This window comes from Lygodium microphyllum, chromosome 21 (assembly GCF_053477565.2).
Source record: "Lygodium microphyllum isolate KBCC chromosome 21, Lygodium_microphyllum_v1.1.10, whole genome shotgun sequence".
Lineage (NCBI taxonomy): Eukaryota > Viridiplantae > Streptophyta > Polypodiopsida > Schizaeales > Lygodiaceae > Lygodium > Lygodium microphyllum.
The window spans coordinates 82,982,226-83,054,314 of NC_141155.1; positions in this window are offsets into that span (position 1 = coordinate 82,982,226).

The window sequence follows — 72,089 nt, forward strand, 5'->3', positions numbered from 1 at the left end:
TTCCCTTCAAGTCTTATCAAATTGTATTTACATAGTGCTTAATGCATCTTTGTGAGTTAAAGGCACATTTGCCTCGGGCATCTTACCTCAAACAAGCCTACTTCTCTTTCACACACATGTGAACTAAAGGAAGGTGCACACTAACATGCTCAAGGCTTACATGAAATTCAAAATGAGCAATGAATTTTTGCTTTAAAGGATTCCATGTAGAATAAAAAGTATACTAAAGAGTATTTGGATGGAAAATCGATAAATGCCAGCTAAAACCCTTAAGGACCACACCATTTTCTAACTTTATGACTAGTCTCGATTTTATCATCTTTGACTAAAGGAGGCCATCCTAATTGTTTGAATGCACTCTTATATGACAAAATATTGTTACTTGTGTATAAGTAAGTGCCATAGCATCACTTGTGTCCTTCAAACAATCACAAAAATTTTGAACGAATATATCAATCCATAATAGGTACCGTACCTTTTTCAAGGACATAGTCAAACTATGTAATGAAGTCTATAATCAAGGAACATTGAAGGTTTTTTACTACAAACAACAACTCATCGATACTCATTAGACCAACAAAAACAATTGTTGCATAAGTAAAGCTTGAAGTTGCTACATGACAAGGATTAAGCTAACATATGTTTCAAAAGCAATATGATTATATTTAAGTAGCTCATAAAAAGTATTCAAGACCTTTAGGACATACACGTAATAAAAACTCATAAAAGAGAAGGTTTGATACTGTTTGAAAATGAAAGTTGAAGTGCATGTTTTTTGAGACAATAAAAGCAACATCAAAATCTTATGGTAATTGTTACGACACTTTTTTATCGCAAAAACAATAGTATTATTTGAATGTTCTTCCATGAAACATCCAAGAATCAACTAAAAAGTAGAGTGAGATCCAAAAGATGTGTGCACACGAGGGAGAAAGAGATCAAGTACAAGAATGAAATCTTGCTTAATAAGTTGCTCACAAGTACAACTGGTACACTCTCTCTACTTTGAGAGTGACATCCAGGTTGTTTATCTAGCCTCACTATGGGGGCTAGAGTTAGGGATTTCCACGCCCTCCAATTCATTCGCACCTCACCTTCCCTCATGCACCCTTGCTTACTCAGGGTTCACATGCTACACTTCTAACCCCCCCCCCCCCCCCCCCCCCCCTTAATGCCAAGGTGGCATTGGATTACATAGCATGTAAATGGTTCCCCCTCAATGAATTAGTGGGATGCCTTTATAAAATAGGCTACAAGGATTTCTATGGAAAGATGGTACAACAGGGACTAGAAAAGTCGATCATCAAGTGCTTTGGAGACATAGTTGGCCTTCGATTCTATGGGAGCTTCAGGAGAGTTTGGACATTCACTCGTGATATGCTCTGTTTGTTTACATTTGTTGCAATTCATCTTGTTGGGGTATTTTTTCCAGTAGTTGCTTACAATATGTATGGCATCTACTTCAGCAACCGAGCTTGGACTAAAGCTAATTGACCTATTAGACCCTTCATGTGGGAAATAAACTTTCTTAGGTCTCCTCCTTGCTTGTGTTCCAAGGTGAATAACTCTATTTTGAGGAAGATTTTGGAATTCTTCCCATTTGCACTATACAGTTTCTCAAGCTCATCCCATTTCTCTTTCGCAGCAGTTGTTGCAAGTTGGTCAATATGGTGAATTAAGGATTCATCCAAGTGTAAAATTATTATGGATTAGGCTCTTTCTTCATCTTCAACATCCATAGGATTGGATGGATCAATGGATTTTGTTCCTTTAATGAATAGCCAACAGCCTCTCTCCATCATTTTATATTTTACTAACACCTGCCATGGGTGGAAGTCTCTCCCTTCAAACTTGTGGATTTGAGGCTTCACATCATCATAGGCCATGATAGGAAGGTCTTACCGATTGCACAATGGCAATGGTAGTGTATATTCCTTTACAAGTTTGGCACTACAAGTGGAAGCAATCAAGTTGAAAACAATTGATGTGAACTCAGACTGATCTTAGTTCATGCCTTACTTGAGACGTGATATGTTAAACTTATTGATGTCCATTAAGTGTGTCTAGCCTAAGGTGGAGCTTCCAAATCTGCAATGAGCTCCAAAGAAGGTTAATAAGTAGATTAGAATCATTGTTAGAGTTGAGATAATGATAGGGTCTAAGCAAACCCTAAAGCTTGCAATGAAGCTTTCATGGCTACGAGGACCCACATTTAGGTTTTGGCTTAGTGTGAGTAGCAAGGATGGAATTTCCAGAAACCCTTTGAGGTGGAGATAGCCACTTGGGGGGCTACAAATGCCCTATGGTGGCTTGGATGATTGTACCCCTTGTAGCCTAAGGAACCATGCCAATCTTCGCATTGTTAAATTTATGCATGTTTTTGCATTGGTTGCAATGTTGGCTTCTATTGTGGACAATGTTAGGCTCTATCATGCCATGTTGTTGTGCCTTGAGCTGAGCATAAGGAACGATCTCCATAAGAAACTAGGTAGAAATATTGCCTTCTTTCCTCTACCCATGTCCTCCACTGATTGGTGGTCAAGCCTGGTGAAGAAGAAGGTAAAGTGAGAAGAATGAGTTTTTATTGTGCACTTAGGTCACGATGGAGTTGGAGGGAGCTTGTTGGATCAGAGATGGCTATGATACCATGTTGAAAAGCAGAGTGAGAGCTAAAAGATGTGTGCACAATATTACAAGCTGTGGATCTAGAGCATGGCACAAGCTATGGTGGATGAAAGATGAATATCAAACTCATAATGACATGGACAAGTAGAGACAAATTGTTACACAAGTGAATTAGGTTCCAAGATAGATTAGCTTGGACTCATAAACACAATCTTGTGTAAGATCGACAATAACAAGACTTAACTGAAAGTACAAAGCATCATGACATTGTATTCATTTCATATGAAAGTGATAGTCAAGTACAATGTTTTATAGAATTTGGGTTGTTCCACTCTCCTCACTGTGCATATGTGATTCAGGACAGCTCTTCATGGAGCATACATCATTTGCCTATTTCTCAACACACAAGAGGGAGAGAGAGAGCTTAAGCACAAAAAGGAAATCTTGCTTAATGAGTTGCTCATCACAAGTACAATTGGTACACTCTCTCTACTTTGAGAGTGACCTCCAAGTTGTTTATATAGCCTCACTGTGGGCTAGGGTTTACGGTTGAGAAAACACAAGCTAAGAGACATCTTTATAAAACCATTATTCCCGTGGACATTGATAATCAAATGAACATAGATTCCTTGACTGTTAAAGCCATTATAGTACTTGTTACTGCTCTATTAAAGCTAGAGTTGAACAATGACAAATTAGTTCATCTTTGAGATGCCACTTTATTAAGAAAAAGTTCAGGGAAGATAACTAGGGAGAAACATTCTTCATCGGTGAGAAGAGACTGTGAATACTTGCTCCCTCTAAAATGCTCCAAGTTTGTGCATCTTTTCTCCATCTAATAGGCTTAACTTTGTGTTGTGGATGGTTCAACATTGTAGATTTTGAACTGAAACGAGCAATCCAATTAGATGAGTGCGTTCCATCCATATAGTTCTTATAAAAAGCCAATTCGGAAAAGGGTAAAAAAATTATGATGGGATATGGCAATGAATATAGGATTGGGAACAAGCATCGCTAACAAGATGTAGACTCAACACAAAAACCGTCAACAGATAGGCAATATTTCCAATTAGTTGATCTGAAGATTAAGACCCCACCATTTATATATGTGGAAGAGGTCTTCATTTAGTCTTCATGCAATGGGGATATTAAAGAGGATGCTTGCTTAGCTCCATATAATTTGTGTTTAAAGTGAGATATTGCAAAATCTCTCTCAATTTTATACTAACCTAGAGATTTTGGCAAGTTAGCAAGTTAATGGTCTACCTAGGGCAATGTTGATATCATTAGCAAGTTAATAGTCTAGCCAGGGCATTGTGGATAGTGTAAAATCTCTTTGCACATTGTACTATGCTACACATCTTTGCAAGGTAGCAACTTCATGGTCTACCTGGGGCAAGTTAGTAGGTTAACATATCTCTCCACATTTCATGCTAAAACACCACATTTCCATACCTATTCACAAATGAAACATTTGTTGGTACTATATTTGTAATGTAGGTAATTAAAATAAATTACTTTCTATAGTCCAAAATAATTATGTTTATTCTTCTCCTATGCATATTGAGATGATACTTGAGCTAAAACACATAAGTCTAAGATTAAACTGCAAAAATCTCAACTATTGGTATTTCTAGATATGGTTTCTATGTGAAGTTTGACTCACCATCAACCTGCGAACTAGCAATTGTGAGTTATCACCAAATATGCAACTTAAATTTTGGCATGGAGATAAAGTGTATGCATGCTATCAACAAAATATATATTCTATTTATGTGATATTAGTTGTTGTGCACCAAAAGTATGATATGGGTAAAAAATGACTGATTAGTGTTTATGATAATGGAGAGAAGGTTTAATGAAAGACTTTGTTTTTGGCCTAGCAAAGGCAATTCATAGCATTAACTTTTGGTTTAATGGCGCTTTTCCTTATTTTGTTGTCTTTTGGCATCTTTAAAAAATGTTGAATTTTTTTTTCTCCTTCTTCCTCTTGCTCTCTAGAACTCATTCTCTTCCTCTTTATCTCTTTATCTCTTCCTCTTCCTTATCATTTGCTTCTTCTTCTTCCTCCTCTTCCTCTTCTACTTCCACTTCCACTTCCTTCCTCTTTATCACTTTATCTTCTCCCTTTTGTCATGAACCATTTCTCTTGCCATCGACCTCCTATTGAGTGCACTTTATCTTGTTAGGGGTCAACCCCTTGCACATTGTTTTCTTTTCCTAATGTGTAATCAATTAGGCTTTCTTCCTCTATGTTCTTACATCTTCACTTCATGCACTATCTTTTCTACTTAGATGATCCATCTACAAAGTTGCAATTGTTTGTAGAGCTTTCAAAAGTAGTGCCAATTAGTGAGCCATTTTTTTTGCTTTATAATTGTATTCCGGTACTTCAATGAAGCATATACTCACATCTTAAGTGCACCAACCATCAAATGCAATTATCGAAAAAGATTATGCATTCCTTTGATATCATTATTGACTTTCCAAATTATAAGTACCCCTAGCTCTTAAGTTAATCTTTTATAGAAGAAATGCAGCTCAATAATTGCAAAAAACAAAAGCTTCTTGAAATACACTAGATGACCACATGTAGATAAATATCTCAACACAATCTATATCTTCCTTTAAACAATTTGCCCTTGTTGGATCACCACTTATTTATATCTTGACAGTTCCCACTATTTCAAACCTCTCTTTTAGAAGCCCTTCGTAATTTAATCATATTGTAAATACACAACCATCCCCCCTACCCTATAATGATCATGGGTAATAAAATTGTTATAGTAATACCATAGAGAGAGTACTGTAGAGATACTACATGGATAATTGAAAATAAATTCCATGCACATGGATTGTGGACATATTTTGCTAATATGTAAGGGTATTCCATTTGAGCATCCAATACCTATGTTGCAGAATATGAATCAATATTCAGTATCACAAAATAAGAAAGTTGTCCACCCAAGGTCTCTTTCTCAATTGCCTTGAGATATAGCTAGAATTTGACTATGGATTAAGTACAATTATGCATATTTGAGCATTGGAAAGGTTGAAACCTAGAAAACATACGATTTGCAAATTTTACTTTGAAAAACTCACTATTTGTGGCACTATAGTGAGCACTATAGTAGAGGGTTAAAAAATTTCATGTGTGTAAAGATGCCAAGATCATGTTTGTGAATGGAGCAAGGGGATTTAACCTTATTCGAAAATAATGTTCAAAGAATATTAATATGGATATCTATAGTGGAGGTGTTAAATTCCTGTAAGTAGATCGATACCCGTGATTTTAACTTGTGAAATTGAACTAGAGCAATGCTAGAAGACTTCCAAGTATAGAGGGATTACCAAAAACACAAACTCTAAATGGGTTCTTCTAGAGTTCATACTCCAGCTTCCTTCCTACTATTGTCTCTATGATTCCTCCAAAGGATGGGCCTATTATGTCATCATGGTTTGTAGGGCATTAGTTACAACATTGTTGGAATTTGAACACCCTTTCATAAGATGCTTTAGGGATGAGGACATGAGCATATGAATCAAACACAAAATCAATAAGAATGAATGCTTAGTTTCCACCTATACACCTCCATTTACTTTATCACATCCACTTACCACTTAGGTGGATCCATGCACAAAGATGTTAGCACAATACCACTTGTATGAGCCTATAAAAGGCCGGTCCACTCATCAATAAAGTATCATGTTCTAATTCCTTTTAATTTACTCTTATCTATTATTCTATCGACTATGACTAGTGTTGCTTTGTCACTAAGTTAATCTTGTCAATATCCAATTACTTCAATATGGTATCGGAGCACTCATAGGGATGGATATTGATGCCACACATACTCAAGTTTTAGGCCATTTTTAAATTCATTAGGAATTCAAAACCTTCTTGTTCTTAATCCCTACCATCACTCTATTTACTTGATCTATATATGCCTTGTCAATGGAGTGAAAATGTTGCCTTGATCACAAAAATCTAGGTCCTAGTCTATTTAAAATCTCTTTTTGATCTCATGGAGTAGCATTGCATTAGATAAATTAAATGAATGATAAGGTTTTTAGGTTGAAAGAAGTTGAAACCTTAACCTAGAGCTATTTCTTGCAAAATGACACACACACACACACACACACACACACACACACACACACACACACACACACACACACACACACACACACACACACACACACACACACACACACACACACACACACACACACACACACACACACACACACACACACACACACACACACACACACACACACACACACACACACACACACACACACACACACACACACACACACACACACACACACACACACACACACACACACACACACACACACACACACACACACACACACACACACACACACACACACACACACACACACACACACACACACACACACACACACACACACACACACACACACACACACACACACACACACACACACACACACACACACACACACACACACACACACACACACACACACACACACACACACACACACACACACACACACACACACACACACACACACACACACACACACACACACACACACACACACACACACACACACACACACACACACACACACACACACACACACACACACACACACACACACACACACACACACACACACACACACACACACACACACACACACACACACACACACACACACACACACACACACACACACACACACACACACACACACACACACACACACACACACACACACACACACACACACACACACACACACACACACACACACACACACACACACACACACACACACACACACACACACACACACACACACACACACACACACACACACACACACACACACACACACACACACACACACACACACACACACACACACACACACACACACACACACACACACACACACACACACACACACACACACACACACACACACACACACACACACACACACACACACACACACACTTGTCCCTTCTAGCCCTTGCAATTCTACCTTGCCCAGATCTCATGTATTTCATGTATTTTATGATGTTATTTTCTAGCACAATCTTTGCATTATTTGTTGGTAGACAATAATAAGTGCACTCAATTTTAAGTTGGATCCTTCCCCTGTGTCTCTAAACATGACTTTTTCTTTGTTGCATGAGTATTGTTAAGTTAATCCCTTTTTCTAACACACACACAAAAATGACCCCCCTGACCCCCCCCCCCCCCCCCCCCCAAAAAAAAAAGAAAAAAAGATCATGATACAAACTTATCATTTTTATTGGGCTTTTGAAGCCTATGAGATGGGATTCCTTTAACTAAAAATACTCTCAAAATCCATTTCTTAGAGTGTAGACTGACTTGACCTTTAGACCCATATTTTGTAGTCCACAGTCCTCCCTAGCCAAAGCTTATCTAAGCTTCATGACTTGATGGCTCATTTACACTTCATTTGAGTCTTGTTAAGCCTTCTAAATATCTTCACCAAAGAGAATACCACCTTTTTATCATGCTTTAAGGCTATCATTCTCATCAAAGTGAGTGTCAATGATACTACATTAAGGAGGGGAAACCAAGATCCATGACAAAGTCCATAAAGTTCAAGCTTTTATCCATTGGAAAAGTTGAAGTTTTATGAGAAGAAATCCCTTCGAGGAGGAGGTTCATCATCATCTAAACATTACTTATTTATTAGCAATCAAAGAAACATTTTCCCAAGGGCATTTGCCAAGTGCTAAACTTGTTTAGAGGAGGGATTATGGGTTGTTGATATGGCATTGATCATTGCCTCTATTTAGTAATCTTCTTGTAAGTTCTATTTAGAACTCTCAATCACTTTCACAATGGCTTCATATGGTATCAAAGGCCAATGGTTCTAAAATTAGCAAATTGGGATCAAAAACTAAGTTATAAGGTAATAACTATCATTCTTCCCATTATTTTCCTATTGATTACTAATCATCTTTGCTATGGATAGAACTTGAGAAGAGAGCAATAAGAAGTCCATGAAAACATGGGAGTATACTCTTGAAGAGGATATGTTTGGTCCATTTGACTCTCCTTCCCCCCACTATTGCAATAAAGAAGAGTACTAAACTTCAAGTTTGGAAGGGTTGTGAGAAAGATCCAAGTGGCAAATTGTGTAAGCCACCAAAGTATCCAACCCTTGGCAAAAGGTCTATTTCTAGTTGGGGCTTTTGTGGAACAAAGTAATTCCACACAAGCATTAAAGCAAAATCTTATTTTTGTCATGATCATTATAGGGTACTGGGATGAAGTACAAAAGAAAAGAGTGAATGCACATGCAATTGAAATAAATACAGAGAATATCTTCAAATATCCAGCTATCACAGGAAAACTTAAGCATATGGATGGTAGCAACTCTATGGTCAACTCATACCAAAAGCCACAAAGATCGATCAATAGATTGCTTGACTTATTTGTGGTAGCAAGTCTATGGTTAACTCATATCAAAAGCCATAAAGTTTGATCAATAGATTGCTTAACTTATTTTTAGCATAAGATGATCGAATGTTCGATTTACTTATAGGGACAAGTGCTTATATAAAGTTCTACTTAGTAGTCAGTCCATGCTAATATATATATATATATATATATATATAGTTACATTATCAATAGATGTAACAATCATGTGTGCTATTCAAAAAGAGAAACATTGTATTGTTGCAAAGAAGAATAACCTTTAAGTGGCATTTATCAAGATGCGACTTCAAGGTGTTCTTGAATTGCCAAATGAATCAAGCAGTAGGTGCAAAGGTCATAACAAACATTGAGAAGGTCATGCTTGCATCTAAGTCGCCTACGTCTCCTCTATCTAATAAATTGGGAGAACTCATAGAGCTTGCTGATATAAAAAATATTGAAGTAATCAAGGAGAAAGAAAAAGAGGAAGATGATAATAATACATATGCAAAATCATATTGATGATATCATTATCATGGTGAAATGATAACATGTTCATGGAATTTTAATTAATTAAAGATATGAATTAATTAATGATTGTCAATATCTTTCTTGTGTTTTACCAATAAAATTTCATAGCTCTTAACATGCTTATCATGTCTTGTATATATAGTTGATTATAGTAAGTCTTAGAAAAAACAATAAATTTGTGCCATAGAAACTTTGGGATATCAAGGTATTGGCTTATGTGGAAACAAAATTTGAAAGAATGATACATTTTACAAAAATCCTTGAAGTTTTACTAATAAAATTTCCTAGCTCTTAACATGCTTATCATATATTGTATCTAGTTTGATTAGTAAGCTTTAGAAAAAACAATAAATTTGTGCCACAGAAACTTAGCGATATCAAGGTATTGGGTTATGTGGGAAAAAAGTCCAAAAAAATGATATACTTTACAAACATCCTTTCATAATAGTAATTTTAACAAAATATACATAAATGTGAAAATTTTAGAGAGCTACATGTACATTTTTTTTTCCAATTTCAAAAGAACAATTGGTTTCTTAAGTTTTTAAAGAGAATCTTAGGGAATATCCTTAGAAGAAACATACAACTTACCCAAAAGGTTCGCCATTGTGTTCGGTGACTTAGATATTAAGCTCTATGTCCTTATTGGCTAAAACAAGGTTCAATGAAGGGACACATTCTTATTAATTCAAGAGCTTCCACATTTTCCAATCTCACAATTTTTCTTCTCTACTTTCCACTCTCTCTCCTTGCACATTCTCCTCATATACATGAAAGTAAGAAAGCAAAGAATACAAGTAAGAGAGTGTAAGTATAGTCTCGTATCTCTTTATAGTCTATTATTGAGGGAGAAGCTCTAATGCTTACATGATTTAAGCGTGCTCCTCTAAGGAGATCCTTGGTACCATAGCCTCTTCTTATTAACCACTTTGACACACAACAAAGGGGAGGAGGAGAAGAGGAGAAGCCTCTTCTTATTTTGTGTGTGTGTGTGTGTGGCTATGGTGGAAGAAGGAGGAGAAGAAGATAGGAAGAAAAGGATCTTACTTAGTTTTCACACACAAGAATGCATCTTTTTCGACTAGTTTGAATGGTTACTACATCAAGGAGAAAAAGAAATAGCTAGATGTAAAGAGAAAAGGCCAAGAGAAGAGGAAATAAACATTGAGACAAAGCAAAAGTGGAGAAGAAGAAGAAGAAGCAATCAAGATGGATCAAGTAGAAGAGGGAAGGTTTCAATGACACCATAAGGGAATCCTTGAAGGATATGCAGAGAAAGCAAACATATCTCTATCTTTATCCTCTTATAATTCCTAGTAGAGCTTTTCTAGAATGGTGGTAGAAGTATAAATTATTGGTATGTTGGTGTGTCTTCTAACCTCAACACTAATGTTAACTAGCCTGTTTGCAATGGAGACTAGTGTTTGTTCAATGAACCTTTTCTCAATGCGTTCTACTTTTTTAACTAGTCGCTTAACTATTGTGGCTTTGCCCTATAGGAAATCTATAATCTCTTGAGGTAGAGTGTGCCTAGTGGATGGTACTCCTCCAATCACCTTTTTCTTTTCTCTTTTCCACTAGTTGTTGCTTGTTCCTAGGCCTCTTGTAGTGAATATTCTCATTACTATAGCAAGGATGATTTTTCTTTCCTAAACTATTCTTGAAATTATACTCTAATAGTCATTTTCTTGTTTTTGTTTCTAGGCTTAGTTAGCTTCTTCATCTTTCCTTGATTGCTTTAGTGCCACCTTTAATTCCTCTTTCTCTAATATATCTATCCTATATTACTTTTTTCCTATTGTCTCCATCTTGTCTTGCTTGTCTTCTTAAGTTCCTCCTTTTGATATTTGCCCTCCCTTTGTTCTTCTATTGGCCTTAAGTACTTTCTTCTTCTATTTTCCCTCCCTCTTTTTGCATAGGAACTCTTTCCTCCTCTTTGTTCTAAGTTCTCTTGAAGAGATTGTCCTTATTTCCTCCGCCATATGGCGAGGTATGAGGATCATTAAGAGCCTTGCAGATGATCCAAGTCAAAGCACTATCAACGCTTCAATTTATCATAGTAACTCTAGCATTTTCCCTTTCAGACAAATGCTTCTATGGCCTTAGAGGTGACTAGCTTTGCAAAAACTTTTCTAGTTTCTATTGGTTGGCCACTCGTGCTAGATTCTCCCCTATCCTAATGAGCAATTGCATAGTTTGTAAGGGGAGAGGCCTTTTGAATCTCGGATCTTATATACCTTGAAAGCAAATGTGACTGTGATATTTGATCAGTGCCTTTTCTCGGTAATTTCAAAGGGTCTCCTCAAGGCTTTTGTATTCTTCTTCTTGCTACAAGATCTCAAGTTGAAGGTCCATCACCTTTTCAGTGGGGGCCCTTAAGGTCTTGATCATTTTCTAATATGCCTACTATTCCCTTGGTGATCTCCTTGGTTTGTTTTGTGTCTTGCATTTCTCTTGCCTCTTTTTTATCATGGTTGGAGGACTCTGACATCTCTATTGGGGGTGCCGCAATTGATGGTGGTTCCATGGCTGTTTCTAATGGGGGTTGAAGGTCTTCACCTATCAATGATGAGGAAGGGGTGACCCATAGATATATGGCCCTAAGGTTGGTCATCATGCTTTGCATGGAGAAGTTGATCCACAATCCTTCCCTCGGTGGGTTAATATGTCATCACTGTGAACAAAGAACTTAGTTATAGTAGCCAATGATACCAAAGTGGATTATGTAGCTATTGAGCCAAAATTGAGATGGGAATTTCCACCTATTAGATATTAAATGTTATCAACACAACCAACCCTTGAGGATGGTGTTGATAAGCCAAGGGCAGGTAATAATGTATTATTCTTAGTTTCCCTTCCCAATTGTATACCTTCAACCTTAGGATAAATGATGATAGCCAAATTAAATGCATTGAAGTCACTATTGATGATCGAAGATTCCTAAATGACCATAACCTTGTAAAGGAAAGGAAGAGGAATAAACTTAGATAAGGTACCACATATTTAGGTATGAAACCATGAGTTAGGCCTTGCAAACAAGGGTTTCTTAATGCCCATGTTGATGCATTTGATGCCTATTTAAGAGGTTCTATGGTATTGCTTCCCATGGTGGGGGGTGGTACTCGCTCTTCCACCCCTCTAAAATATGTTTGTTTCTATTATCAAACTCAAAATTTTCTAAATATTTATAGACCTTTTATGGATCTTAATCTTCAAACGCCATAGTGTAACTTGAATTTCTATAGTTTATCAATTTGACCTTGGACTTGTCTTGAGTAGCCTTACTACATTTGACTACCATGTGCACATGCATGCATACATGCACACACATAGAGTTTCATATTCATAATGGCACAATTAATACCACAAAATCTATGAGAAGTAAGAGAAGAAAATATATTGATATGATTTATGTGACTTCTTTAGCATTCCATTTTCTTGAATGAACAATAATGACCTTTAGTATAATTTCTTCTTGAATGACACATGGAGTATCTAGAATATCATAATGAGTAGTTCATAAAAGCTTCAGTTGAGTAGGGAAAAATGATCCATTTTTCAATTATACCATCAATCTCATTGCAAAATAGAAAATCTAATCATATATTGTGCTATGAATATAGGCTAATGGATAAAATTTACTTTTCATTGTAATAGCATTAGCATAAAGACTCCCTTGGTTGTCTAGATCAAGTTCTCCAATTTTGTTTTAACCTTCAAAGTAATAATCATATGTTATTTATTACTGAACATACAAATTAAATTTCATGCAAATGAAGTACTTGTTACATATATACATGCACACACTAAGTACATACATTGATTATCAAAGTTTAATAGGAAACCATACACCATCACTACCATAGAAAATGTTAAAAAAATAGAGCATGATGGAACAATAATTCATACTAGAAGTTATTGAATCATGTCAATAAATTGATTAATTATGTTAAGTCATGCAATAAATAATGTTAGGTTCTTTATATGTTTGGTCTTAAGTTAAAATTAAGGGGGGACTTCCATTGATAGAATGTAACCAACACAACCAAACCTTGACAAGGGATGTTGTGAAGCAAAGGGTAGTTAGTAATGTGTTAATATTAGGATCCCTCCCAAATATCACATTATCCCTTCCCAATGTCACACATTCATATGATTCTAGATCCATTGAGGTAACTATTGATTTAACATCTCTTGGATAATCCTAATGTGATCAAGCCTTTGTAAAGGAAAGAAGGTGGAGGGAATTTAGATAAGATTTGCATATATCTAAAGACTCAACCACAACTTGGGGTTTGCAAGCTAGGATTTCTTAATGCCCACATTGATGTAATTGATGCATATTTCTGAGGCCCTACTATGTTATTGATTCCCAAGGGGGTGCTATTCACCCATTCATCCCTTTGAAACGTGTTTGGTTCAAGTGTTGTCTTGGGCTTGTCGGCAGCTAAGCTACATGGATTGAAGGTAAGATGCATGGATTGAAGCCTTTATAATGTACACTCATTGAGGAAGGTAAAAACTTGTAATCAAGCTCAATTCTCCTAGAGATCTATATACTCCATATCTTAATAATCAAATACAATAGTGTTTTTACTTGAATAAGTCCACATTATCACAAGTAGAACCTAGACTTGACTTGAGAAACCTTATCATATCTAAGTGCCCATGCACGAATGCATGCACACACATAATGGCACAATTAATACCACACAATGTATGATAAAACAAGAGAAGAAAACTTGCTATTTCAAATTCGTCTACTTTTTTATCATGACATTGACTTGAATGAACATCAATCATCTTGAGTATAAACACCTCATAAAAATGACATATGGAGTGTCTAGAATATCCTATTGATTACTTCATAAACACTAAAGTTGAATAGTGGAAAATAACTCTTCTTTCAACTATTACATCAAATCTCATTTTGTAAAATTACAAATATACTTATATGTTGTGCTATGAAGATAAGCTAACCAACAAAAATAGTTACTTCTCATTATAAAAACTTTAGCATTAAAAACAATGATCTCTATATTGTTTTATGCATGTTACAAGGCTAAAATGAAAAAATAAGACTAATAACATCTTTATACATGACTATTATTTCCATTGGTTGTCTAGATCAAGTTATTATCCATTCTCCACTTAACCTCCAAATTAATAATCATGTTCTATTTACAAACAACTTAAAATTCTATGTACAAGAACTGCATGTTGCATGGGTGTGCACATGTAGGCACACACAGATGCACAAATAGTATGCACATTGATCACCAAAATTTAGAGGAAATCATACACCATAACTACCATACAAAATGATTTGTCTTGAGCTAGAATTGTTATTGTTGTTGTTGTTTTTTTTTTTTGGGTGTCTTGAGAAGAGAAGGGTAGTTAGTAGCATGTTAATCTTAGGATCCCTTCCTAATGTCACACATTCAACATAAACCTAAAGGGTGTAGTGGCTATTGATTGTAGCATCCTAATATGATCAAGACATTGTAAAGGAAAGGAGGTGGAGTGAATGTAGATACATTCCACATATCTAGGAATGCAACTATGACCTATGGTCTCTTAATGCTCATACACATGTATTTTATGCCTATTTAGAAGGCCTTATACTATTGATTTCCATGGGGTGCTATTCACTTTTTAGCTCCTCTAAAACATGTATGATTCAAGTATTATCTTTAGTGCCATGTGAACTAATCTCCATGGATAGAAGCCTTAAATGTACATCGATTGAAGAAGGTGAAAATTTGCAATCAAGCTCAATTGTTTCTAGAGATATATGCAACCTCTTATGTATATTAACCTTCTTGAATATGCTTGCTTTATTAAGTAGACCCTACACTTGACCCTAGAATTCTCTTGAGTAGCCTTGTCATATTTGAGTTCCATGTGCACACACATGCATGCACAGGGCTGCGCACACATGCACGCAAACATGGATGCGTGTGTACGCACATGCACATGCACACACACATGCACACGCGCACGCGCACGCACACGCGCGCGCGCGCCCACACACACACACACACACACACACACACACACACACACACACACACACACACACACACACACACACACACACACACACACACACACACACACACACACACACACACACACACACACACACACACACACACACACACACACACACACACACACACACACAGAGGTATACATATTTTACGCACATATATTTTCATTGCTTTGCTTCTTCACACTTATATGCATATATCGACATCCACACACATAGCTCGCACATACAACCTAACATTTATTTCATTACTTTGATAGTATGTGCACACCTTGCGCATGCATACAAACATGTACATATGATCATGTGTGTGTGTGTGTGTGTGTGTGCATGCGCGCGTGTGTGAGTGCATGAGTTTCATTAGTCTATTTAGAGCTTCATACTTTATTAATGTGCTTACATGACAAACTATTTAGAGCTTCATATTTTATTAATGTGCTTACATGACAAACTAGAATCCAAGGTCTACAAGTCCTAAATAGTTAAAACTCAACAACAATTTGAGAACATTCCCATCTAGCAATTCATTGATAAAATGAAAAAGCTAGCAAACCAAGCAACAAATCTAGGGCTATTTGACCAAATGGAAACAAATAAATGCAGTAAGGCAAACCTAAGATGCATTGAGTATGGTATCACTCATATGTATCATGATTGTCCTACATGTAAGGTAGCTTCTAGTGCCACATCCAAGTCTCCAAGCCCTTAGATGCAAAGGTAAGGCCACAAAGATTGACCGTGAAGACAAAGAACTAGTGCCTCCTACATTTCTTAGGGTAAAGCATATTGTCAAAAGAGAACATGTCATAGATGCTCTCATAGGATGAAGATTTGTATTTTAACTTCCTGATCTATGATGCATGGACTAAGTTTGGATAGCCTAAACTTATATCAATAAACACAACCATCAAACCTTATGAAGGATCCCCATATTTCCTCTTAGGGAAACACAAAATACAATAGTAACACTACTGTGATGCTACTCAATCTAAAAGAGAAATTACAAAGAAGGAAATGATAGAACCATCTAATGTAGATCAGCAATAACAACCCAAGGCAATTGATTGTTTATCCTAATTTTCAAAGTCTCCCAAAACTAAAGAACATTCAATATTAAAACCAAAAGAGGAATCCAAAAACACAACCTCAAGGGACATTCAAGGAAATACCAAAGGATAAATGACATCCCTTTGAGGGTGTTGTCACATATATATGTGAAACCTCTAGGCTTGAGATTAATTTCAATCAATCCAGGTTCCAACCAAGCAATCAAGCTTGACTACCATTATTTCCAGGTCCACTCAACTTGTAGCTACCACTTTGAAATCCAAAGTGGAATCCATGAAGTCACAACTGCTATTACGACCAAACCCATCATCTCAACTAAGGAACAAGTTTCTAGTGCTTTAACAAAATGGATACAAGCTTTGCATCAAATAACACAACAACTTGACATTCATAAGACGTGTTCCTCTTAATCAACACCTTTTAAAGACTTCAAGTCTAAGTTGATCAAGAGATTTATCATGGAGGTGGTAAAATGCAAGGTAAAAAAGGAGGATCGAGTAGTAACTAAGTATATTAAGGAGATCGAGGACATGGCAATGTCATTTTCTCGAGCATATAGTCAACTAAGGGTCAACCCAACCAAATAATCACATTGCCAATGACATGGGAAGATCTGAACATATCTCCACCCAATAGCCACTGAATATGGACAAGCTCTTCAGTTTTCCCTTCAATACTTAAGCCAAGAACCACTAGTGGATTCTACCTACCACTATCCAAAGGGTTTGAAGAAAGAAGAAGAGCTCAAACAAAAAGACAAAGGATTTATCCCATTTGAATGAGAATGGCATTCCATTTGTGCTTACTTCCAATACTCAAATCAACAATTAGCTTTGATGATTGCTAGCAATCAAACAAGAGCTTTTAAAGTTTTTGTGCGCGATCCAACATATGTAGCCTCCACTTCCCTATGGGTGCTACACAAGGTGTCAAACTATTTGAACATGCCTAACATCTTCCTTTGCTTGACAAGATCATCAAGGAGGGAGAGTTACATGGTGGTAGTTAGGTAGGCCACAATAGTATGATTGAAGATGTGATTAATTACCTCTCATCATTGATCGAATCACCATAGCTTCTTCAAGATGCTTTAGCTCTTGAATACAATTCAAATTGTAATGAATAGCTTATTCCAAGGCTAAATGACAATGTGCCATAACCCAAATAATATCACTTCTATATAAATAAACACATTCATTGTATTTGTTTATAAATAGGTTATCTAACGAGAAGAAGCCCATGCACACACAATAGTCTACACTAGGAAGTTTGTGTTAATTTTGGTGTAGGGGAGGCATGAGCTCAAAGCTATAGTGCAAGGTACAATTGTAAGCAACTCAAGTTGTCATCAGTTTTTTAAATCTTTTAAAGTATAATTAATTGTCTCTAAAAGCTTCACCATGTAAATGCACAATAATAACTAGTGGCAAGCAATGAAAACTCAAGGCTTAAAGATAACATTAGTAATAACAGAAGGTTTCCTTGGAGGCGATCTAATTTGCAAAAACTTCAAGATAATAAGACCATCTTGGAACCTTAAGGATCCTCAAAGACATGAGAAAAGCATCAATGTCAAGGCCCAACTTTGCAAAAAAGATATCCCTTGACTGTTTGTCTATGGCTTTTGACTTACTTAGAATGAGTTGTAATTTTCTCCAACAAGGACAAAGTCTTCCTTGTCAACAACTAAGATTCTTCTTCAGCAGCATTTACATCAATAGCAAAGCTTGTGCTTCAATTGTCTCGATTGAGTATTTATTGTACAATTTTTTTTGCACCATCAATTTTGAGAGCTATATTTACTATCTTCAATCAACTTACCAATCTCTAATAGTTTTGAAGTCTATCTATGTAAGGTTGTAAGCCTAATTGTATGATGTTGTACTTCCTCAAAAACAAAAAAAGGGAGAGAAAAGAAGTGTGCACCCATTGGCACTGCATTGCACCCAGGAGTTCCTGAAGTTAGGTACCCCAAATCCATCTTTCCAACTTCCCCCACATTCACTCAAGGTCCATGAAGGGCAAAACACACTTAAGAATTCTCAGCTTGCCTTGGTTCAATTAGTCTCCCTTTGTCACCCGCACTTTCATTTTCTTTATCTCATTCACCATAATGCCTGTAAATTAACTTTGAAGCAAGGTGAAAAAAGAACTTAAAGCAACAAGAAACTATTTACTTCAACTACTCCTACTTGTTGATCCACTAAAGAATCATCTTTCAAAAAATACTTGAATTAGACTCTGAGTTTGTCCACCCTACTAGCAATGTCTCCCATGATCTTCTTAACCTATACCTTTTTCTTACACAATGATAATCTTTTTGATTTTCATCACTATCTCCCCATGATCTTCTTCACCTATTCCTTTTCCTTATGCAACAATAATTTTTCCCATCTTCATCAATTCAAGTTTTTGTACTCCAACTATTATGAAGAAGAAGAAGAACCCATGAAGCATTCTTCTAACTATATAATAGCCTATGATGTAAGCACACGTACTCAAATATTAATCACACCATAACTTATACTGTTTGGGTTCTTGAGTGTGAATCAATACTCTAGGCTTACGTGGAGTTTGACCCATCTCCCAGTCCAACCACATATATCTTGCCTATGGAATAGAAGATTTGTACTTCTAATTAATTCCATGAAGACATTATTATTTTTCTACTATCTTGTGAGAGCTAAGCTCACTCCTATGCAAGTTGTAACATTTTTTGATGATGGTTTAGACAACCCACAATGGATGCGAGATTTATGGCCATGGAACTCTATACACTTTAGCCTAGACTAGGTACAATTAATCTAACATGGAAGCATTAATCAAGAGGAGGATTGATAATGAGTCACAAGAGTGGAGAGGGTATCCAACTTGGGTGGAAACCCTGTCCCTAATTCATAGGGGGCTCAGATCATGGACCTAATTCATAGGGGACCAAAATCTATTCCTAATTTTCATGTATAAAAGCCAAAAAGAGAATGGAGCACCCTATTTGTATGTGTGTGTTAAAAAAATCCAAAAAGCCAAAAAGTGAATGGAGCATCCTTTGAGCAGCTACTCATCTTGCTTATATGCTTCCATCTTGTGCAACCATTGAGAGAGAGAGAGAGAGAGAGAGAGAGAGAGAGAGAGAGAGAGAGAGAGAGAGAGAGAGAGAGAGAGAGAGAGAGAGAGAGAGAGAGAGAGAGAGAGAGAGAGAGAGAGAGAGAGAGAGAGAGAGAGAGAGAGAGAGAGAGAGAGAGAGAGAGAGAGAGAGAGAGAGAGAGAGAGAGAGAGAGAGAGTGTGTGTGTGTGTGTGAGTGAGTGTGTGTGTGCGTGCATGAGTGCATGCATGCATGAGCGAGGAACTCGATGAAGCAAAGCTCTATACCATCTCTTGCTTCCCTTGTCTTCTTTCCATATTGGTAAGAGGTTGAGTTTGAATTTTTGTGCGAGGAAGAGTTTTGGAATAGTGAGGAACTCGATGAGGTAATGCTCTTCGACTTCTTCTTTTGTCCTTTTTCTTCTCTATCTTCTTCTCTCAAAGGTGGGAATACTTGATGTGGATATGGAGTCGATGTATTTTCTTGTGGAGAGAATATCACTTGGATCATGGACTGTCTTCTCACCTTCAAGATTTTGACTTCAATGTGGAAAGGTAGGTGAGTATAGTGTACCTCAAAGCTAGTCTTGTTTTTTGTTTTCTTGGGATACAAAGAAAGGATGCCATACAATTGGTTTGGAGTCAAAGTGTGAGACAACTTAGTGAGAAATAGTTGTGATACAAGGAGGTTGAAGCTATTGAAAGAATAGGAGTTATGTCCAATGTTCCATTGTTGAGCATTAAGGCTAACAAAAGGCAATAGTAGCATTGGCCCTAGTTTATATAGATTTAAGCCCATTAGTACAGGTACTTCACATTATGTTGGCTCATCACTCTCTGATATCATTGAATAGATATTGGGTTGTAGGCCTAAATTTTTTAATCATGTATCTAGAAACCTCTAGGTATGGTTGTGGCAATTCTATTATGGAATGCCCACTAGTGTGTTCTACACTTTGCTCCTATGACCTGCCCTCGTGATCAATCTCCCTCTAATCATCAAACAGTTAGTGTGGTGGGGCCATTCTTGGTGGTTCTAGTGTCTTTGTTGGTTCTTGATGTAGTTCTTATGGTCTACTACCATAACTTGATGGTCATTTCATTCTTGTTCTAATGAAGCAATTTTTAGTCCTAAGCCTTTGTATTAAACCTAAACCTAGGGTTTCCCATAAAAGGGAAGGAGATGCCATTATACATATCTTTGATCATTTGGAACATTCATGGGAGCTTCTTCATTTTTGGAGCTTGGGATCTTCCTCCCACTTTTCACGGGGGTGTATTCTCATGACCACCAAGCATGATGGCGTGTTATCATGCAATAATAGGCCTCTTCAAGTGCCATTGCTTCTTTGTCCATTCTATTTTTGTCATTCAACTATGGTTTCTTTGTGCAATTTGCTTCATATCAGCACATGACATAGTTATGGTTGGCAACCATTATTTCTTATCATTTATCTAGGGTTTCCTTTGATTTCTTGTCATTATGCTTGAAAATATGGTTTACTTTCACTTGGAGGTTTGCATCATTTTAGTTGGTATCATAGCATGGTCTTTGGTCCATGCTTAGTTCTATTTTCAATCAATTTCCAATAAGATAGGGGCACATCAAGTGCAAACTTGGTTATAGCAATATATCTAGGGCTAGTAAGCTTTCTGCAATTAACCTTGACTAAATCTTTAGCCAATTAGAGAAGAGCATGGCAAGAATGGAAACGATTTGATGAATTCAGTAAGTCACTATTAAGTCTCAAAAATTTTGAAGTCCTTTAGACAAAATGGGGACCATAGGGTTTAGAAGAGACTAAAGGACAATGATTTTTTGAAAGAACATGCTTCATTCTCTCTCTTCAACCTTCCTTCAATCTCCATGGAAATGATCCATCCTACCTTTTGAGACCTTGCTCTAGGGCATCAAAGATCTTGTCAAGGTCTTTCCTAATGTCAAGTGCTAGTGATTGAATACCATTTTGAAAAGCCTCCACTCAACAAAAGACATGCAAGAATCATGTCAAACAACACAATATTTAAGGGTTGGATATTAGCAAATCAACCACAATTTCATTCATATGAAGCTTTGTCTATGTTTTCTACTTGTTAAGGCTAATCATTGACTACATTTGAGCTTAATTATGCTCTCTTTCTTGACATTTCATCATTTTAGCTGAGCCTTGGTTACATTGGCTAGATTGGAGCTCAATTATACTCTATTTCTTGACATTTCATCATTTTTGAAACCCTAAGAAGCAAGCTAGATAGTAGGAAACAAGTTTTTATTTCATTGGAGTTTTCTTTTTTATCAAGATCACTCTCTTGGCATTCTTCTTATTTTGGCATTTCATCATTTTCGAAACCTTAAGAAGCAAGCCAGATAGTAGGAAACAAGTTTTGATTTCATGATCTAAAATAGGAACTAAAGGACAAAGATGACAAGGAGGAAAGCTAGCGGCAACGGCTCGTAGATGAAAACCAAGAGCTAGTGAAAATGATAGGCACCTTTGGAGATATATTTGAGCATTTTCCCACTTATTTTGAGCTTTCTTCTTCTTTAGACCCTTATTCAAAGTAGGGTAGCCATTGAAGCTTCTTGAAAGCTTAAAGATTCTCCTCCAAGTCTTCATGATTGGAACAAAGGATTGCTCTACTACAAGCATGGTTCAAGTTTGGAAGTAATGAAGGATTCTCATTCAAAATGGTTGCATAGAGTTGGAAATTGGAAGTATTGAAGGATTCTTTTTCAACATTGGAAGTATCAAAGGACTCTTATTCAAGATTGTTACCTAGATTTGGAATTTGTGGAAAATGGTCATTTCAATCCCTTTTCACATATTGAAGTTGTTAGTCTCAAGGTGGAGCATCTATGGATCATAAAGAGCACTCTATCAAGTTCATATTCAATGGATAAAGCTATGGAGATTTATTGTACTGAAGCATTGATTGGTCATTCTTTTTGAGAGTAGCATGTACATGCCATGTCATATTCCCATTGAGGAAAAGACATATGTTAGATGAGATAGTAAGACAAAGGACCGTCCCTTACTACTTGAGGCTTTGAAGGGGTGCACAACCTAGTTCATGTGGGATTTTACATACCTTGGTGATCCAAATCCCAAAATTTGTAGGTAAATTGAGTAATTTTTCATTGGAAAAGGTTTTGGATCGAGTCTTGATGAGAAAAGAGCAAAACAATAGCCTATATAATGTTCTATCCTATACAATGTGCTATCATAGGAGGACAATTCTAATTTTTGCTAGTTTTTAGTCAATAAACCACACTTAAAAATTAGACCAGCATGATGGAATGATAGCTCTTGATGAGATCTTTGATATGACTATCATATGCTTAGTTTAGATCAGATATGAAAGAGTTATTGCAATTTCATGTTTAGATATGTTGTAGACAACACTGTGGAGAGCTTGATAGGGCTATCCGTTCATTCTAATTGATATAGCTCCACATACTGGATGCAAGGAACCAATGAATCTACCTTTTTTTAATTTAGTAATGTTTTTTAAAGCTATTAAACACTTTATTTGGTGGAATATTGAGCAAGTTATCACTCTTTCACTAATCTACTATTCACACTACGACATCCATTTGCCTATGGCTATTGTAGTCAACCAACATATGGATTCCAAATTTGATCAAGCAATAGAAAAATTAATGGTTATAATTACTAATTGGGATGGAAAATTTTCGACTTATTAGCTTGACCTTATGCTAATGGAATAGTCAAATCAACCTAGTAAACCCATAGTGAAGGAGTGAGAGAGGTGGTTCATGAAGCTTTCTTCTTCTCTTCATCTCCTCAAGCTCTTGTCATTGGCATCTCCTCTTATTCATAGGTAACAATGTTCGAGAGAAAAGAACCATACACATGGATCCATCATTGGCTTGCTAATGCAATGATTGCAACCTGGTGAGTGCATTTCTAATGGTATTATCTAGTCATGGATTCATGTAACATTGAGTAGGCTAGGTGAGAGATAACAGTGTAGTTTGTAGGTTGAAATCCTTGAAGGAATAAAGATGTGTCCAATGGCCCCGATGTTATGCTCGTAGAGCATGATAGCCATTGTTCACACGGTCTGGGGATACTATAACCTCCACCTTAGAGAAATCAAGATACTCACATATTGAGGAAAAATTGGGGGTATTGTTTACATAAGGTCTCCTCATCAATCCAAGTGGCATCCTCTTCAAGATAGTCTTTCCACTAGACAAAGGACTCCATAAGAGTTCTATTCTTAAGAGTCTTTTCTTTTCATATGGGCATCCTCTTGTAGCATGTGATTAGATTTGGAGCTTAAAGCTCTTACTAAAGCATAATTGGATCTTTGATGAGATAAGAGCCATTGTAGACAAATTCTCTTAAGTTCTCTACAACAATATTCTCTTAGTATGCCTTCTATGGCTTGATTGACTCATTATATTTGACCACTAGTTTGTGTGTGCTAAACCATACTGAAGTATAGGTGAGTTCAAATAGCCTCAAATAAGCTCTTTCAAAATCTAAAAGTGAATAGAGAATCTTGATCAGCAATGATTCTTTTTGGTAAACCATGAAGCCTCAAGATAGAGTTATCTTCTCCTTGAACTGAGGGAAACCCTACCACAAAATCCATGCAAATAAATTTCCTACCATAAAATCCATGCTAATGAACTCCCACTTAATTTGAGGAACGAGTGGTTGAAGCTTTCATGGCATTTTGACTTGTTTTGCTTTTACTCTTTGGAAACTTAGTCTTCAATGACATACTTATGTATATCACCTCTTAGCTTCTCTCAATGTTAGCTCTTCCTAACCATGTTGAGAGTCTTGGTAAGCCAGAGTATCCTAAAAATGGAGAGTCATGTGCCTCCTAGAGTATCTTCTTTAGCTCTTACTAGGTGGGATGCATAGCCTCTTCTTTAAGTATGCAAGCTCTTGTATCTAAGATGTGACATACAATCTCATTTCTTAAGTTGAATATCCCTTCTGAATTGTTGATATTTTGGATCCTTCTCTACTTCTTCTTTGCCATTTGGATGGTGGGATTATTATGCATTGATACTATGGAGGTCGAAGATCCTATTTGTAAAGTTTTTCCAAGATGAGAGTATTGAGGAACACTTTCAGCTTAGTGCACTTGGAATGGCATTCTCTTTATCTAGCCTATATTTGATCTCCAAGTCTTGCTCTTGTAAGTCCTTGATCCACATTCATGTACCATCCTTTATTACGTGACGAGTTACGTTTTAGTAGTCGCCCAAAGTTTACCTTCTAGTCATGTCTAACCAAAATGATCAAATTTTGTCCAGCTCTATAACCCTAGGTCTACACCCACTGAGGATCGACATGAAGGTTACTAATTGACCTAATAGTCACCTATCAACAACTAGCTCACATCCGGAGGTATCCTTCGAGAGGCCTCTTGTCCGGAAGGAACGATTACCATTACCCTTGGTTCATGGAGTACAACACTTTTTTTCCAGTAGCAGACTAAGGATTTATGAAATCCCTCACAATGCTCTCGCAGATCCGTCATACCTTTCCCCTAAGATAATTTACAGTTTGGGTTCTAAGACCAAACCCTAGGTAAGTCAACAAATCGGCCCTTCCTAGGGTTTCTTCTTGGTGTTTGTTTTTGGGGAAACCTCTCGGCTAACCGAGAGCACCCTGCCTTAGGACTAGATTCATCGAGAATCCGCCCACCTGCCTCCCTCTATGGAAGTTCTTAGTTATCTAATTACCTACCACATTATGTGAAATATATAAAAACATCTTCATTAATTAAAAAGAATCCTTTTATGCACAGTTATTTGTTTGCGCAATTTACTCATGGACATACAATCAGATTAAAACAAATTCATTGATTATGTTCCATAATGTGTGTTCTCCTGCCCATACAGGAGAAACATTACAATTTCACGTGATGCTTCATCTGACGCATCTGCACGTCACCAAGATCAAATCCACTTATAGATAGCGTTTTTAGGTGTTCCAAGTAGAACTCGGGCCATACAGGGGACCAAGTAGTTCCTAGGTGTGTAAAGGATTTACTAGCTAGAGCCCCCCTTGGCACCTTAACCACCTCCTACTTAATACGATCCCTGCCAGGAGACCTCTTGCTATTGGAGCCGGTCCATGATTTTGCGGTGGTAAAAACATCCCCTCTTGGTATGGGGATTCAACACCTATCCTTGCGGGAGGTATAGGGCTCCTCAATTTTTATCTGCTCCAATACTTAATTCAATTAGGGTCTAATCTAGAAAATCACAAACAAGATTGATGTCTTCAAGCAGTTATGACTTCAATCAATCATGCAACTTTCAAGTGATGATTAATCTAGTAGCAATCGATACTTGAATTTCACATAATCAAATCTTCCCCTTGGAATTTAACTAAGGGTATCTAGATTTTGGGGTCTCTAACTTCTCAGTTTAAGGTTTATTCTTGTAACCAAGTTCTTGGCCTTAAGTCAGTTTCTTTAACTTAGAGATATTTTCGGTCTTAAAATCTTCTAGATTAAACTATATCCTTGACTAATTTCTTTGGGATTCGTTCTTAATAAATCCGTCTTGAAAAATTCCTCATGATTTCTCTTGAGTTCTAGAATTTTGTAGTTTCCCTAATAGTTTCTAGCTTATGAGATGTTCTAATAATTTACCAAGTGAATACTCTAAGACCGCAATATTTCTTAAGAGATTTATCTTATTTCTATTGAATTCCGATTGAAATAAAAAAAAAACCTTGTGGCATCAAAATTGGTAAAGGGTTGTTATCTGTGCCCATGACTCTATTAGTGACTCCCATGCTCTCAACTCCAACTATTGCTTCCACATTAGTATGGTCATTCATGATTTTCGCTTTTGAATTCTTTTTCTTTGGGGCCATGACAAAAATATGATTCTAGAAGAAGAAGAACACGACAGTAATACTGGTTGGCAAGGGTGTATGACTCTCGATGATGATGATGGATATTGCAGGATTCAATGATGTAGGCCTCACGGATGGTTCTTCTTGCCTCGTGGAGAGCAATACCCCCCTCTCTCTCTAGTAGATGGAATAGAGATGAGAGTAGAGGTATGACTTCTAACCGGATTGATAGAATAGGATAAAGTTCTTCAGTGTCTTCTCGGATTAGAGTAAAAGAGGATGAGAGACCTTCATCATATCCCCTTCCTTGGGTTGAATGGAATGATGTCTCTTCGTCTCGTGGATTTGAGTCTCCTCCTTCTCGATCAACATCTCATCCTCGTCAAGATTGCTCTTCTTCCCCTTCTTGGTCATCGCCAAGTCCTCAATTTATAGTTTTGCAAGGGGGGGGCTTTTAAGAGAGGATGCTTGCTTTTTAGCCTTTTTTGATGGCAAAGAGAGAACGCTTTCTTTTAGCCCTTTTGAAGACATCATTGATGACGTTAGAGAGGGAGCTCCATTTTTGTAGTGCAAAGATAAAAAATTATGAATCTATGGGTGAGCACCGTATGTATCCCCAAGTCCTCAATTTATAGTTTTGCAAGGGGAGGGGGGAGGTTAAACCCTACTGAAAAGGGCATTAGAGCAAGAATGGGTGGGACAAGTAACCATTGATAGTAACCTTAGATATAGCTTCAAAAGGAGAGTATTAATCACATCACAAAATTGTTCATCAAACCCAATGTACCAATGGCAACACTTGGCAATAGTTAAAGAGTCCCCTCTCACCCTATCATAACCCTTATCTAAATCCATATTTATACTAACAAACTCACTTCTCCTCTCGATAGCATACTCTAAGGACACAAAAAGATTTTAAGAAGGGTGTTGCTCAATGTACATATCTACACTCGACCCTAAGGAGGATTTTAGGCAACAAATATTTTACTCTCTAGGTTAGAGCTTTAGCTATATGTTTATAGGAGACATATAAGATAGTTTAGGGTTGGCATTGACCTAGCCTATCTCGAATTAGTGATTTGGTTAACATCTTAAAATGCACCTTTCATTAAAAAAATTGGATAGCTCTTTCCTTTGATACTAACCTTGGATGTAGCATAAAAAAATAGAGTATTAATCATAGCACAAATTTGTTTGTCAAGCCCAATTTATGAATGGCAATAGTTAAAATGTCCCATCTCATTCTATTCTAACCCTTATCTAAATCCATATTTATGAGGAAAAAACTCACCTTCCCTCTCAATAGCATACTCTAAGGCCACAAAAAGATTTAAGAAGGAATCATGGTTATTGCTTCACATCTGTGTCCATATTCAACCTTATGGAAGATTTTAGGTAACAAATATTTTACCCTCCCTGCTAGAGCTTTAGCTATAATTTTATAGGAGACATATAACATAGTTCAAGGTTGACATTGATCTAGGCTATCTCAAAGTGCTGATTTGGGTAGCATCTTAAAATGCACATTTCTATAAATTTGAATAGCTCTCCCCTCCAATACCGGCATCAACATACCTATAGATGTCACTGCCACAAACCTCCCATAATGAAAGGTGAGAAGGATCGAAGCTTGCACTCGAGAGCTATGGCGGGAGAGCAAGAGCAAGAAAGAGAGAGACAAGAAATGGGAACTCCAACAGTCACAATGTGAGACCGGGCCTTTCTTTATTCAAACTGTCACTAAAAGAATAAAAATAAAGTGACAGTGATGGGCAGCCACCACATGCAGTGTGCAGTGGTGGTGACCGTTAGTGTAGTAATACATGGGCGGTCTAGGTGGAGGCGCCTTTACCCCCAACAACCTCCCACTTAAAGGCGAATCTGCCCTAGTGAGGAGTGAAAAGAAAAAGGAAAAGATAGTACGACATGTACACATGTACAACAAGATGAGGAAAGACGTCATCTCATCCCACGTCCATCAACCTCCCGAGGAAGGTAAAGTGCTGTGTAGAGAGGCTTTTTGTGAGCAGATCTGCAGGATTTTGGTCAGTTCGAGATCTTGACAAGATCAATAGACTTGTCCTCAATGACCCCATGTATGAAGTGATACCTCACCTCAATGTGTTTTGTCTTTGCATGGAAGACCGGATTCTTGGCTAACTGAATAGAACCAAGGTCAGCAACCAAACAACCCAACCAAATGGCCTCCTTGCAAGCCTCAGTGGCTGCAACATACTCGGCCTCTGTAGTAGAAAGGGCCGTGCATTTTTGCACCCTAGACATCCAAGAAACAGCACCTCCAGCATATGTGAAGACATAGCCGGAAGTGGACTTCCTACTATTTGCATGTCCTGCATAATTAGAGTCAGTATACCCCACGACTCCTGTATCCTGGCTGCCATAGCATATGCACATATCTGTAGTGCCCTTCAAGTACCTCATGATACCCTTCATGGCATCCTAATGCTTCTTGCCAGGTGTAGCCATATAGCGTGCCACAACACCAACTACAAAGGCAATATCTGGATGAGTGGCTATCATGGCATACATAAGACTGCCCACTACAGATGCATAGGGAATCTTGGCCATCTCAGCCCTCTGCTCATCTGTCTGCAAATAATCAGCCTGTGATACCTTCACATAAGAAGGCAATGGATAGCCAATAGGCTTTATGTCCTGCATGCGGAAGCGCTCAAGGACTTTATGAATGTACTCCCTCAGTGATAAGTAGAGGAGTCCTTGATGCCTGTCACGTCTAATGCGCATACCAAGTATGTGAGTGGCCTATCCCAGATCTTTCATCTCAAAGCCCTTCTTGAGCTAAGCCTTAAGATCATCTAGCTCACCATGAGCTTTTCCTGCTACTATCAGTATATCATCCACATAGAGGACCAAAATCAATAAAGAACCATCAGGGGCTTTCTTCTGTAAAGACAGGGATCCATAGCACTCCTGTTGTAGCCCTGTGACTGCATAAAGGCATCAAACTTATGATACCACTCCCTACGTGCCTATTTCAAGCCATAAAGACTTTTCTTCAATTTGCACACTAGGTGCTCCCTGCCAGGTCCTGCAAAGCCCTTAGGCTGCTCCATATAAATCTCATCATGCAAGTCCCTATGTAAGAAAGCCGTCTTGACATCCATCTAGTATAAATCCAAGTCAAGTTGAGCAACCAAAGCCAAGACTAAGTGCAGGGTGATCATCTTAACCACAGGAGAAAAGACCTCATCAAAGTCCACACTATGCTCCTGCTTAAAACCCTTTGCTACCAATCTAGCCTTGTATGCTGGCTTGGGGTGTCTAGGGGTACTTTTCAGCTTGTACACCCACTTGCATGGCAAAGCCTTCTTGCCCTTAGGCAAGGAAACCAAATCCCAAGTCTCATTCTTATGCAAGGAGTCTATCTTAGACTGCATAGCCCTCTCCCAGGAGTGACAGTCACCCCTACGCATAGCCTCATCATAAGTGAAAGGCTCTCCTGCATCTATAACCAAGACATAATCAATCGAGGGCTGAAATCTATTAGGTGGACGTCTATCTCTAGTAGACTGTCTCACGACAGGCTCTGCTACGTGCCCAGCTGCATGTCCAATACCCTGACCATGAGCATCTGCCCGCAGCTGTAGGCTGTCCAACTGGCTGTGCGGGAGCTCTCGGCTCCTCCTGAAATATGACCATGCGGATCTCAACAACTTTCTCAGGCTGCCTATGCATCTTGTCTTCATAGAAGACTACATCATGTGACTGCGGATGACTTTCCGCACTTGCGGATCCCAGAGACGGTAACCCATCTCGCCTGCATCCCCATAACCAAGGAAAATGCATTTGACACTCTTAGGATCCAGCTTACTTCTCTTGTCCCTCGGCACATGGCAAAATGCCTCATATCCAAAGACATGGAGATGCGCATAAGAGGGAGGTTTTCCAGTCCATACCTCCTCTGCAACCTGGAAATCCAAACCACTAGAAGGTGATCTATTTATGACATGCACAACTGTACTAATTGCCTCAGTCCAAAAGCTCTGTGGTAGGCCTGCGTGGCTAAGCATACTGCGTATACACTCCTGGATGGTTCTATTCATCTGCTTAGCCAAACCATTCTGGGGGGGGTGTAGGGGGCGGTCAACTGATGTTTAATACCCCTCTCATCACATAACTGCTCAAAAGCATGGGAGACATACTTACCTCCATTATCTCTCCTTAGGCATTTTAGCCTATACCCAGACTAGTTCTCAACCAATGCAAGCCATCTCTGAAACATAGCCAAGACATCGGATTTCAGTTTAATGGGATAAGCCCAAACTTTCCGTGAAGAATGATCTATGAAAGTAACAAAATACTTGGCATCGCCCATAGACTGACAATGCATGGGCCCACAGACATCTGAATGTACCAATGCCAAGGGCTCACTCATGCGTGGCCTACCAGACTTTTTATGTGTAGACCTAGTTTGTCTGCCATAAAGACAATGCTCACATGAATCAAAACATGCATAATCAAGGGGCGGTAAGTACTGCAAACTAGAAAGCATTTTCATTCCCTTCAAAGACATATGGCCCAAATGGGCATGCCAAAGAGATACATGTGGGATAGAACCCACAGACAAAACATGATCAAGGGAAGAAGCTGATACAATCAAGGGATAGAGGCTGCGAGCCTTGGCACCTCTCGCAATCACAAGTCTGCCACGAGTGATCTTCCATGCAGAGTCTCCAAAAGATACATGATAACCTGCATCATCAAGCTGTCCAACTGACATGAGACTGCATATCAAAGCAGGTACATGACGTACATCCTGCATAGCAAAACTGCTGCCAGAAGGAAACTGCAGCCTAACATCACCAATGCCCACAATATCAAGAGAGCTGTCATCACCCAAGCGCATAGAACCCGAAATAGTACAGTATGAATGAAACCACTCTTGGCAAGGTGTCACATGAAAGGATGCACCTGAGTCCAAGAGCCAACACTGTGCATACGTAGAGTGTATCTTTGTCATCTGCGAAGCATAGAAGAAGCTGCAAGGATATAATCATCATCATCAACATCCTCAGGCTGCATAACATTGATCTCTTCAATTTTAACACTGGACTTTACAGGCACTATGCTGCAATTAGAAGACTTATCCTGCACTTTGTCTTTCCCCTTATCTTTGCGCCTTTCATCATGCAGTTCATGGCATTGTGGCCTAATATGGCCCTTTTTTCCACAATGGTGACAAGTAACATCCGCATTCCTGCCATGGGATTTGCTACGTGACTTCCCACGAGACTTGGACCGAGATTTCTAAGAATCCCATCCACGGCCCACTGCCACTGCTACTACCATGCTTTCCATATCCATCATTCCTGCCTCTAACTGTCATAGCATGCGACACACAAGAGGCATCCAAATTCTTACGGTTAACCTCTTCTTGTAGATAGAAGAGCACTCTCAACATCAGATAATTTCAAGGTAGCAGTAGAGGCACATAATGCAGTGCGGAATACATCCCATGACTCATTAAGAGTACCAAGCAAGAAAAGAGGAGTGACATCCTCTGCAAAATTGATGTCCTGCGAAGTCAACTTCTTGACTATAGCATGGAACTGGCTCAAGTGAGCAGACATAGTCGCATTCTCCTTCATGTGCAGATCCATAAGCTGCTCTAGCCAATACATCTGACTCGCTAGACTTTTCTTGTCACAGAGATTCTTGATTTTATCCCACAACTGCCATGCACTCTATTCTTCCTCAAATACATTGTAATGAACATGTTCTGTGAGAGATAATACAATAGTGGACTTGCATAACTCATCAAGCTCAAGCCATTCCTCATCTGGCATAGTTGCAGGTGGATGCCCGCTCAACCTCAAAGGTTTGATCTGCGATTTCTGCATCAACACCTGCCAAATCTGGCTCTTCCAATAAGAGTAATTTGTACTATCAAGCTTAGTGATGTTGAAAATAGCATGATCAGTGGATGAACTCGCCATAATGCAGGCTAGAAGACTGTAGATAGTTCAAAACTGCTTGTTGTTTATTGTAGAAAATGACCAAAAAATCACCAAAATCGAGAGAAAATGGCGAGAAAAGTGCAATCAAAGCTGATGCCCATCAAGTACTAGTGAAAGTACATCATTTCAGCATGAAAAATCCATGTCAGTCCATACATATATGCTTGTTGTAATAAATTACATATTTCAGTAATTGAGAGCTAACATTGCCAAAATCGGATTCCAAGTCAATCAGATACTGCCAAGACCAAAGCCGGCATCATGGGGGCATATCATAGGCATACAACAGTCGATAAGCATGAATCCAACACCCAAACATGTCATACAAACATTTGCCAATGAGTAGGCATACCCCCCAGTCAACGGGGCAAAGTGTTCCTGCCACTACCAAGACTTGATACAAGTAGGTGTCAACTCACAAAGAGAGGGACCCAAAGCAAAGAGTCAGCTCATAAGCATCAGAGGAACCAAGACATATGAACCATGCATCATCCTGAAGGGTAAAAGATCCCAAATAGTCTCAAAAGCTCAAAGAGCATAGACCGCCTGCTCAATGGCTGTCAAGCATCCAAAGACGCTCCCACTAGCACAAAGCCGTAAATATCAAGCAACAAAGCTTGAACAAAGCATGTACAAGCACCAATGACAAGTGTCCAAGATCAAGCATCAATGGTACATCCCGGATATGTGGGCGGTAGAGCATCCGTATGTAGCATTGATAAGCATATAAGACATCAAGTACATCCCAAGATACAACTTTGGCAAGCCAATAAATAGCTCAAGTAAGCTCTGGGAATCCAAGGTCAAGCCAAGATCGAGCTCCAGTAGCAATAGGCTCCAAACAATATAATTAGTATGTAGTAATGGCATAGGCTAAGCATGTCAAGACCGGTCAGACATAAGCAACATACATGCCATAAGTACATCCAAGATGGAGCATCCAAATGCTTTGCAAAGTGAGCTCAAGCTCAACCAACGATCCCGAATCAATACCAAGCTCTATGTCGAGCCCCAAGTGTCAATACATCACCATATATGCCCAAAACATAGCTCGAAAAGCATAGGCATAAGCATATATGAGTAAAATGACTTCAGCCCAACTGTGTATAGCAATGATTTACTGTTCAAATTTGAGAATTTTAGCACCAAAATCACCTCCAAATGGTTGCCAATCAATAGGCATACATTCCCCTAACATCCGGGCATCAAATGACAATGCCAAACAAGTTGTAGGATCAAATGTCAGTGTAACACTGTCATAAAGTGCCTGTGGATTGTTATGACAGTCCCAAAATAGTGTTAAATCAGTCCAAATGCTATGCCAACACATCAACCATCAAAACCAAGCATCAAATCATGTTCAAATGCCCGAAATGGAGCCTTTCCAAGTGCCAATGGAGGGGGAGAGTTGCTGTTGTGACTGTCAATGCTGAAGACATATATGGGAGGGCTGCGTGATTGCGCCAACTATAAATTCTGGTCTTGGGGCTGAAAAAATGGTGGCCAAGCTTCGGAGGGGTCCGGGTTAAAGCTAAGGAAGGCCTCAAACAAGCTCCAGCAAGGGGAGCGCATCCCACATATGAAATGAGAGTTGGGAGTGTAATGGCTGTCCTATTTCAAGAGGGCTGAAAACTAAGGTAAACCCTATAAAGAGTGAATCAATACCTCTGTGTGAATGCCTTGAGGGTGCCCAAAGGGGCTGAGAAGGTGCTCGAGAAGCCGAGGAGTGACGGGAGCTCAAAGGAGTCGGATATGGCTGCCGGGAAGGAGACCCAATGCTAGTGGGGAGTCGATAGGAAGCTGAGAATGCCACGAACCAAGCTCAAGAGTCAGGAAGCCGAGCTCTGATACCAGTTGGAAGGTGAGAAGGATCGAAGCTTGCACTCGAGAGCTATGGCGGGAGAGCAAGAGCAAGAAAGAGAGAGACAAGAAATGAGAACTCCAATAGTCACAATGTGTGACTGGGCCTTCCTTTATTCAAATTGTCACTAAAAGAATAAAGAATAAAGTGATGGTGATGGGCGGCCACCACCTATAGTGTGCAGTGGCGGTGACTGTCAGTGTAGTAATACACGGGCGGCTAGGTGGAGGCACCTTTACCCCCAACACATAATGCCACATAAACTTCAATTAAGATTCCATCGTAGCTTGAAGACGTCCCTTTTTCCATCTTTCTGATGACTAAGTACACTTCATCCTCAAAGGATGCATGAGCAAGCATTAGGCTACACCTTGTTTGGAATACACGTGTTTACTCAAGACTCACCTCAATAATAGGAACTTTTTTTTGGACATGGAATTTGCATGTCATTCTCTTTTGCTTTGTGTCTAGCTTTTGTTCACATGTATGCTTTCACATAGCTAGTCCAACATTCACATTTCAATAGCTTGGGAGTGATAACATGGCTTTGCATATCAGGACTAGAATGCAAGCTTTTATACTTAAAGTGGCATGGAATTTACATATTGTTCTCTTTTTCTTTGTATCTAGCTTTTCTTCTCTAATTGTATGATTTCACAAAGTTAGTCCATCATCTATATCTCAATGAGTTGCAAGTGATATCATGGCCTAGGATATGAAGACTAGAACACGAGTTTTCATAATTAAAGTCTCTTGACTTTAGACAAAATTTGTTATGATAGTGATATTTGTGTGCAAAAAATTTTGTTATGTATAGCCCTACAATCCTTCTAGCCACATGGTCTGAGAATATTACTTTGTCACATTGCATGTACAATCAATCATACCATTAAGCTTAAAAGACTGTACATCATAAATGAATAGATTGTAAACACATTGCCAAAAACAGTTAATCCATTGATTCAATGTCTAAAAAAGTACAATGATAGCATGACTAATGTAGAACTGCAATGAGCGAACAACCATACGGAAAAGTTTCTACAAATATTGCTCAATATGCATTGCATACCCAATACATACAATGAAGAGAGAAGGTGTATATAAAAGTAAGCCGCATATAATAAAGGGAAAAGTGTGCATAAAAGTAAGTTGTGTATAATGAAGGGAAAAAGTGTGTATGGAGGAAAAGGCCAAAAAAGAGAAGGGTGCTCCAAGAATCCAAGTTGTTATAGATGGTCATCTAAAAGCTCATCTCGATGCAATGGATTATTGAAAGGGCTATGTAACATAACCAAATATCAATCTAAATTAGACAATGAATTACAAAAAAACTAATAATTTGCTACACTATCAAAAGAGACATGACATACTACCACCACATCTAGCATAGATCTTATAGATGAGTACAATTAAACCATGTCTTTTTGCATAGAATTGAGATTTATGATTTAGTGCTACAACAAAAAAGATAAATTAGTATTGTTAGAATTAGTAGTACAACAAGCAACACATAAAATAAGAAATCCATCATAAAAAATAGATAACTTACAAAATCCTTCAAATAGAACTTATGGCCACCACTCCCAAGGTGATTCATGACTCCTGCCTCTAGACGTGCCCTCACCACCTTCATTGCTGCCACAATCACTATAAGAGAAAGAAACATCCTCTTTGATCTTCTTCCAATCCTCCTAATCTAGCCACTTGGGCTTCCCTATGTCATTCTTTACTACCTTCCATGCATATGAGACATGTAGTGTGCATCTACTCCCTCATCCATCCTATAGAAAAATTATTAATCTCACAAAAGAGGTACTTGGAACAAGGATGCTCACATAGTCCTTGCTAGCCCCTAGCACTTTTTATTTTTAAATACTTTGTGCCAAAAGACTTGCTGGTATAACTCACACATACATACTATGAGTCTCTTTTCCTCATCATTCATGTACACATCACCAAGCATCATCTCCACCAAGTACTCATAGCCTGGTGGGATAGGTCTACTATATATGATGTCCCACCTATGAGCATGCTCCTAAGTATAACTAGGAGATCCTTGTACATCTAGTGTACCTATAGGAGTGGCACTTATAGGAGTGCTACCCATAGATGGCTAAGCAAATCTAGGTGTCATAGGAGTGGCAGTGCCTATAGGTGTAGCCAATACAAGTGATGACCTTCCACTAGATCGATGTGAGAGCTTTCACTCAACCGCCAAGACCCATGGACCGCTTATTGTTTCAAGTGTTTCAAGCCGAGCACTAATGGCTACCTCTTACATAGCCGACGCGCCATCCATACCTATTGGTGTAGTGAGCTTACCTCCGTGCCGCTCGAGTTACCTCCTCTCCTGTGCACTTCGGTAGCTCCACGATCCAAGTGCAAGATTCAAGCAAGCTCCATCCTCAAGTTCCACGCTCCAAGCTCCATTGCCGTGAGCAAGAGAAGAGAAGAGAAGAGAAGAGAAGAGAAGAGAAGAAGAGAGGAGAAGATGGAGAGCTTCTCCTCCTCGGTCCCTCACCCTCACACACTCACTCCCTCGCACTCTCACACTCCCTCTCTCAAGCACAAGCTCAAGCAAGCAAGAACAAGAAGAAGAAGAAGAAGAAGAGAGCTACTTTTGGCCACCCACAAGAATGAGCTTCTCATTCACTTTTCAACTTACATACAAAACCCTAAATCCCTTTTGGGCGGTCATCCCCTTTTCCTCTTTTTTACATGGCGCCGACCATAGCCTAGGCCTTTTTTCCCATTGTCCTTCTATCTTCCTAGATTCCTTTCCACCGCCCGTCTACATTTACAAATTGCACGGGTGAGAGCCTGGTGCTCTTTTACAAGATTTCAGGGTGCGCCTTTATATTTTAAAATGCGCCTTTCCCCTTTTGCATTTGCCTTGGACTTTTAAGGTTGCCCTTGCACTTTTGACCTTTTCTCCTATTCTTTCTTCAGTCGGGCTACCTTTTTTCCGCCTTTGCCTTGCGTCTTTTTTATTTCCTTTTTCTTTCTTCGTGTTGGGGTTAACATTACCCCCATCCTAGACGAGTGCCAGTCCCATGGCACTCACCGTCGTAGGTAGTAGGCAGAGTTTGCACCGAAGACGTGGGTGGAAGGGACTGTGGTGGCTTGCCTTGGGGGAGTTTTGATGCTGGTGTGGATGAAGGTCGTTGGTGGCAGTGTGATGTTCCGATTGGTGGGTGATATGATTGTTGTAGGTGGCAATAGGGCTACTCGTTGTTGGGAAGGGCCACTCGTAGCTGGCACGGGGGTTGGTGTTCGTGGGATGCTCATGGTGGATTTTGCTCGTGAGGATTCTCTGGTGGTTTGCATGATGAAGTAAAGGACAAGAGTTCAGAGTTGAGTGTTGATGTAGAGCTGACGGTGCTTTCATTGGAGTCTTTAATACCTGCAATTGGAAAACCTCTCGGGTGGTCTCTCCCTAAGGGGTAGTGCGAGTCTTCTTATCGTGCACAAGACATATTTTGATTAGTTTGGGAGACATGTCGAACTCTAAGCAAGCCTAGAGTATTGTCCTGCACTTGAGGACCCAAACCATGTATAGGTTATAGTGTGAATATTAAGCGAGTACACGTGCGTATTTAGGTATTACTGAGTTAGGCTTGGTTCCTTGTATAGCAATGGACAGTGAAGCAAGGGGCTGAGTTGATGGAAAAATTTGTTGATGAAGATGGGGAGTACACTTGAAGATTGCTTGAGACATCATTATGGTCTTGTCAAGGCCATGTAGCATAATTGAGCTCCTTGATGTCTAGCTCTTGGTAGCTAGTGACTACTTGTAGTGCTTGAAAAGTATGGTGTACTTTTCCATTGTCTTTCATGCCTTGCTTACCACTGTTGATTGTAATGGCATTGAGATGGAGTGCAAAAGAAATGGCAAGTGGTTCAGGGTGATAGGTCTAACCATAGGCAAGGCAAGCTCCCTAGGTATGTCCTGCCCTTAATGTGCCCTGAAAAATTGTGGGGGATGTACACAGGGCTAGGGGATTAGGGACGGAGCCAGCCGACCAAGGTCACTGGACATACCTAATTTGAGAACCCCTAGGTGTGGTGCTGTGAACATGTGTGCTTTTTTTTTTGTGTGTGGAAAAAATGAATACAATCAATGCCATACATTGAGGCTGTTAGCCTTTCATTTGGATTGAGAAATGTTGGGATTCAAAGGCTATGAAGAATTGATATTACAGAGATGATTGTGTCACCAGCCTTGATGCTAGAGGAACTGTTGTTGAGATGAAGAGATACACTTGAGATTTTGCAAACCTCTTCGTAACATGTGAGACATCAAACAATTGAGGTAGCACTTGGAATGAGCTGTGCATGGACAAGGGCAGAGCATCTTGCGAATTGAATCCTGGATGATGAAGAGATGTTTGCCCTTGTTGCGAGCGTGGCTCCTACCCGAACATAGAGTTTAGCCAAGGAGGAGGTAATCGATGATTATGCTTTGGCCATGCTCAGGTGCCATATGTGCTCTCTGCAGAGGTGTCCTTGGGTTCTCATCCAGTGGCATTTCCGTCATGACAGAGGAAACTTGGTATTCCTGTCACTTCCTCCATAATGGTTCTTTGTGGGGTTGGTAGTCTTGTGGTGACTTGGATATCAAACGCTTCTAGACCTTGACATGTGTCATTCTGCATCCACTTGTCACTTCGTGAGAGTATATGCTCACTTGCGTTAAGTACATCGAACCAATGCAATCCTGTTAAGACATAATTTTTTAGAATGCTATGATGCCTATCTCATTACTTGTTAAGATCGCATACATTATCGATAGGTGAAGGAAGTGTGTACAATTGGGGATCTTGCCCCTTTACTCATCAAGAACAAAAAGTTATGGCATGATGACTTGTCAAGCTTCTTGTACATCATAGTGGCTTAGTCGATAGGTACTAGACGGGGTGAGTCGGTTGGCTAGGCGACTGGGCCGATGCTAGTGCGGGGCTCTTGTGAGGTTGGGGAGGAAACATGTCGGCCGGGACATGAATGGTGTAGTCTCGGGTCGCGACCATTTCCAAAATGTCTTTAAACAGTTCATTAAATTCTTCCCTGTCCAGGGCCGCCTTTTCTGCCCTTGAGCATCTGGTGCCCGAGCATATGTTGGGGGTCTGTGCAACTGGCGTTGCCACATGCTGCGCATTTCTTTGAGTCTCGATACTCTTGGCCCGGGGATTCTTCGGCCTTCGTCTGGGACGGTGTCACTTAGGGCCTTGCTTCTTTGCGTACCTTTTGAAGGTGGGCACGTAGCACACTGGTGGAGGGGCACGTGCCACATGTTCCTGTTGGCTGCGGAGAGCGTCCTTGCAAGCTAACTGCCCTTGGTTCTCCATGCTTTCCTCGTAGGGGGACCTGTAAGATGTGAATCAAGGATTAGGATTTGTTACATGATAAGATCATTCATATGTAAGGGATTATAGTGCGGTTTATCAAGCGCATAGGACGAGAAGGGGAGGGGTAGGGCATGCAGTGCTTGTTGTCGAGGGATGGCCCCCGTGATGTATACTTAGCCTCCTGCCATTAGTAGATCTTGGCTCATGCAGAGCTACGTCTATTGGCGGTCATGAATTTAGGCAGGGCTCAGCCTTGGAAGGATAGACCGGAAAGGGAAGAAGGTGTATAGAAAGGGACTGGACCCTGTCTACACCATCAGGGTTGGTCAAGGCTGCCTATGGTGGTAATGAGTGTTGCATGCCCTTCACTTGGAGGTGGGGATGGTCACATGGCTTTGAAATGTGTGATGAGAAGAGGACTCGAGGAGCTTAGCCTGTCAGACCCAACTCTTCTCCCTGCACTTGACTATCATTGCTTGTGTATGTTGATATTGTCTGTACACGGTCACAAAGAATTAGTGTTTATTTATATACATATTTATGAATCCATGTCACTTCACGAGGATAAGAACCAATTGTAGAACTCAGGATTGTACTGGAGTGTGGCACACACATCCAGCACTCGTGGCAGCTTACTTAGTACCAATAGATATTTTGCTACATCGAGCAGCATGGAACCTTGTCCGAGTCTACTGGCAATATGTAACTCCTCCTTAGTCAGAACCTTATCAATCAAAGGGCTCTCTAGGCTAGTTCCAGCTAAGTCCATACCCCGAATGCCAGTTAGCACTCTAAGGGAAGTTGGTGCCACATAGGTTGGGTCCCTTTGGGATCGCCATTTGGCCAATCGCTCCTTAGAGACTGTCATAATCTGAGCCCCTAGTTCAGCCATTACAACGCGGTGTTTGCACCAACGCTGCTCAAATTGACTTCGGCCTGCTGACAGTCACTTTAGTTGCTCTAGGTCTACGAGATTTGGTCGGCAGAGCACTTCATTGAACGTGACAGTTAAACGCAATTCATCAGCTTCCTCGCTCGAGATGAGTTGCAAGCATTCGTGTAGGAGCCTGCTATAGTGCTCATCAAGGTGTTCCTGCTCTTCCCAAGATAAGGGGAAGGGCAAGTAATCTCTGCTCCTTGGGGACTGTGCCCACGTCTGCAAGGACGTAGACTCGTGCGAACACCTTGAGCTTAGCATCCAACTTAGCTAGGCATTCTGCGATACTTCTATGTTCAACGAGGGCTTGCTTGGTTGCCATCTCATGCAAGGTTCTAGGAGTTTCCTTAGGCTTTAGCATAGCTAGGGGTTCAGGCCTAGATGAGCAAGATTGGTTAACGCTAGGATTGCTTATGCTCTTAGAGATTGTGCATTTTTCCTGAGGTTTTGCTACTATTTGTCATGGTTCTTCTTAGATGTGACTGGTATAGATTTATCACCCTATTGTGACAGCGCTATATCCACTCTTGATTGGTCGATGTGAGTTCTATTGTCTGTGGATTGAGTGTTGAAAGCAACTGTTGATGGCAATGGCTGCTTTGATTTTTCAGAGCACACGGATGTGTCTGAGGTTTCACCGCTATTAGGAGAGACATCAATGGATTCACTGGTGGGTGGTACCAATGGTAGCCAATCCACTGAACTAGCCACCACTACTTCCAATCAGGGACCACAGCAATCACAATCTTTGGGTGTGACAACACCCCTTGTGGAACGTGTCCTTAGTGGTTTACCTGTGAAGGAGGTGTCGCGACCTACCTCCGTAACAACTCTAGCACTTCCAAAGCGCCTACAACCTGGGCTGGAGGAGTTGAGCACAGGGGAATGGGCGGAAGAGCTAGACTCCCCCAAAAGGGAGACAGTTGTACCCACGCAAACTGGCAAGGCTATTCCGCAGGCCATAACTAGGTCCCATGAGGACACACTAGAGAAGGGAAATGCTAAGGCCCAACCAAGCACATCAGCGGGGTCAACCTAGCCCAAGGTCCTGAGCCATTAGATGCACCTTCACTGACCAAGAAAAAGAGGAGAAAACAGCGAAAACAACAACAGTTGCAGGAGGTTGTGGACCCCAAGAACATTGGGACGAAGAGTGCTGGAAAGCTGATGAATAAAGCATTAAGTACTGCGGTGTCAAGTCCCTAGGCAGATCAGAAGTGGTCGTGCCTTTTGTTGCCCTTTGTGCATTCACTTGTGCAGATTGAGCATGAGTTAATCTAGTCACATTAGGTTGCTCATGCATATCCTTGGGTCGAGAGCTACATATGGCATCATGTCCCTCCTCTTGGAAATTTGGAAGCTTAGATGGAGATAGAGATTGGAATTGAGTAGTCGCCCTTGACAACTGCTGTAGTGCTTCCTGTGTCTGTTTGAGAAAAGAGGGCGTAGGAGATCTAGGACTCATAGGTGGACGTGGCACTAACTGAATGATTTGCTCAAGGCTATTAGATGATTGTGCCATTTGCTTTGTTGAGCGAGCAGCCTTGCCATGAGCAATGTTGTGCCTATGATGCTTGTTCTCTCGTTGGGAAATCAAAGGCTCTTTGGGAACTAATGATTTTTGTGCATGCTCAATGGCTACATATGACATCTGTCTATTTAGCATGCTAGACTGAGGCTCTTTCTTTTGAACAATCATGTATGGTTTGTTGCCTCGAGACCTAGAGTTTCTCTTAGATTTCATCATGTGCTTCATTGCTTTTGATGCACTCTGGCCTTCAGCTGATGGAGGCGGTTTAGCAGGGAATTTTGGTACCCAAATCCATCGGTTACGTGCGTAGTACCCTTGAGCACATAGCAATGCTTTGGATATCCATCGTGGCATTGTGCTGACCCTCCATCGATGCCTGTGTCTATAAGGCTTGGACTTCTTTTGGGGTCTTCTACGATATTTGTACGTCCAAAGCCCGTCCTTGGCATTACCTCTTGACCTTCTTTTTTCAGGTTTGGCCTCACTCACTGGTTCTCGTTGTTCGACCTGTGCTTGTATCAGTTTTTTCCAACAAGTCCTTGCTCTCGTTAGTAGGCTTGACTATTATGTCAGCACCTTCCTTGCCTTTCCCTTGAGTTTTGATGAGGTCACCCTTGCCAAAGGTTGTGACTATCCTCACACCTGGTAGCGTCAGGTGTATCCTTTGAGTTGCGTAGTCAGCCTCACATTTGGTCGCCCTCTTGAAGGGTCTTCCTAGGAGGGTTTCTTTCCCGTAGCTAGCACTATTTGGAGGAACATGAAATAGGATAGGCAAGCTTTTTGTTTCAATTGTCGCAAGGATTTTGCACTTCCCCATGAGTGTTTGTGGGTGTCCCCCATAAGGGCTAAGAGTTACACTAGTCGGTGTGAGCTCTGGTTGGCCTAGTAGGGTCCATGATTCATAGGTCAAGATGTTAAAATCTGCTCCTTCATCAATCAGAGCATCGATAGTATGCTCTCTTTTCGCGGTGAGTTTGACCCTAAGATAGGCAGGTGGTACTATGTCTTCATCTTTCGGGTCCTGGCTTGTAAATTTAAGCCTTCTGACAGATGCCCTTGAGTCCCCACTTGCATGACCAGACGTGGATTCTCCACCAATGTCTTGGGTTGTCTGTGTAGTGTTGCTGAAGATACATCTCTCGTCAAGAGTGTCATGTCTAGTCATCTTGACATTTGTAGCTTGCTGATGTTGCAATTGATGCTCTAGGGTCTCTGTTTCTCTCTGTTCGGGTATGGGCTTTTGGTTGCTCTTTTGCAAGTGAGAATCCATGCTCGTGTAGAGCCATTACTACACGAGGGTCCAATTTGGAGGACCTATCACGGTGCGCGTTTTCTCTCCAACCTACTTAGGGGAGGTGCGGAGGGGGCAAAGGGGGGAGCCCCCTCTGCGGGGGTCCAGGGGGGGCAACCCCCCTGGCCCGCAGGGCCGTTACGGTAAACACCATGTGCAATTTGGAGGACCGTTTATAGCCAAATTTTGAACTACTTGCTCTAAGTTTTAGCCCAGTGTGATCGATCTATAATATGGTTTCGGTTCTGTATGGTTTCTCGGTTAATTTCACTGTCTTCAGGTTAAAATTTGAGAAAATCTAAATTCGGTCCAACAGGTCCGAATTACAAGGCCGAATGCCCGATTTGGACCGTCTGAGGGTCGAGTAGGAAGGGCCGAATGTGACTGGTCCGAATGTCAAATTCGGCCAGTCCGAATCTGGATGTCCGAGGGCCGAGTGGGTCGCTTGGACGGGCCGAATGAGTTTTTGGGCCGAGTCGGCCGGGCCGAGTGGGTCGCTCGGACGGGTCGAGTCAAGTGGTCCGAGTGGTAGTGGGCCGAGGGCCGATTCTGGAACTTGGCCCACAATCGCCATCACTCGGACACGCCGAGCACGGCGTGTTTTTTGCCGACGCGATGATAAATCTCCTGAGTCACACGATTCAGGTCACGGCCTATCATACATATCTCCAAATCAAAGCTATGGATGGAGGGGAAGAGTTGTATATACCTAGAATAGCCAATAAACTCCAAAATGCAAATCGGCAAGCAAATCAAACCCTCTTTCCCTATTTTGACAACAGAAACCCTAATGCTGATTTTCTTTGTGTTTCTTTATTTTCTCCTACTCTAATGCATCCAAATCACAAAGTAAATACCTACACTACTCCATCTCACAACATAAACCTTAAACAAAACAAAAAACCTACTTGCCAAGGAGATCAAATACCATCTTCAATCCCCTCACTTCCTACCTATCTCAAGCACCAGTTCGGGGAAACCCTTACTTTGATGCTCGATTCGAAGCACGCAAGCGCTCAAGGCTTGAATCCGTTGGTCCCGGCAGCGGAACCAAAATGTGAGAGCTTTCACTCAATTGCCAAGACCCACGGACCGCTTATTGTTTCAAGCGTTTCAAGACGAGCACTAATGGCTACCTCTCACATAGCCGACGCACCATCCATACCTACGGGTGTAGTGAGCTTACCTCCGTGCCGCTCGAATTACCTCCTCTCTTGCGCACTTCGGTAGCTCCACGATCCAAGTGCAAGCTTCAAGCAAGCTCCATCCTCAAGTTCCACGCTCCAAGCTCCATTGCCGCGAGCAAGAGAAGAGAAGAGAAGAGAAGAGAAGAAGAGAGGAGAAGATGGAGAGCTTCTCCTCCTCGGTCCCTCACCCTCACACACTCACTCCCTCACACTCTCACACTCCCTCTCTCAAGCACAAGCTCAAGCAAGCAAGAACAAGAAGAAGAAGAAGAAGAAGAAGAGAGCTACTTTTGGCCACCCACAAGAATGAGCTTCTCATTCACTTTTCAACTTTATATACAAAACCCTAAATCCCTTTTGGGCGGTCATCCCCTTTTCCTCTTTTTTACATGGCGGACCGTAGCCTAGGCCCTTTTTCCCATTGTCCTTCTATCTTCCTAGATTCCTTTCCACTGCCTGTCTACATTTACAAATTGCACGGGTGAGAGCCCGGCGCTCTTTTACAAGATTTCAGGGTGCACCTTTTTATTTTAAAATGCGCCTTTCCCCTTTTGCATTTGCCTTGGACTTTTAAGGTTGCCCTTGCGCTTTTGGCCTTTTCTCCTATTCTTTCTTCAGTCAGGCTACCTTTTTTCTGCCTTTGCCTTGCGTCTTTTTTATTGCCTTTTGCTTTCTTCATGTTGGGGTTAACAATCGACAAGAGGGAAACACTATATTTGTATCTTCGTAGCAAATAATAGAGCCAATCTCCCAAAATCTCAATAGAAGCAAGGAGTACCAATCAGTTGCATGGTCGTCGCATTTGTATTTTCATAGCATCTCCTAAAACTAGTTCTAGTACGATGAGGAGAGGAGGTCTCTAGCTCTCCATAGCATCCACCAAAGCCACCACCTCCACCAATAGAGCAAGACATACTTGAGCCACCTCCCTCTACAGCGAATCTAGAGCATTGACTACACTTGCTAGATACATCGTCAGAGCATATTGAGGTAGAACCTGAGTACATCAAGACCAAGATAACTTTGCATCTGCTCTATATTTGAAGCATGTCATTTGATCTTTTATAGCCTAGGAAGGTAGTCAAGTCAACCCATTTGACTGACCATATTATGAATCCTCCTTAGTGGCCATGAGATATTTTAGAAAATATTCCCTTTATCCTTAGATCAAGGGTGTTGTCTTTGGACATCCCCTCTCACTACTCAACTAGTAGCTACATTCACAACTTTGGGACCCCAAAATGGAGTTCCTTGTCAACTCCTACACCTTGCAACTTAATGCAATGTTTCTTAAATTGTGACCAACTTAAGTACTATAGTGAACCCAAAGACTAGACTTAAAAAGTTCATCTTTTTTCCATCTCGTCACATAGATCTAATCTAACATACAAGTTAGGATCCCCAAACTCACACATGGATCCTCCTCACAATGACGGTCTTATAACTTTTAGTACTATGGATCATTGATGGCATTTTATAGGGATGGGGTATTAACGATTAAATCATAGTGATCTTTGTCCCTTGTTGGTGTCCTTGTGCTTAGCTAGTCTTTTGATAGGTGCTCAATCACTTCTCTTTAACTCTTACTATGGATCACTTAGACTTTTATTCTAGTTATCCTTGCAAGCTTAGATGTATTTGTTCTTAATCTCGTGTGGCACTTATCTTCCCCTTGGTAGGATCTACGCAATTTATATTGTGATGAGACTAGGTTAGTGTGCAACCAAGTGAGTTGTTTGATAGAAACTTGAACCAATCCTATCTCAATGTCAAGTGTACGAGTGCTTTTAGGGCAAGTCACTTATCAAGTCTTGGTTAGAGTGAGTGAGTAAAACTCACAAAGAGACAAGTGAGTGAGTAAACTCACTTGAGTTTGGCTCAAAGGGATAAGCTATTAGTTTGGATCATATGCAAGTATGCTTTGATGTTGCCTATCAATCCAAGTTGTAGCTCTACTCTATGACAGTTCAAATTTTGTTGAAATTGTAGGATCAGGTGTTAAATTTTTGCATAGTCCCACAGTCTTAGTGCACTCTTAAACGTTCCCTTGTCGATTACGTGAACTCAAAACAATGATATTAACAACTTGATCAAAAGCCCCCCCCATCTGTGAAGTTGAATCGTCCCTAAGTGCTTAGGGTGTGGTGTGAATTGTGATTCTAGGTGGTCTATGCCTAGGTGAGTTGGAATTAAACATGCCTTATCCTAGGTGCACCTAGATGAGTATAAGTGGGATGGGAAAATCTAGATGTGGATGAGTCAAGTGCATGAGTGTGACCTAGGGCTTAAGTGGCTAGATTCTATGTCCCTTGAAGGGATGTGTGGGCTACAACATGTGGGGTGTGGTGTTTGTTAATTTGATGCTTAAAAGTACAACCTAGGGTTAAGTCCTAGTGACCTAGATGGGGCAGGTTAGCTAAATGGATGGATGAATGAAGTAAAGTGATGGTGCTTGTGGCTATGCTAACTAACTTTATGGGTAATGTAAGGACATGATGCATTGTTGAGTACATATGTGATGTTCTAGGGTTATGATTAATGGATATGAGTGCACCTAGGAGTGCTAAGGTCCTAGTGTACAAAATGTTATGCACCCTATCTAAGGTTATGTTACCCATGGAAGAGGATTAGAGTTTAGGATTATGAGGTGTGATGTGACCTTGTGTATAATGTGTTTTCCCAATGTGAGATATATTGTGCGCTTCGCAAAGCCTAAGTGGAAGGCATATGTGTATTTAACTCTTAAGTGCATAGGAATTTGCCTATCCTATTTGCGATACATCTTATCGATGTGTATGTGAGTGGAGGCCTAAATGTGCATACGGGTGTGTACATATGTGCATATGTGAACTATGAGTACCCTAAGGACATGTGTGTGTGTGTGTGTAAGAGTGCATTTGAGACTAAGAGTGTGAATGCGTGCATGTTTGAGAGTGTGCATATTGACCTAATGTGTCTATACGTGTGGTGACTAACCAATGGTGATTGGGATTGATAATGATGTGTGAGTTGGTGACACTTACGATGACTAATGAAGGCTTACAAAGATGAAGTGGCAATGTAATTTGCTGCTATGATCAACGAGGGAATGGCTGCCATAGAGTGCACATCTTAGCTAGCATTTGTAGTCAATTGACTGTGATGATGTTGTTGCTTGTTGCATCTCCATGGTTGACACAAGCCTAGGCCGACACATTGCCAAGATTGACACATCACCAAGAGTCTCGTCCGATCTCGCAAGATAGGGCCGGTGTTGAGATGGCAAGCTCAACACGTGCGGACATTGATGATGGACCGCTTGGCTAGATGGGTCCGAACGTCTATACTTAGCACGTTGGTGGTCGTTATGATACTCACAAGGCTACTCACTTATCACTTATTATATTTAGTTTGTTACACCTACTTACAGCTGGCAAAGATATAGTGCCATTCGATTAGTGTAGTCTATTATGCACTATTTGACTTAGTAGGCCACTTTCCTTTATGTTATATCTTATCTATACTTTGTGTAAATTGTATTAGGTTGTGAAGAAGAAGAAGAAATCAACAAGAAAACGTTTTGGCCTCCATCTCTCTTCTTGTGTTCTTGAGTGAGCTTCCTCTTGGGTATACGGTGTGTATTTGGCGCAACAACTCAAGCAAGTCCCCCACTACACGATTCTTGATATGGTATAAGAGCCACACCACTAAGAGAGGCTGATTTTGAAGGCTAAAGTGAAGGAAAAGAAACAAGGTTTGAGCAAGCAAGCAATGAGTAAGAAGCTCTCCTATTCTTCCACTCTTTCTCTTGGATAGTGCGTGTGGAGGCACCGAAAGCAGGGTAGAGAGAAAATCTAAGATTGTTGTGAGATTTGTGTGCAAGCAGAGCATTGTATATTCTATGAATAAGTCCTTCAGGATAGTCGTGCAGTTTTTTTGGGCATTTAAAGCCATTTCAGGCCCCATTTTAGAGCCACAAGGTTGAGGACAACCATTTCAGGGTACACTGTGATTTCGGCTGTATTGACTGAACGTGGGTGCACAGGTTACAGATTTCAAATCTATAATGTTTGAGGTGTTTTCCAGGAAGAAAACATAAGGTTTATTTGCAAACAGGTTACAGATTACATGCATTATTGAGCAATCTGTGAAAAAGGTTGCTTAGTGTATTGCTGTGCAGTTGTTGTGAAAGGCTGTAGAAGACTAGCTTGCTGTGTCGTATCTTTTTTGTGATAATGGTAGAGAATAGTGGAAATCCCATTATTGAAAAGCTTAACAAGAATAACTACCCTTCATGACAGTTTCGTGTGATAAACTTCCTCATTGGAAAGGGCCTTTATGAGTTTGTTTCAGGTGAAGAAAAGGAGCGAGAGCTGGGTATCCCTCACACTGCAGATGAATTAAAGGCATGGAAAGAATGGAATGCAAAAGAAAAAAAGGTGATGTACTGGCTATCTGCAGTCATTGATAATACTATGTTGGGACATATCAAGAATGCAGAAACTTCACATGCAGCTTGGACAATTTTTGAGAACATGTTTTCAGTAAATACAAAGGCATGAAAGATTCAACTCAAGCAAGAGTTGAATGCCTTGAAAATGTCTGTCAATAGTATGTTTTGAAGGTGAGAAGCATTGCAAATGCTTTAATAGCGATTAATGCAATGCTTGATGATGATGATTTGGTTTTATCCACTTTGAGTGGCCTTAATAATGAGAAGGCATGGAAATCATTTGTTACTTCAGTATACTTACAGAAGCCATTTCCAGATTTTGATGAACTAGTCTCTCTCATGATTACTGAAGAGATCAATATGTAGGGTGACTCGTTTGAAAGAAATGGTGAGCAGGTCCAAGCATTTTACTCATGTTCAGGAAGGGTATGTGGTAGATCCTCTTTGAGAGGCCATGGTATGGGATGTGCTGGCGATAATCAGCAAAACAGGCTCAATTAGAAATTTGGTGAAATATAGGTTTTAGGAGGTCGAGGAAACTTTAGAGGCAGGGGGAGCTCTAGAGGAAGAGGTGGATGGAAGAATAGAGGTTCTGGAAATTCTGCTATTGTTTGTCATTATTGTGGCAAAACAGGTCATATTGCAGCCCATTGTTATGCCTAGAAGGATGATATTCGCAGTGTAAATTGCAGCAAGGAAACTATGCATCATCTTCACGATAGAATGAAGACAAAAATGAGCATTTGTTTGCTATGCAACATATGATGAATGTAGTTACATGAAGGGAAAACATGATGATGTATGGTATGTGGATTAAGGTGCATCTAATCATATGACCAATCATGTTGAATGGTTTGGAGAGATACATGACTTATAAAATCTAGGTTGTGTGCAGATGGGTGATGATTCATGCTACCCAATCTCACACATTGGAAAGGTTCCCTTGTCCTTGCATGATGGCCAAGACAAAGAGTCTGATAGATATATGACATGTGTCTTCAATCACAAATAATCTAGTATCTGTTGGCCAAATGGTAGAGCAAGGGTTGTAGATCTGATTCAATGCAAAAGGTTGTTTTGTAGAAGACTTTAATGATAAGTGTAGGTTGGTCACAAAAGGAAGTAGAGTTGGTCGCATGTTCACTTTAGATGTTGGAATTCCTGCAATGGATGCTGCTATGTATGCTAAAGAAAAAGGAGTGGTTGTAGACATTGAAATATGGCATAAATGTATTGGACATGCAAATGTGCAAAGGCTGAAATTAATGCAGTCCAGAGGATTGGTTATAGGGTTGCCTTCCTTTAGAGTTGCAGAATTTCATAAAGTCTGTGAAGCATGCCAGTTTGGTAAGCAAGTAAGACAACCCTTCTCACATGATAGAAAAGTGAGCAGAAATATACTTGATGTAGTGCATATAGATGTTTGGGGGCCTACACAGAATGTATCTCTTGGTAGCAATAAATACTTTGCCACATTTATTGATGATTGTTCAAGGAAGCTATGGCTATACTTCATGAAGGAAAAGAGTGATGTATTTGAGCACTTTAAATCTTTCAAGGCAGCTGTTGAAACAGAAACAAGCTTGAAAGTGAAGTGCTTGAGATCAGATGGAGGGGGAGAGTACCTCTCTAATGAGTTTAGTGGCTTCTTGAGGACTCATGGGATAAAGAGGCAATTTACTTGTAGGTATACCCCACAACAAAATGGGGTTGCAGAAAGAAAAAATAGGCATATTGTAGAAGTTTCATAGGCATTAATGGTTGAAAAGAATATGCCAAAACATTTTTGGTTTGAAGTTTTTCATACTGTTGTCTATATTATGAGCTGAACTCCCACAGCTACAGTTCATGGGATGACATGTATTTGGTTGCGTTGCATATGTTCATGTGTCAGATGAGCTACAAAAGAAGCTTGATCCAAAGGCTAAAAAATGTATTTTCATTGGATACTCTTTAGAGCAGAAAGGGTATTGTTGTTATAGCCTTGTCATAGGTGAGTTCAGAGTGAGCAGGGATGCTATTTTGGATGAGATGAGCAATTGGTATGTACCTTTGGTGATGTATTAGATGATGATAATGATCATGGTAGCTATGTGTAGAAAGAAAAGCAAGAATCACAGAGTCTTAGTGGACTAGAAACATCATATGGTACTACACCTACATTGAGCCCTTGGTCTAGGAGACTAAGGAGTAGCCCCCATCTTCAGGTGGATCTATAAGTGTTGCAGGTAAAGACAAAGGAAAGAAGAAAGTGCTGGATGGTAATGATGCATCCATTAGTCATTTGGGATTTGATGGAGATTCTAGTGGTTCAGAGAGTTTGGATGATGAGCTTGGTATTCCTTCAGTCTCAGGACACTAGGTGTACAGAGAGCTCATAGTAATGTAAAGGCTCCATTGAGTGATCTAGTGGTACACAGATCTAGTAGGGTCAAATATCTTGTTAAAAGATTTGGTTTTGAAGGTTGTGCGACTCACCACTATGCTTATATGGTGAAACTAGTTGAGGATGTTGAGCCCACTTGTTTTGAGGATGTTGTTGGTCATGCTCATTGGGATGCAGCAATGGATAAGGAGATGGCTGCATTAGAAGCCAATAAGACTTGGGATTTGGTACCCTTGCCTAAGGGTAAGAAGCTATTGGCTGTAAGTGGGTTTATAAAGTCAAGCATAATGCAGATGGTTTCATTAGCAGGTATAAGGCTAGGCTAGTTGCAAAAGGCTATGCTCAAACACATGGCATATATTATGAAGAGACATTCAGTCGAGTTGCTAAGATGGCAACTATTAGATGCGTGATTGCCTTGGCAGCAGCCAAAGGTTGGAGTTTGCAGCAAATGGATGTTAAGAATTACTTCTTGCATATGGTGAATTGCAAGAAGAAGTGTATATGGAGTAGCCAGCAGGTTATGAGGATTTAGAGCATCCCACATATGTGTGCAGGTTAAAGAAGGCACTCTATGGGGGCTGAAGCAAGCACCTAGAACATGGTCTAACAAGATTGGAGAGTATCTCGTCAATATTGGATTTTGTATTTCTGATGTTGATCACTCACTTTATGTGAGAAGGGGAGATGCAGGTTTGGTCATCATAGTCATTTATGTGGATGACTTGATTATTATAGGTGATAGTGACAATGGGATTGCTAAAGTTAAGGGCTTCTTGAAGAAGACGTTTGAGATGAAGGATTTGGGTGAGCTAAGATACTTTCTTGGTATTGAGGTGAACACATGTGATGATGGTATATGGCTATCCCAAAGGTAGTATGGCTTGGATATGTTATCCAAGTATGGTATGACAGCATGTAAGCCTCTTTTAGTACCATTGGAGCAAAATGTGAAGTTGAGTTCTGACATTGGGGATGAGATAGAAGACCTTACTATGTTCAGGAGGATAGTAGGGAGTTTGATTTACATGACTATCACAAGGCCAGACGTATGCTATGTTGTTGGCCTTGTCAATCAGTTTACGTGGGTGCCTAGAAAGCCTCATTTAGATGCAATTAGATGTATATTGAGATATGTGAAGTCCACTTTACATCATGGACTTTTTATGAGGCAGGTAAGGATGTATAGGTCTTTGAATACAAAGATGTAGATTGGGCTGAGACATAAGATCTACTAGTAGATTCATGTTTTCCCTTAGTAGTGCAACAGTTACATGGAGCAGCAAAAAGCAACCTACAATTGCTTTATTGAGTATGGAGGCTGAGTATAGAGGTGTTGCTATGGCAGCATGTGAGGTGGTATGGCTACAAAAGTTATTAGGTGATTTGAATGTGCAGGGAGATGGTCTAGTTGTCATTCATTGTGACAACATGAGCAGCATACATCTAGCTAGGAATCCAATGTTCCATGCTAGGACAAAACACATTGAGGTCTTCGTCATTTTGTATTATCCCAAATTTATGAAAACTGAGTATTGCATATCCTTTTTAAGTTTCTCAATTATCTTGGTAGCACCATACAAGCCCTCTTGCTCGTATCTCCTAGTCTTTGATGCATCAACATTAATTTTTATTGCTTTGAGACAGTATTGCTTTGCATTTAAAATTGAAATAGTAGTAAACCTCATATTAGAAAATGTTATTATATCAACTATTAATGAAAAATCTATAGTCAAGAAAACATGCAACACTCAAAATATCAACATGGACCCAAAGGCCACTTTTTGAAAACCCCTCCTCAACTTTCCCAAAAGACTTCTATGCACCTAAGTTTTCATGGTGGTCAAAGGCTCTACCAATTGTATTATTGAAAATAGATGGATTTTATATTTTGAATATCCACTAAACCACATGGCTTAGGCCATTTCTTGACCTCCACATTTCCAATTTTCTATCTAAGTTGTTTTGCTGGGCTGTAATCTCTAAGTCTAATTTCTTTACATACTTTGGAGAAATAAAGAAATGAGTGCGTCCATAATCTATCAAAAAACTTGAAGGGCTTACCTTGATGACTTGCATGTGTTTGAATCACCAAGAATTAGCAATTCAATCCCTTCTTATTGAGAGTAGCACAGAATATTCATCTTTTCATTTTAGCTTCCAATGTGGATCTTCTTCTTCTTTTGTTGCCTTACATGTAATTGCAGTAGCCTTTCTTTTTACTTTTGCTAATATTCCTTGTTGTACTTGCAATCCACACCTTGGCATTAATTTTGATATCTTTACCCTTGTCATCAAACTTGAATGGCTTAACTTGTTTAAGGAGAAAATATTTTTCTTTCATTTCAATAGGGTTAAACACTAGGTGTGATGTCCTAAATTACAATAGAAGAAACTAGTTTTATACATGCTATTAAAATCTAATATAAGCCCTTTTATGTTTCAATGCAAGACTCAAGGAGAGGTTAATTATTGCATAAATGGAAGAAAAAGATACATATTTTATTCAACTTTTCAATAGCCAAAGAGATATTACATCATGATGAGAAATCTTTTACATAAATTTGTCGATGAAAATTGATTACATCAAGAATTTCATAAACTAACATAAGTATCTAGGGTTTTGCACTAAGAGGGAAGGTTTGGAGGATAACCTTCTTTACGATAGTTGTGGTGGAAAGAGTGGTCCAGAATATCGACATGCTCAACTGGGATAACTTGAATCACTTGATCATAGATACAATGATTCTATCGAATCCACTATCCACCTATGTAGAGGATATGGTTTAACTTAGATTCTTGAAAAAAAAAATAACTTAATAAATTTAACAATTTCCATTCAGTAGATTCACTTCAAGTTTATCGAGATATAAGCAAGATGATCGTCATTGATGAAGCAGTACATCTCTTTCACGATACGGTGGAGGTGGGTCATAAATTTGATCCAAGTAAACATGAATTGATTGCCCCAATTAAAATCCCAAAATTGCATAGCTAAAGTGAACATAGCTTGTAATACTTGGAAGCGCTACTAAGCTTCACCAGTCTGGAAACATTTATCATTCATTATTTAATAGCAAAATCACTTCACAAGGGAGGTATCAACTTAACCATAACCTTTTATAAGATCTACAAATAATTATGCTAGGTTTATAATTACAATTTCTTTTAAGTTGATACATGTGATGACATGCCTATCTAACAAACCCTCGATAGAATGATTTTAGTAGTCCATCAAGGGATATACTTAGACAAATCCATCTAGAATTCCTAAGGAATGTTCAACCTTCATGGGTCAGGATCTATTGAGCCTATCATCACAGTGGAAGCTCCACATCATCCCCACAAGGGTCGAACTAAAAAGAAAATGGTCCCAAAAGACTTCTAAGGTTTTCTATCAAAAGTTGCAATATCAATTATGGATAGCTACTTATGCAAGTCATCTTGAACCAAAGCAAACTAGCATGGTACTTGGTTCAAAGAGAGTGAGAAATGAGGGGGATCTAGGCACATCAGTCTCTCTATCCATAGGATAAATCTCACTCTAGTCCCCTAAAATGTCACTAAGTTAGGATCCAAGATGATGCTCTAGGATAGTCAAATGTTCAGCTCTTCCTAAAATTTCCTAGTCTACATTTCTCATGGAAAACCTCTTGGCTAATTGAGAGCCCCCTATTGTAGAATGAATTCATCAGGGATTCATCCACTCACTTCTCTTAAAGGGGTAGTCATAGTCTTCTAAGTAAGTTTGATATTTACAACTTTCTTCCTGAATTAATATGTTAGAACACGTTCTTGTATGTAATATTAGCTCATATACAAATACAAGTGGAAAAAAACCTTTGAGAAGACATAAATCCTTATTCCAAGAGACACATTTACAATCCTTGACTTATGCCAATAATCCTCATTTCGTAAAATGGACCCTCCTTTAAGGCAAAACTAGTAGTTTACTCTCAACTAGCATCAGGGCCTCCTAGTAAAACTATCCAAGGCTTATAGGGGGTTTAGCACTATCCTAGCACACCCAAGGAATTAGGGCCAAAGCCCCATGGATCCTCATAGTCTTCCAACTAATAACAAGTCCCTACAAATAGACCTCTCTTGTTTGTTATCAACCCTAGCATCTAAAGTAGACAATCAAGTCTGTTGTGAAAGAGCTCAACATCGTTTGGTCTTGGGGGGAGGACAAGTATGCTCCTCAAAATCAAGTTATATTAGTATAGCTTAGAGTACACAATCAATCAAAAAATACTTTGTAAATGCATTGAGAAATCCTTTGTAATGTAGTCCATGCATAGGGTTTATCTAAGTACCTTGCTATCTAACAGAGGATTCTATTCAACCCATCAAGTTTCCATGAGCTTGAGTTAGGTCTTAACTTGTTTGCTGAAAGGAAATCAATATTTTACTTTTGTTATGGCATCTATAACTTAGGCTAGATCTTTCCATAAAACTTTAGTCATTCTTGGATTCAAGTTTATGTCTTGTTGAGGTCTTAGGTCTCCTACAACATTGACCTTTCATTTAAATTAACTAGGACTTATCACAATGGTTTATCCTAGGGTCATGAAAAGTCGTTCCTTATAAGAATACTTGTAAGAAGGCCCTTCAAGTGTGTAGACTTTAGGTCTTGTAAAAAACTCCAGTTCAAAAGTTTTGTTGCAAAGATAATACCTTACTAGTTAAGGAAAAAGTTATTTTTGAGTCAAGAAGACAATATTCTACTAGTCATTCCCTTCACTGAGTTGGAATTCTTTGAGTACAATCCATCGAGATAACATCAAGATCATCTTAGCCCTAGTCTATTGCTACCAAGTATGACTGGATGAATATTCTAACATACTATCCATTTTACTAGCTCCTCTTAAGGAGAAGAGTCCATATTAATTCTAATGCCCACTTTGACTATAGCCTTAAAGCGATGGATTTTTTATAGATAACCAAACAACTATTCCATCTTTGCATATAAAGAAAATCTATAAATTCAAATCTACTAGCATTCCTTCTCTTGGGGGCCATTGCTAACACATGAACTCTTCTAAATCATGCTCATTACTTAGCTCCTTACTTGATCCTTGTAGAGCTTCCTGGTTTGATGCTCATACAATATTTGAGATGGGGCTTTGAAAAGGGAGAAAAGGAGTACTTGGTTTACGTAAAAGAATGCTTCGGTAATTTGATATGGATATTTATATGATGTGTTGATTAGGAAGAGTAGACTTGATATCCTCTAATATAGTATAGGGATAGGGGAGCAGAAGGGAATGCGAATTTTTTGTAGGGAATTAAACTGGGGGAAATAGCAAGCCTTGGATATGGGTAGGGGTGAAGTTGATTCTAATTAAATGGATATGTTGATAAATCTAACTGATGATATGATTGGGGGATCAATAAATAGAGAAGAAAGAAAATTGACGAGGACAATGTAATTCTTCAAGCCTACAAGCTTCTTATTTGTCTTTGGTCTCTCCGATCTTTCTTCTTTTTTATCTTTCTCTTTTTCCTATCTCTTTTTTTTCTATTTCTCTTCCTACCTCTAGCTTAGGGCACTACATGGGCAGGGGCCTAGCGATAAGTAGAGACAAGGGTAGGTTGAGTTGTAGGTGGGCAGAGGTCTGTGGGGCGGGGGTGAGCTACTACACTGAGCTTGGGGCTAGTCTTGACACAAAGGGCAATGGAGGGCACTACTAAGCTAGGGGCATGCAGAGGGCAAAGCAAGGGTTGAGACAAAGTGGGTATCGCCAAGGGTGGGGGACAGATTGAGGTAGGGTGGGTACTAGAGAGGGTGGGGTAGGGGTTGATATAGTGCAGATACTACAAAGCATAGGAGAGGGCAAGTGTAGAGAGAGAGAGAGAGAGAGAGAGAGAGAGAGAGAGAGAGAGAGAGAGAGAGAGAGAGAGAGAGAGAGAGAGAGAGAGAGAGAGAGAGAGAGAGAGAGAGAGAGAGAGAGAGAGAGAGAGAGAGAGAGAGAGAGAGAGAGAGAGAGAGAGAGAGAGAGAGAGAGAGAGAGAGAGAGAGAGAGAGAGAGAGAGAGAGAGAGAGAGGTTACATATCCATGCTATACAAGCACCTTGATATGCATGCTCTATGCAAGTCTAAAACTTAGCACTAGTTAGGGCCTAAAAAGATAAGGGGTTAGGATTTGTGGGTCTAGAGTTTGTCATGGGTTCTCTTTATTCTCTATCCTTTTTCTCTCTCATCTCCATCTCTTTTTCCTTTGTCATGTCTCTCACTCACCTTTTATCTACCACTTCTCTTCCATCTCCCTCTCGCTCTCTCTCTCTCTCTATTTTTGTCTATTATTTCTCTCTTGTTTTTCCTTTCTTTGTCATGAATGTTTATACACATATACACATACAAAACACACACATTCTCTCTCTATAATCATATGTGTGTGTCTTGCTCCCCCTTTTTTGTTTCTCCCAATATTTTTCTCCCCCCCTCTCTCTCATGCATACACATATATATATTTTAATACACACACATATACACATATAAAGCACATACAAATGAAACACACACACACACACACACACACACACACACACACACACACACACACACACACACACACACACACACACACACTCTCTCTCTCTCTCTCTCTCTCTCTCTCTCTCTCTCTCTCTCTCTCTCTCTTCTTTCACATGCCATATTTTGACTTTTTTCATGCGTGCATGCGCGTGTGCGTGTGTGTGTCCCCAGTAGTAATTCTTTGCTAGCTAAATCTCTCCCTTCTTCTTGCCCACCTTCCATCCACCCCCAACACCCCACCCCACCCCCTCTCTCTCTCATGACAAACTTCAAGCTAACTCTTCTCCCCCCCCCCCAAAACACACACACACACACACACACACACACACACACACGTGTGTGTGTCCCCTCATGACATCAATGAATATTTGATAGCTTGATATCTCAAGCACAAGGTATGCCCTTTGCTCTATTTTTTTGAATGCTTTGCTCCTTTTTGGTTGTATGACATATGCAAGCAACATATGTGTGACTACATATAGGTTCAAAATGTTTGCATTATGTAGATATTATGGACTATCTGTATGCTTATAGGAATAATCATTTAGGTGGAAGCATGAATAATAATTTTGTTGATGTCTTATAAGTGGCACTGCCTATAGGTGTAGCCAATATGAGTGATGATCTTCCACTAGATCGACAAGGGGGAAACACGATATCTGTATATCTGTAGCAAATACTAGAGCCAATCTCCTAGAATCTCAATAAAATCAAGGAGTAGCAATCAATTGCATGGTGGTAGCATTTGTATTTTCATAGCATCCCTGAGAACTAGTTCTAGTACAATGAGGAAAGGAAGTCTCTAGCTCTCCATAGCATCCACACCACCTCCACAAATAGAGCATGCCATACTTGAGCTGCCTCCCTATATAGCAAACCTAGAGCATTGGCTACACTTGCTAGATTGGTTAGAGTATACTGAGGTAGAACATGAGTACATCAAGAACAAGATAACTATGCATGTGCTCTATATCTAAAGCATGTCATTTGATCTTTTATAGCCTAGGAAAGTAGTCAAGTCAACCTATTCAGCCTACCATATTATGAATCCTCCTTGGTTGGCCAAGAAATATTCTAGAAAATATTCCCTTTACCGTCAGATCATTAGGGGTGTTGTCTTTGGAAATCCCTTGTGACTACTCAACTAGCAGCTATGTTCACAACTTTGGGACCCCAAAATAGAGTTCCTTGTTAACTCCTACACCTTGCAACTTAATGCAATGTGTCTTAAATTGTGACCAAATTAAGAACTCTATTTAACCCAAAGACTAGACCCAAAAAGTTCATCTTTTTTCCATCTCGTCACATAGATCTCGTCTAACATACAAGTTAGGATCCCCAAACTCACACATGGATCCTCCTCACAATGATGGTCTTATAACTTTTAGTACTATGGATCATTGATGGCATCTTATGGGGATGGGGTATTAAGCATATCTAACAACTATCACCATTAGAGGAAGGGAACATGATGGCATCTTATGGGGATGGGGGTTTTAAGCATATTTAACAACTATCACCATTAAAGGAAAGGAACATGCTAAAACGTATATAGATTCAATTGTAAATTTTCAATTATCCTCTACTATGAGCCTACAGAACTTGAATAATATGTAAGTATTAAAAAATCACAATCTTTATCACAACATGATCCTAATACTCACTATAAGGGATTGGTAGTATAGCAGTGAAAAGCAACAATATTTTTTTCCCATCAGTATATATAAGAACACTAATACTGATGCATATAGGGGTATCTTATAGTGGAAAAGAAACACCAAAATAGTAAGTGGCACTTTTTCCACAGACTATTCAAACTTGAGAGAGAGAGAGAGAGAGAGAGAGAGAGAGAGAGAGAGAGAGAGAGAGAGAGAGAGAGAGAGAGAGAGAGAGAGAGAGAGAGAGAGAGAGAGAGAGAGAGAGAGTGTGTGTGTGTGTGTGTGTGTGTGCACATGCACGTGTTTGTGGGGGAGAGAGAAGGAGGCCGTGAAGGTGAAAAGGGGGAGGGAAACTGCAAAGGAGAAGAAGTAGACCGTAAAGGAGAATAAGAAGACCAATGTGAAAGAGAGCTTCAAGGGAGCACATGTGCTTATTTGAGTCTTGAGCCCTTCTTTTTTTTCTTCCTCATTTTTCTTTGTGCATTGTGCTTATGCGAGAATGAGGAAACGAGAGAGGGGGGGATTATAGAAGTAGTGAAAGAGGGATATGGACAAAGAGAGGGAGAGAGAAAGAGAGAGAGGGGAGGAGAGGAGAGTGAGATGGAGAAAGAAAGTTACTAATTTTTTGTTAAGAGAAAGAGGGAGAGGAAAAGAGAAGGAAAGAGAGAAGGGAGATGGAGAGGGGAGAGAAAAAGAGGGAGAAAGAGATAGAGAGGGATATAAAGATCATAGGAAAAGAGAGAGGGGGAGGGAGGGAGAGAGAGGGGGTAGATAGGAAGAGAAAACAAAAGAAAATAAGGAGAGAAAAAGAGGAGATAGAGAGGGGGAAAGAGAGGAATATGGATGTAGGAAAAGAGGGGGAGGGAAAGAGGGAGAAAAAAAGAGAGTGATATGGGGGTGGGGTAATGGGGGAGAGGGAAAGATTGAGAGGAGTTGAGATGGAGAGAAAGACATACAAAATATATTGAGAGAGAGAGAGAGAGAGAGAGAGAGAGAGAGAGAGAGAGAGAGAGAGAGAGAGAGAGAGAGAGAGAGAGAGAGAGAGAGAGAGAGAGAGAGAGAGAGAGAGAGAGAGAGAGAGAGAGAGAGAGAGAGAGAGAGAGAGAGAGAGAGAGAGAGAGAGAGAGAGAGAGAGAGAGAGAGATGAAAATGGATGTTGGGGGTTAAAAGCCGCCTCGGCCTAGCAATCTCTACCTAGTTGCTTACATTTACTTATACTTACTGCCTAAACACATGCATCTGCATGTGTGTGGTGGCTACCTATTACTATCACTTTATTTTTTATTTTTTCTATGACAATAGAATAAGGGATGGGAGGTTACATATTGTGATTGTTGAAATTTCCACATAGCATCTTGCTCTCTCTTACTTGAACCTCCATAGCTCTTGCATCTTTTTTCTTCTGCTTGTGCTCTCACCTCTTGCTCCATCTTTCAACCAATATCAAAGTGGCCACTCAAGGAGCTTCACTAAAATTCACTTCAATCTGAGAATTGAGATTCATTCTCAGCTTTCATGGTAGCCACTCATTGAGGTATACATAAGTCCCATTGCTCCTAGATGAGGTCCCCACCTTCTCGGAAGCTTTCCCCAAGTTGTTTGTGAGTGCCATTAGCCCCAACACAATTAATACCAGCCAGGGTGGAGAGCAGGGAACAATCCACAAATTTCGATGCATTTTTAGGCATGCTCCCTACCCCCCTCAGCTACTTCATTTCATCCTACTACTCTTGCTCGTCATTGTTGGGAACTTGGTGGTTCTTCCTAGCTTCCTTTGGCTTCATATACTACATCATTTGAAGAGTTTTGGATCACCCATTGCTCTGTAAATGGAAAATTGTTGCTCATTATTTGGACAACAAGTATTTAATCGGTTAATACACTATGGGTGCTTATGGAGCAATTTTGCAAATCCCAGATGATGTATTGATGTGCTCAATAAATTCTTTTGAATCGATTAGAGCTTGTTTAGCTCTACATTTGAAGGTTTATTTCCTATTATACCCTATGGGTAGCAAGCATTCACTATTAATGAACTTGAAGGCTTATTGCAGGTACATACTCTCAGATATATTGCTTTATGTCATTGGGCACTCGGATGCTATGAGGCATATGTATTGAGCTGTGCTTTGCTCTTGGACATTCCAGTTTGCTTCCATGGGAGCACTTTCATATCATGTACACTACACAAGCTTTAAAATAATATACAAATAAAGCAAGTTTCTTTCTCGAGAAACTATCTAATTATAGATCAATTGGGTATACATGATTATTTATAAAGCACGTTCTTTGTTAGATAGACACAAAGCAATACATTTTGTTGTGTGTGAAGCACGTTGGTAGTTTAATTTTTTTGACCAAAGGAAAGTAGTTGTATGATACCATGGTTGCTTGCCTTTGCTCACAAAAATGCAAAGCAAGTGAACAACCTTCACACTAATGCCAACCGTGTGAAGCATGGTTAGAGGCTAGAAATGTGGCAATTATTACAATACTCTAGAGAATCTATGTATCATTTAGGAGGAGATTGTGCCTAAGGTGATTATTGTTTGAGAATGTTATGAGATGAATAAGTAAATGATTGATGTTAACAAGTCTTATTCTCTTGTTTATCATATGTGGCATTAATTATGCCGTTGTGAAAATCAAATTATCTATGGTGTTAATTGCATATTATACTTTGCCATTGTCAAAATCAATGTGTGTGTGAGTGCGCGCATGCGTGCACGCACACGTGTGTGTCCATTTTTCCTCAATAAAAAATTCAATCATATAGAGAAATTGAGAAAAAAGTAACTAAATCTTTAACACAAAAAGAGATGATTAAAACTAATGCAATAGATCTACAAGACTTTTATAGAAACTAGAAGTAGATACCAAATTCTACAATAGTATGAGCTGTAAGAAAATAATACTATAATTTCATGTGAGAATATGAAGGTTTCATGATAATATAAAGCTTAAATTCCCATGAGATTGATTTAAAGGCATAACTTTTTTATAAGAAATATAAAATTGTGTGCTTGTCTAAGAAGTCCCTATGGATAGTCTTTCCAGGTTGAGTTAGCAATGGGTCTAGCTATTTCCGGTGTCCATAGAAAAGATGAAGGTGATAACCTTTCTATGTAATGCATATTGTAGGTGTCAACATGGGACTTGGTTGTCATCCTAATTGCACCTACAAAGAGACTAGAAAAACTAAACCATGAGGACTTATATCAATTTAATTGAGGAGAAAAATGTGAAGTATTTTGGATAAATATAGAGAAAAACTCCAAGAAAATAAATGTTCAATGGAAGGCATCTCATAGAGTGCTTAATAAGGCTCTTAGGACTAAAAATGATTAATGCATCATAATATAGTTGAAGACATTAGATTTGAAAGGCTCAAAATGTATAATTATGTTTGGGCAAAGCCATCTAAGGAAAACTTTAGTAGATCTTGCAATATTCACAAATTATACCATTCCTTTGGACAATTGCAATTCAATTTAGTGGGAGCATCAACAACTTAATAATGCTTGATATTGTAATGATTAAAGCCTAGTCTAAAATCATATAACTATGCTAAGGACACTTCCTTTTATCCTTGCATTTGCTATTATAAGTTATGTTTACAAAAAAAGAGGCCACCAACATAATGCTACTATGTACTAAGTATTCTTAATCAAGTATCTCTAAGTGAAAAAAAGCATTTCACTAATGCTTGGTACATGTTGAGAGCAAGTTGATTCTAGTAGTCAAAACTCAAGCTTGAGTCATTAATGAATTTGAACAATTCATATTCTACCATATGAAAAGGATAAAATACTTATTATAAAAAAGTAACTTCACTAAGCTATGAAATTGAAATTAAATTACTACATCCCCACTAGAATAACAAAAAAAAAACCCCTTATGTTCAAGGTCCATGCGACTACATTTGCATGCTACATTATTACTATGAGATAATATCTCTCATCAATGTAAGCCAACCTCGGAAAGAGAGGCCATAGAGATAGACATAGGACCCTAATGTTGTCAATACCAAGTATCATTACAACATAGGTGACCTTCATTGTATTCAAGACAACTCTCATGTTATAAAAACCAAGTTGGCATGTGTATGGCCTACATGTGTAATGGGGAACCTTACGATAGCAATATGACATATACAATTTGAAGTCATGGTCCTTAAGTTAGATCTCAGATCATCAATATAAGCCCATTATCAACCTTTCGATTCAATAATGGTGTTGTGCTACCAAGCCTGGTTATGAAGGTTCAAAAGCAAGTTATATCAGAAGCCAAAGGTATGTGCCATAATGATGAAGTGGCACAAGAATAAGATCAAACTAAAGAAGAGGTAGGTTAGAATCACTCAACAGTTTGCTACTACTCAAAGTGCCTATAAACATAGTTTCAAAGCAATAGGCATACTATGTTTCTGTGTGATTAAATTAGTATGGCCACCTATCTAGCATATATTAAGAGGCTACTTCTCATTTCATACATGCATGTTGTTCACCTGATGCAGACCTATGTTCAGTCATCCCAAACTTTGACAATATCAGTTTATATATGCTAATTAATTTATCAACTTATGCATATTATGCATTCAACGATCCCAAAGGCAACATTGAAGCTAATGCAAGGGCCATGGAAGCCCCTGAGAGCAACTTTGAAAAATGCAAATACAGTCAACTCCCTATCCACAATCAATCTTTGAGGATATCTCAACATTACTACCAACTCTCATACACAAGCTATTGTTGTTTTTAGGAAGATACAAAGACCAAACTAAACTCAAAACTATTGCTCAACGATACACTATTTCCATAAAATGCATGGTGCATAATTCCTAAGTGTGAAGAATCAAAATAGGGACCTCACGATCACATCCAATCAAAAGGTTGCATCTTGATAGGAAAATCATGAAGATGGAGACCAATATAATATGCTAGCAAGCATGGTACATTAATAAAAAGTAAAAAGACATTTGACTTTCCAATATGAGGGGCTTAATGACAAGTAAGCACACGAGATAAATCCTCATGAGGGAGTTGACCTAGAAGCATTTACAACTTTGTAAACTTATGTAAAAGTGCTACAAGATAAGGTTTCAAAGAAGGGTTGACTACAAGGTGGGAAACTCATGGTCATAATAGACATTTCCAAAACTCTTTGATATTTTGATTAAGATTCTCACCCATGTGCCAAGTCATTAAACTAACTTTCAGGTTCGTATGCATGTACTCATGTGTGAGCATGCTCTATTGCAAATTCATTCCAAATGTGTGTCTCACTATAAGGGTTGAGTATATTGGATTCTCAAATATGTGTAGATATGTGTGTCTCAATATTGCTCCATTCTTTTATACAACCTAAATCAAGGCACATCACTATGTCTTGGAAAGAACCCTTTTGTCTAGTAAAAACTTTGTAAGGTAGTAATTATTTAAACTTGAGAGTGATAATGTGCATATAAGAACATAGATGCAATGCAAACTTTCATCAAATAAAGATGGTCTCACACAAGAACATGCCCAGTACAATCATAAGGTCACGAGGTCTACAAGGTGAGACACAGACACACAAAATATGTGTGTGTGTGTGTGTTTCTATTAAGATTTTAGAAGAAACATTTTTGATGTATCAAGTCAAATTTTTCTTAGGTAGTTCAATTTGAACATATTATAGCAAGAGCATGATTACATCAGGCTAATATGCAATCGTGTGGGTGGGCGGGCCGGGGGGGGGGGGTGTGTGTGTGTGTGTGTGTGCATGCGCATGTGAGCATGCACGAGCATGCATTATGCATGTGGTTTCAATCAATTGTGTAAATGTGTATAGGAGGGGCAAGGAAAAGTAATGAGATTATGTGTGTGTGGGTGTATCTATACCTATCTCTATAACATAAAGGGCAGAAAAAATAATATATGTGTATGCATATAAGTGTTAAGGTAAAAAGATGGGTCACATAGTAAATGCGTATGTGTTTATGCATCTATGTGCATGGGTGGTTGTATGTCTGTGTGCATAGGTAGTTGAGAGAGAAAAAGAGGAAAAAGGGAAATGTATGAGCATCTGTATGGGACAAAGATAAGTCCATATAGTATGTATGTGTGTGTTTCATATACAAGATTCCCTTAAAAAAAATGAATCATATAAGATAATTGAAAACTTGATAAATTATTTAAAATCAATAACTAATTCAAAGGTAGCTAATGAGATGTAAAAGTAAACATACATACAAATTAAAAACATAGAAACTCAAATCAAAGTAGATCCTTTAGACTCAATATGAGTAGAAATTTCATTCCAATAAAGATCCTTCGGACATGAAGAAACTATACTCCATAATTTGAGAAAGTATTTGAATAAAATGTCGTTGAAACCAAAATATCCATAATTGTTGGGTTATGTTGATCGCACTCCCTCAGAGTAGTCTTTCTAGGCCTAAATAGGAGAAGGATCTACTTGTTACCTACATCCATAGAAAAGAAGAATGTTAGAACCTTGCCTTCAAATGTGTATTGTAGCTATCATCAAGTCACTTATCAAGTCTTGGTCAGAGTGAGTGAGTAAAACTCACAAAGAGACAAGTGATGAGTAAATTCACTTGAGTTTGGCTCAAAGGGATAAGTTATTAGTTTGGATCTTATGCAAGTATGCTTTGATGTTGCCCATCAATCCAAGTTGCGGCTCTAGACTTTGTTACTAAGTTCAAATTTTGTTGAAATTGTAGGATCAGGTGTTAGATTTTTGCATAGTCCCACAGTCTTGGTGCCCTCTTAACTGTTCCCTTGTTGATTACATGAACTCAAAACAATGATGTTAACAACTTGATCAAGAGCCATCCCCCTCTCCACCGCCTTAACTATGAAGTTGAATCGTGCCTAAGTGCCTAGGGTGTGGTGTGAATTGTGATCCTAGGTGATCTATGCCTAGGTGAGTTGGAATTAAACATGCCTTATCCTAGGTGCACCTAGATGAGTATAAGTGGGATGGGAAAATCTAGAAGTGGATGAGTCAAGTGCCTGAGTGTGACCTAGGGCTTAAGTGGCTAGATTCTATGTCCCTTGAAGGGATATGTGGGCTACAACATGTGGGGTGTGGTGTTTGTTAATCGCATGCTTAAAAGTACAACCTAGGGTTAAGTCCTAGTGACCTAGATGGGGCGAATTAGCTAAATGGATGGATGAATGAAGTAAGGTGGATGGTGCTTGTGGCTATGCTAACCAAGCCTATGGGTAATGTAAGGACATGATGCACTATTGAGTATATATGTGATGTTCTAGGGTTATGATTAATGGATATGGGTGCACCTAGGAGTGCTAAGGTCCTAGTGTACAAAGTGTTATGCACCCTATCTCTAAGGTTATGTTACCCATGGAAGAGGATTAGAGTTCAGGATTATGACGTGTGATGTGGCCTAATGTATAATGTGTTTTCCTAAGGTGTCAGAGATATATTGTGCACTTTTGCAAAGCCTAAGTGGAAGGCATATGTGTATCTAACTCTTAAGTGCATAAGAATTTGCCTGTCCTAGTTGTGGTACATCTTATTGGTGTATGCAAGTGGAGGCCTAGATGTGCGTATGGATGTGTAGATATGTGCATATTTGAAGTATGAGTACCCCAAGGACTTGTGTGTGTGTGTGTGTGTGTACTTCTAGGCTTTGCAGCCATGAAGACAAGTGCCGCCTGCCTCATTGTCTTGATCACGAGCACCCTTGATGCCTAGTTGACCACTCGCGTTGATGAGTGAGTGCGTTGACAGCCCAAAAGTGTGTCACTTCTGAGGTGATGGGCCGGTGGATGAATGCAATGAGGGTGAAGCTGACAACTGCAGAGATGTGATGAGCTTGAGTTTGGTTCTTCTCATGAGTGTAAGTGCTATCATGGAAGCCTACACGTGGGAGATGATGCATGCCATGGTAGTCTTTACGACCATCAAAACCCCAATTACAACTCGTAAAATCTCAAGAACAAGCTAAAAATGGAAGAGTTGATACCTTGATGGCTTGTTGTCCGCCTTGGGCTTATATTGTTAATAAGCACTTGCCTTCTTATCCATGAAAATTAGGGTTAATGGGGGGTTAATATGTGGGTGCCTTATAAATTACCATTAGGGTTTGAGCCCCTTGTGAATCACAATTAGGGTTTCCACCCAAGTTGGGTTCCTCGCCCACGGATCTTGTGGCTCATGGTTGGTTCTCCTCTTGATTAATGCTTCCACCTTAGATTAACTAACTAAGACCTAATCTAGGCTAATATGTATAGAGCCACATGGTTGCAACCCTCACAGCCATCGCGGGCTTTCTAAACCATCAATCAACAATATTACAACTTACATGAGAGTGAATCTAACTCTCATAAAACAATACAAAATTAATAATGTCTTCATGGAATGAATTACAAGTGCCCAAAATAATATAATGGATCCCAAAAGTTTTAATAGTAAATGTGGCACTTTGACTTTGACTTTTCCTTCACATTTCATGTAATATGTTTAATTGTTTGATTTGGAAAAACATGAAAAAAGTTATTCCCATCTCCACCATTGACAAGATCTTCAATACAAGCATCATTAAAACTAGGAGATAGTTTGATCAGATAGACAAAGAGGTATTTGTCAAAGTAACCAAAGATAACAAGACTTGGAGAGTAAAATGTGTTTTTGGATTGAAGTGTAGTTGACCAACCAACATGACGGCACAATATATTAGACAGGAATGATTATGCATGGTTTGGTCTTTTGTAGGAGTACAGCTACAAAAGAGAAATTATCTAACATACTAATTATCTAGATAGTAGAGTGCTTCATTAGATCTTGACAAGCCCATGAGGTTCCAGTTTTGAAGATTTCAAATGTAAATACCAAGGATCTTAAATCAACATAGTTATTCTAGCAAAGGGATCTAATGCCATATTCTTTTGACTTTGTCACTCCTTTGTCAAGGCATTTCGAAATTGTTCGAATCTAGCTTCCTTGATCACATGTAACTACCTTCACCTACTCATACTTCTACCATGACTAAAACCCATTGTATACAAGGATTGGTTGTGCCACCACTATTCTTTGATGTAAACACTAGAGTCAATTAAGCTACCATGGCTAGGCTCATTCTCTAATGATACATTTTCCAATATATTGGTTGGGGTTATTGGAAGGTATGCCCAAGAGTTAATTCTCTAATTTCTCTCACCCCTTTCTTTCACAATCTCCTATCTAGATTTGGCTCCCTATCAAAGACTACATGATGAGCTAGGCTTGTCTTGCTCAAACTTTACCAGATTACCTTAGGATTAATAAATTCAAAAAGTAAAAGAAGAAGATAAGAATAGAAAAAACATAAGCTATAAAAGAGAGCAAAAGCTCCACCCATAGACATGCAAATGCATTGAGTACTATGCCCAGGGATCCTCAACTTAGAGACATCCAATTGTCTGTGCCAAATTTCTCCATCTTTAATCCCATAGACATCTTCCCCACACCAGAAATGCAAGACACATCATGAGTAAGACATCCCCGAGCTTGCTTGGCAAACTTGTCAATACGAATTCCACTGCATAACCACCAAGTCACTAATTGAATCTCAAGTATGAGACATACCTAGGAGGTTTTGCCACTACTCAAAAGTGGTTAATAACCACAACATAAAGGTGAAAACCCCTGTTAAAGTGGTGAAAAACCACTTTAAAGTGGTGGTTAAAATTTTAACCATTGTTCCACCACTCAAAATTGTTGCTTCACCACTTAAAAGTATTGGAGAACCATTCCAAAGTGGTGTCCAATCACTTTACATGGTCATGCTCACTACTTTTCAATATTGTTGAGGACTTTTGAGTGGAAGGACACTACTATTTAGCATTTCTCTAGCACATAAAAGTACTGAATAACCACATTGTGATGATGTCTCACTTACATGGAGTGGTGGTCCACCACTAAAAAGTGGTGCTTGAGGATTAGAATGTAGTGCAATGTTGCACAGATTCAAAAATTGTAATAGGGGTGGTGCCTCGCCTCTGAGTGGTTGTTTAAATTTTTTAGAGGTGGAGAATCACTAAACAGGGCTACTAAAAATTTGGGAGCACCATAACACACCACTACACAATAGCGGTAGTGCAACACTACATGACTTTTAGTAAGATTTTAAATGGATGAAGAACTACAAAATGTTAAGCGCCATTTTAAGGTGTTCAAGAAGTAGTTTAATGTGGTCAAGTAGTTATGGATCATTATATATTGACATGCATTTCTACATGTTTTTTGCATTGAGGTGTAAAACAACACAACTAGCACTATCCATACAAACTGGATTTTGCTTTATGTAGAAAGATTTTGAGTTTGAATATGGGTAAATCCTTGTTAAGAAGGATCCAAAACTTCTTTTTAATAATGATTGCACAAACTCGAAGAGAGAAGATGCACTTGAAGGTGATGAGGCCAAAAATGTAAAAGGAGTGTGCCTTGTTGTACCATAAGATATATTAAGGAGTTTCTCCAAACAAGGAGGTTAGCTTTCATTTGCACATAGATTTACATGGTAGAATTGCAAGGGCAGTGAAGATAGCTATGCTTTAGTTGCATGATGGGTAGTTTTTGTAGAAGGCATTATAGAGATGATACCCCGGCACAACTTGGATAGAAAATTGGAAATGTGGAGGTCAACAAATGGCCTAAGCCATGTGGTTTAGTGGAGATTCAACATATAATATCCATCTATTTTCAATAATACATTTAGTAGAGCCTTTGACCACCATGCAAACTTAGGTGCATAGTAGTCTTTTGGGAAAGTTGAGGAGGGGTTTTGAAGAAGTGGCATTTGGGTCCATGTTGATATTTGGAGTGTCGAATGTTTTCTTGACTATAGATTTTGTGCTAATAGCTGATATCATAACATTTTCTAGTATGATATTTACTACTATTCCAAAGTTAAATGCAAAGCGATACTATCTCAAAACAATAAAAACTAATGTCGATGCATCAAAGACTAGGAGATATGAGCAAGAGGACTTGTATGGTTCTACCAAGATAATTGAGAAACTTTAAAAGGATATGCAATACCTTAGTTTGCATAAAATCAGGATCATACCAAATGAGGAAGAAGTGGTAAAGCTTGAGGCAATGATTGCTATTAGAAAGGAGTCTATGAAAGACATGGATGTCAAAGATATTGATATGCTTGATATTGATAAGCTAGGCGAAGACGTTACATATATATACAATTGTAATATTGATTAATTTAGTATAATACTTGATATTTTTAAAAGTGGTTACAAACTTAGTTTTTTTGTAAGCTAAAGTGTACCACCGTTTTGTTACATGCCTAGCATGACAATTTAGTATGGGAAATAGAAGTGGCAACATGATGTCTTTGATATGTGGAGCCAATCATTCATTTGTTCAAGCCATGAATACCTATCCTTCCTATCAAGCCACCTATTCATTTGGGCATGGACCATAGTAGTACATGGTTTGGCGACCATGCTGCTTATGGGATACCAATTATGTAGAGCATAGTTACAGTATATACACATTTGAAAGATGCCATGGCACTATTGTCACTTGGACATGCATGCACAAATTACCATGTTAGTACAAGTAATGAATATTTGTCAATTGTTAATCCATTATTTGAGCATTTTTCTTTTTTCCCATCTAAAAGCTAGAAAGAACCAACTAAAGTGATCTTTGGATTGCCTTTTGATGGTATTGCTAATAATATATGCAATTCTATTCTTCATTATTCTTTTAAACTATTTAGATAATGCCATATCAAGTTTAGCGCTTTGTCTTTTGTGCAACACACTCCCAAGCTAGGTCTTCATGAATGTGCAATGTTGATAGTGTGTGCAATGATAGAGGGGATAAAAATACATCATAGAAACAAGTGTCTAGTATGATAGAGGGGTGGTGAGAATGGATATTAGTTGAGGAGAATCCAATTGAAGGGGGAGAAGTAGTAGACTTGCCAGATGAGGGGATGGAAAATATTTTAGAGATTTGCACAGAAATCTTGAGGAAAAGAAAAAGAGGAGCGCTACTGAGGATGAGTAGCACACTATTATAAGATCCGAGATACATGCTCAACTTTCTTATATACTTAAAATATATATGGCGAATATTATGTTGGCACAGAGGGAGAATAGATGAGAGAAAAGAAAGATGTAGAGAGAGAGAGAGAGAGAGGTAGGGAAATTGGCAACACACTAGGGACTGGAAGATGGGCTAGTCCCTCCCCCCCTTTGTGGAGTTAT